The sequence below is a fragment of the Ranitomeya variabilis genome, chromosome 7 (assembly GCF_051348905.1).
Source record: "Ranitomeya variabilis isolate aRanVar5 chromosome 7, aRanVar5.hap1, whole genome shotgun sequence".
Lineage (NCBI taxonomy): Eukaryota > Metazoa > Chordata > Amphibia > Anura > Dendrobatidae > Ranitomeya > Ranitomeya variabilis.
This window is the reverse complement of record NC_135238.1, coordinates 36,400,312-36,472,400: the sequence shown is the minus strand read 5'-3', so window position 1 is coordinate 36,472,400 and position 72,089 is coordinate 36,400,312. Positions and strand designations below refer to the sequence as shown.

The window sequence follows — 72,089 nt, the reverse complement described above, 5'->3', positions numbered from 1 at the left end:
AATATACCCCAAAAAGGAAATTTTCTGGACCCCAAAAACGCACTTAGACCCCTTCACACATAAAGAATTAGACCGCAGAACCTGAAAAACTCTCCTGACCTGCTGGACATGAGAGTCCCAGTCATCAGAAAAAATCAGAATATCATCCAGATATATTATCATAAATTTATCCAGAAAATCGCGGAAAATATCATGCATAAAAGACTGGAAAACTGAAGGGGCATTAGAAAGACCAAAAGGCATGACCAAATACTCAAAGTGGCCCTCGGGCGTATTAAATGCGGTCTTCCACTCATCCCCCTGCCTGATCCGCACCAAATTATACGCCCCACGAAGATCAATTTTAGAGAACCACTTAGCACCCTCTATACGAGCAAACAAATCAGTAAGCAATGGCAATGGGTATTGATACTTAACAGTGATCTTATTCAGAAGCCGATAATCAATACATGGTCTCAAAGAGCCGTCTTTTTTTGAGACAAAGAAAAACCCAGCTCCCAAGGGAGAAGAAGATGGACGAATATGTCCCTTTTCCAAAGACTCCTTTATATATTCCCGCATAGCAGCATGTTCCGGCACAGACAAATTAAACAAACGACCCTTTGGATATTTACAACCCGGTATCAAATCTATGGCACAATCGCACTCACGGTGCGGAGGTAACGACCCAAGCTTGGGTTCGTCAAAGACGTCTTGATAATCAGAGAGGAACTCAGGGACTTCAGAGGGAATGGACGACGAAATAGAAACCAAAGGTACGTCCCCATGAATACCCTTACATCCCCAGCTCAACACAGACATTGCTCTCCAGTCCAAGACTGGGTTGTGAGACTGCAACCATGGCAATCCCAGTACCACATCGTCATGTAAATTATACAGCACCAGGAAACGAATAATCTCCTGGTGATCCGGATTGATACGCATGGTTACTTGTGTCCAGTATTGTGGTTTATTATTAGCCAATGGGGTGGAGTCAATCCCCTTCAGAGGAATAAGAGTCTCCAAAGGCTCTAAATCAAAACCACAACGATTGGCAAAGGACCAATCCATAAGACTCAGAGCGGCGCCAGAGTCAACATAGGCGTCCGTGGCAATGGATGACAAAGAGCAAATCAGGGTTACAGACAAAATAAACTTAGACTGAATGGTGCCAATGGAAAAAGACTTATCAAGCTTCTTTGTACGCCTAGAGCATGCCGATATAACATGAGTAGAATCCCCACAATAGAAACACAATCCATTCTTCCGTCTAAAATTCTGTCGCTCGCTCCTGGACAGAATTCTATCACACTGCATACTTTCTGGCGTCTTTTCCATAGACACCGCCAGATGGTGCACCGGTTTGCGCTCCCGCAGACGCCTATCAATCTGAATAGCCATTGTCATGGACTCATTCAGACCTGCAGGCAAAGGGAACCCCACCATAACATCCTTAACGGCATCAGAGAGACCTTCTCTGAAAGTTGCCGCCAAGGCGCACTCATTCCACTGAGTAAGCACAGACCATTTACGGAATTTTTGGCAGAAAACTTCAGCTTCGTCTTGCCCCTGAGATAGTGCCATCAAAGTTTTTTCTGCCTGAAGTTCCAAATGAGGTTCCTCATAAAGCAAGCCCAAGGCCAGAAAAAACGCATCCACATCGCGTAACGCAGGATCCCCTGCTGGCAATGAGAAGGCCCAATCTTGAGGGTCACCCCTGAGCAAGGAAATCACAATCCTAACCTGCTGAGCAGGGTCTCCAGCTAAACGAGACTTCAGGGACAAATAAAGCTTACAATTATTTCGGAAATTCTGGAAGCTAGCTCTATTCCCTGTGAAGAACTCCGGCAAAGGAATTCTCGGCTCAGATACCGGAGCATGTACCACAAAATCTTGTAAATTTTGTACTTTCGTGATGAGATTATTCAAACCCGCAGTTACACTCTGGAGATCCATTATTGTCAGGTGCACACAGAGCATACAGAGATTAGGAGGAGAGAGAGAAAAAAGACTGCAGCAAGGCAGACTGGAGGAAAAAAAAAAAAAAAAAAAAAAAAAAATTCCAGCAGACTTCTTATCACTCTCCTTTCTCAACCTGGGTCTTTAACACTTTATTGGCCGGTCAAACTGTCATGATCTCTGCAGGCAGAGATCATAGCAAGCCTATAGAGGGACAAGCTCTCGGAAGATGGAACTATACTGACCATGAACTAAGCCTGCCGCGCAACTAGAAATAGCCAGGTAGCATTTCCTATTTATCGCTAGATGCCCAGCTCTGGCCTAAGACCTAAATAGCTAGCAGAGGGAAATATAAGACCTGGCTCACCTCTAGAGAAATATTCCAAAGAAGACAGTAGCCCCCCACATATAATGACGGTGAGTTCAGATGAAACAACAAACGCAGCAGGAAAATAGTCTTAGCAAATTTGAGGTCCGCTTACTAGATAGCAGAAGACAGATAGTATACTTTCATGGTCAGCAGAAAAACACTAACAAAACACCATCCAGAGATTACCTTAAACTCTGGCATTAACTCATAACGCCAGAGTAGCAATCCCTGATCCACGAGAGCTTTCCAGACACAGTAACAAAACTTCAGCTGTGAACTGGAACAAATAGGCAAAACAAAATATGGACAAAAGTCCAACTTATCTAGTAGTTGTCAGAAGCAGGAACAAGCACTGAGAGGCATCAGATAACATTGTTGACCGGCAAGAAACCACCAGAGAAATGAGCTTAAATAGCGACACCCACTACTGATGGAATCAGGTGAAACAGGAAAGAGGATGACAAGTCCAATTCCACAAGCGGCCACCGGGGGAGCCCAGAATCCAAATTCACAACACAAGTGTCTGTGTGGCTTTTGCAGGACACGATGCCGGCTGCACAGCAGGGGAACAGCTGGCGGTGCTGAACCCCACTGACACATTGGCTGGTGTTTTTCTCTGTGCAGCTAGCAGTACCGGGCCCCAACTGGCGGTGTTAGAGCCCGGGGTCAGCAGGAGGAGGAGATGGAGCAGAGTGTAGGCCGAAGCCTGCACTGGCGGCAGCTTTGGGTCTGTTGTGCCTGTGTGGCGGTCGCAGGACACGTTGCCGGCTACACAGCAGGGGAACAGCTGGCGGTGCTGAACCCCACTGACACATTGGCGAGGTGTTTGGCTCTGTGCAGCCAGCACTTCCAGACAGCAACTAGCGTTGTTGGAGCCCGGGCTCTGCCGGTGGAGCAGAGTGTAGGCCGAAGCCTAATTGAACCGATTTCAAAGGTAACCTTTAACCCCCCCTCAGGGGTTACAAACTAGAAGAGCCACAGCTTATGCAGCAGTAGTGCCGCACAAGTCAAAGGTTGCTCTTTTAATTTTGCTCCTTGCACACGCCGAATGAAACACGTATAACATTTAGCCCTTTATACATTCAAACTGTGTTGGAGGCGCGAGTTCCCTTTGTAATGAGACGCAGCACAGATGTCAAGAATCCCACCTTGGTGCTGGGTGCAGCCTCCTGAGCGTTGTTATTTGCTGTACAGGAGTCTGCGCTGTCGTGTTATCCCCCGGCCTAGCGCTGTTAGCGCTGCCCATCTTCTGACCTCATTTAATGTCGGCCGGTGCGGTTCGCGATGACCATGAATCCCAGCCCCGCAGTGTCTTAACATTGTTAAAACACTGCGGGGCTGGGATTCATGGCCTGGCGCAGCACATATGTTCGCCTCTCGCACTCGGGTCCTTACACCCGCTTCAGACTGTGCGGCGTCAGCTGATCCCTTATCGCATGCCGCGGCCATGAAGCCGCACAGTCTGAAGAAGGCGGAAGGAGATGAGTGACAACAGGCGAAGATATGCACCGCTCATGCCCATCAATCACACCCTCGCAGTCCCAAGAAATAAGACACCGAGGGGCGTTGTGTGGGTCATGGCGGCCGCAGAGGCGCAGGCAGCCAAACAATGATGCCAGAAGACGGGCAGCGCTACCAAGGGGGTTGCAGCGTGTCATTACAAAGGAAAGTCACACCACCGGGACGGTTAAATGGTCACACAGAGGACACATTTTAGACGTGTTTTCAGTTCCACATGTGCGAGGAGAATACGTTTATGAGCCACCTTGCACACATGCAGCATTACCGCTGTACAAGGTGGCCTTAAAAACGTACAAACGCCTGGGGGAGGGGGGACAGGTTCCCTTCAATTTCAGTTCTTGTGTCTGCGTGGCTTTTGCAGGACACGTTGCCGGCTACACAGCAGGGGAACAGCTGGCGAGGCTGGACCCCACTGACACTTTGGCTGGTGTTTTTCTCTGTGCAGCTAGCAGTACCGGGCCCCAACTGGCGGTGTTAGAGCCCGGGGTCAGCAGGAGGAGGAGCAGGAGGAGGAGCAAGGGGGAGGGGAGTGTAGGCCGAAGCCTGCACTGGTGGCAGCTTTGGGTCTGTTGTGCCTGCGTGGCGGTCGCAGGACACGTTGCCGGCTACACAGCAGGGGAACAGCTGGCGGTGCTGGACCCCACTGACACATTGGCTGGTGTTTTTCTCTGTGCAGCTAGCAGTACCGGGCCCCAACTGGCGGTGTTAGAGCCCGGGGTCAGCAGGAGGAGGAGAGGGAGCAGAGTGTAGGCCGAAGCCTGCACTGGCGGCAGCTTTGGGTCTGTTGTGCCTGCGTGGCGGTCGCAGGACACGTTGCCGGCTACACAGCAGGGGAACAGCTGGCGGTGCTGAATCCCACTGACACATTGGCGAGGTGTTTGGCTCTGTGCAGCCAGCACTTCCGGACAGCAACTAGCGTTGTTGGAGCCCGGGCTCTGCCGGTGGAGCAGAGTGTAGGCCGAAGCCTAATTGAACCGATTTCAAAGGTAACCTTTAACCCCCCCTCAGGGGTTACAAACTAGAAGAGCCACAGCTTATGCAGCAGTAGTGCAGCACAAGTCAAAGGTTGCTCTTTTAATTTTGCTCCTTGCACACGCTGAAAGGAACACGTATAACATTTAGGCCCTTACACAGTCAAACTGATTTTGAGGCGTGAGTTCCCTTCATAAAGAGACGCAGCACAGCTGGCAAAAATGCCACCTTGGTGCTTGGCGCGGCCTCCTGAGCATCGTTATTTGTTGCACAGGAGTCTGTGCTGTCGTGTTATCCCTTGGCCTTGCGCTGTTAGCGCTGCCCATCCTCTGACATCATGTAATGCCGGCCGTTGCGGTTTGCGATGACCATGAATCCCAGCCCCGCAGTGTCTTAACATTGTTAAAACACTGCGGGGCTGGGATTCATGGCCTGGTGGAGTACATATGTTCGCCTCTCGCTTGGTTTCTTACACCCGCTTCAGACTATGCGGCGTCAGCTGATCCCTTATCGCATGCCACGGCCATGAAGCCGCACAGTCCGAAGAAGGCGGAAGGAGATGAGGGACAGGCGAAGAAATGCACCGTTCATGCCCATCAATCACACCCTCGCAGTCCCAATAAATAAGACACCGAGGGGCGTTGTGTGGGGCAAGGCGGCAGCAGAGGCGCAGGCAGCCAAACAATGATGCCAGAAGACGGGCAGCGCTACCAAGGAGCTTGTTGCGTGTCAATACAAAGGAAAATCACACCTGAGGGATGTTTTAATGGTCGCAGAGGACTCATTTTAGACGTGTTCAGTTCCCCATGGGCAAGGAGAATACGTTTCTGAGCCACCTTGCACACATGCAGCATTACTGTCGTACAAGGTGGCTGTAAAACGTAGAAACACCTGGGGGAGGGGGGACAGGTTTCCTTCAATTTCAGTTCTTGTGTCTGCGTGGCTTTTGCAGGACACGATGCCGGCTACACAGCAGGGGAACAGCTGGCGGTGCTGAACCCCACTGACACATTGGCTGGTGTTTTTCTCTGTGCAGCTAGCAGTACCGGGCCCTAACTGGCGGTGTTGGAGCCCAGGGTCAGCAGGAGGAGGAGAGGGAGCAGAGTGTAGGCCGAAGCCTGCACTGGAGCAAGTTGAAAGGGAAACTTTAACCCCCCCCCAGGCGTTTGTAGCTGAAAGAGCCATCGTGTACAGCACTAATGCTGTAAAAGGTAAACTTAGCTCTTTTAATTATGGTCCTTGCACATGCTGAACCTAACACTTATGAAAAGTGTCCCCTCCTACCGTGATACTGTCCGGTAGGTGGAACTTTCCTTTGTGATGTGACGCAGCACAGCCGTCATTCTTACCCCCTTGGCGCCGTGCGCCGCCTCCTCAGTGTTGTTTGAATCAGTCCCGGAGCCTGCGCTGTTAGGTTAGCCCTTGGCCATGCACACATTTTGCGCTGCCCGTCTTCTGAAATCATTTGGTGTCAGGCTGGCTGCGCCTGTGCGGCCGCGCTGGCCGAGATCCCGCCTCGTACTGTCTTCTGATTTAATCCCACTGGGGGCCTGAGATCCGTGGCCATGCGCAGTGCATATCCTCGCCTCTCACTCCCCTCCCTACGGCTTCTTCAGACTGTGCGGTGTCACGGCCGTGGCATGCTATTAGGGACCAGCTGACACCGCACAGTTTGAAGAAGCCGTAGGGAGATGAGTGAGAGGTGGAGGTTCAGATATGCACTGCGCATGTCCATGGATCTCAGGCCCCCAGTGGGATGAAATCAGAAGACAGTACGAGGCGGGATCTCGGCCAGCGCGGCCGCACAGGCGCAGCCATCCTGACACCAAATGATGCCAGAAGACGGGCAGCGCTAAGTGTGCCTGGCCACGGGATAACCTAACAGCGCAGGCTCCGGGACTGATTCAAACAACACTGAGGAGGCGGCGCACGGCGCCAAGGGGGTAAGAATGACGGCTGTGCTGCGTCACATCACAAAGGAAAGTTCCACCTACCGGACGGTATCACGGTAGGAGGGGACACTTTTCATAAGTGTTAGGTTCAGCATGTGCAAGGAGCACCACGAAAAGAGGCACTTTTTCCCTTTGCATCATTACTGCTGCACAAGGTGGCTCCTTCAGTAACAAACGCCTGGGGGGGGGGACAGGTTCCCTTAAATTTAACTTGTGCCTGCGTGGCGGTCACAGTACACGTTGCCGTATACACAGCAGGGGAACAGCTGACGTTACTGAACCCCACTAACACATTGGCGAGGTGTTTGGCTCTGTGCGTACAGCACTACCAGGCAACAACTAGCGGTGTTGGAGCCCAGGGACAGGTGGAGGAGGAGGAGGTGGAGGAGGTAGGAGGGATTGCCACACACACAGCAGGGGAACAGCTGACGTTACTGAACCCCAATAACAGAGGAGCGACTGTCGGGACTGTGCGGACAGCACTTCTGGACGGCAACTAGCGGTGTTGGAGCCCAGGGACAGGTGGAGGAGGAGGAGGTGGAGGAGGTAGGAGGGTTTGCCACACACACAGCAGGGGAACAGCTGACGTTACTGAACCCCAATAACAGAGGAGCGACTGTCGGGACTGTGCGGACAGCACTTCTGGACGGCAACTAGCGGTGTTGGAGCCCAGGGACAGGTGGAGGAGGAGGAGGTGGAGGAGGTAGGAGGGTTTGCCACACACACAGCAGGGGAACAGCTGACGTTACTGAACCCCAATAACAGAGGAGGGACTGTCGGGACTGTGCGGACAGCACTTCTGGACGGCAACTAGCGGTGTTGGAGCCCAGGGACAGGTGGAGGAGGAGGAGGTGGAGGAGGTAGGAGGGATTGCCACACACACAGCAGGGGAACAGCTGACGTTACTGAACCCCAATAACAGAGGAGCGACTGTCGGGACTGTGCGGACAGCACTTCTGGACAGCAACTAGCGGTGTTGGAGCCCAGGGACAGGTGGAGGAGGAGGAGGTGGAGGAGGTAGGAGGGTTTGCCACACACACAGCAGGGGAACAGCTGACTTTACTGAACCCCAATAACAGAGGAGGGACTGTCGGGACTGTGCGGACAGCACTTCTGGACGGCAACTAGTGGTGTTGGAGCCCAGGGACAGGTGGAGGAGGAGGAGGTGGAGGAGGTAGGAGGGATTGCCACACACACAGCAGGGGAACAGCTGACGTTACTGAACCCCAATAACAGAGGAGCGACTGTCGGGACTGTGCGGACAGCACTTCTGGATGGCAACTAGCGGTGTTGGAGCCCAGGGACAGGTGGAGGAGGAGGAGGTGGAGGAGGTAGGAGGGTTTGCCACACACACAGCAGGGGAACAGCTGACGTTACTGAACCCCAATAACAGAGGAGGGACTGTCGGGACTGTGCGGACAGCACTTCTGGACGGCAACTAGCGGTGTTGGAGCCCAGGGACAGATGGAGGAGGAGGAGGTGGAGGAGGTAGGAGGGTTTGCCACACACACAGCAGGGGAACAGCTGACGTTACTGAACCCCAATAACAGAGGAGCGACTGTAGGGACTGTGCGGACAGCACTTCTGGACGGCAACTAGCGGTGTTGGAGCCCAGGGACAGGTGGAGGAGGAGGAGGTGGAGGAGGTAGGAGGGTTTGCCACACACACAGCATGGGAACAGCTGACGTTACTGAACCCCAATAACAGAGGAGGGACTGTCGGGACTGTGCGGACAGCACTTCTGGACGGCAACTAGCGGTGTTGGAGCCCAGGGACAGGTGGAGGAGGAGGAGGTGGAGGAGGTAGGAGGGATTGCCACACACACAGCAGGGGAACAGCTGACGTTACTGAACCCCAATAACAGAGGAGCGACTGTTGGGACTGTGCGGACAGCACTTCTGGACGGCAACTAGCGGTGTTGGAGCCCAGGGACAGGTGGAAAAGCAGAGGAACACAATGTAGGCCGAAGCCTGAGAAAGTCGAAAGGGAACCTTTAACCCCCCCCCAAGGCGTTTGTAGCTGAAAGAGCCAGCTTGTGCAGCACAAAAGATGCAAAAGGAAAAGGTGGCTCTTTTCATCATGCTCCTTGCAAACACAGAACTAAACACTTATAAAATGTGTCCCCTGAAACCGTGAAACCGTCCCGGAGGTAGGACTTTCCTTCGTAATATGACGTAGCACAGCCATCATTCCTCCCCCCCGGGCGCCGCGCCCCGGCTCCTCAGCGTAGTTTGATTCCGTCCTGGAGCCTGCGCTGTTATGTTATCCCTTGGCCAGGCACACTTAGCGCTGCCCATCTTCTGACATCATTTGGTGTCAGGCTGGCTGCGCCTGTGCGGCCGCGCTGGCCGAGAGCCCGCCTCGCAGTGTCTTCTGATTTTATCCCACTGGGGGCCTGGGATCCATGGCCATGCGCAGTGCATATCCTCGCCTCTCACTCCCCTCCCTACGGCTTCTTAAGACTGTGCGGTGTCACGGCCGTGGCATGCTATTAGGGACCAGCTGACACCGAACAGTCTGAAGAAGCCGTAGGGAGATGAGTGAGAGGTGGAGGTTCAGATATGCACTGCGCATGTCCATGGATCCCAGGCCCCCAGTGGGATTAAATCAGAAGACACTGCGAGGCGGGCCCTCGGCCAGCGCGGCCGCACAGGCGCAGCCATCCTGACACCAAATGATGCCAGAAGACGGGCAGCGCTAAGTGTGCCTGGCCACGGGATAACATAACAGCGCAGGCTCCGGGACGGAATCAAACAACGCTGAGGAGCCGGGGCGCGGCGCCGGGGGGGGGAGGAATGACGGCTGTGCTGCGTCATATTACGAAGGAAAGTCCCACCTCCGGGACGGTTTTACGGTATCAGTGGACACATTTTATAAGTGTTAAGTTCTGCGTGTGCAAGGAGCTAAACCAAAATAGCTACCTTTTCCTTGTGCAGCATTACTGCTGCACAAGGAGGCTCTTTCAGTAACAAACGCCTTGGGGGGGGACAGATTCCCTTACATTTCAGTTGTTGTGTCAGCGTGGCGGTCGCATGACACATTGCCGGCTACACAGCTGGGGATCAGCTGACGTTACTGAAACCCAATAACACTGGGTCGTATGTTTTGACTGTGCAAACGGCACTTCTGAGCCTCAACTGGCGGTGTTGGAGCCCAGGAATTTAAGTTCGTGTGGTAGAAAGATGAACACAACAGGAGACCTGGATAACGTATACAGTGACCTAATTATTTAATCAGGAGGAGGAGTGGCAAATTCCTGCGAGATCCAGGCCTTGTTCATTTTCAGGAAAGTAAGCCGGTCAACGTTATCGGAGGATAGTCGCATGCGACGGTCAGTTAGTACACCACCTGCAGCACTAAAGACACGTTCCGATAATACACTGGCCGCAGGGCAAGACAGCACCTCCAATGCATACTGGCTTAGCTCTGGCCATGTATCCAGCTTTGAGACCCAAAACTTGAAAGGGGAAGAGCCGTCTGGGAGTACAGCAAGAGGGCAAGACATGTAGTCTGTCACCATCTGACGGAACCGTTGCCTCCTGCTGACTGGAGCCGTCTGTGATGGTGTAGACTTTTGTGGCGGGCACAGAAAACTGTGCCACAGTTGGGCCATACTGCTCTTGCCTTGGGCAGAGGCACTGCTTCTGCTCCCTCTTTGTGCAGAGCCTCCACCACTGCCTGGACGCACTGAGCTGCTTTGGAATGCACTAGCAGCACTTCTCTCAGTTGGAATGGAGAAGATGATGGAATTGACCAGAGTGTCTTGGTACTCCCGCATTTTTCGCTCCCGGTTCAACGGTGTGATGAGGCTTTCTACGTTGTCCCGGTAGCGAGGATCGAGGAGGGTGAACACCCAATAATCAGACATGTTGAGAATGTGGGCGATGCGGCGGTCGTTTCTCAGGCACTGCAGCATGTAATCCACCATGTGCTGCAGACTGCCAACTGCCCAAGAAACGCTGTCCCCTGCTGGAGGCGTGATCTCTGCCCGCTCGTCATCACCCCACCCTCGCTGTACACACTGAGTACTGGACAATTCGGTAACTCCCTCCTCTGGACGGATGTCTTCCTCCTCCATTGACTCCTCCTCATCCTCCTCACAAACTGTCCCCTGCCTACGCGTTTGTGAGGAACCACGTGGCGCTGACTGTCCAGAAGATGATGGAAATGGTGAATCCTCATCCTCCACCTCTTCCACAACATCATCCCTTAGCGCTTGCAGTGATTTTTCAAGCAGGCAGATAAGGGGGACAGTCATGCTGACTAGTGCATCATCTGCACTCGCCATCCGCGTGGAATAATCAAAGGGACGCAAAACCTGGCAGACGTCATTCATAGTGGCCCACTCTGTGGTTGTGAAGTCTGTACGGCGCTGAGTGCGACTTCTTTGCGCCTGAAGCAGCTGGTACTCCATTACAGCTTGCTGCTGCTCACACAACCGCTCCAACATATGTAACGTGGAATTCCACCTGGTAGGTAGGTCACATATGATGCGATGTTCCGGCAGGCGGTGTCGGCGCTGCAGAGCCGCAATGCGCGCTTTTGCCGTGCTGGAACGCCGCAAGTGAGCACACTCTAGGCGGACCTTGTGCAGCAGTGCATCAAGATCCGGATAGTCCCTCAAAAAGCTCTGCACGACCAAATTGAGCACATGTGCCAGACATGGGATGTGAGTGAGGTTGCCGAGGCCCAGAGCTGCCACCAGATTTCGGCCATTATCACACACTACCATGCCTGGCTGGAGATTCGCTGGCACAAACCACACATCGCTCTCCTGCTTGATGGCATTCCAGAGCTCCTGCGCTGTGTGGCTACGATTCCCCAAAAAAATTAATTTCAAGACGGCCTGTTGACGTTTGGCCACGGCTGTGCTCATGTCGGTCGTAACAGGTACACGTTCATCACGGGTCCATGTGTAGGTGGACTGTGACGGCTCCTGCAGCGATGATTCTGAGGAACTGGTGTAAGAGGAGGAGTCAATGCGTACAGAATGGATTCCTGCAATCCTTGGAGTGGGCAGGACACGTCCTGCGCCACTCGCACGGTCTGTACCCGGCTCAACGACATTAACCCAATGGGCAGTGAGGGAAAGGTATCGCCCCTGTCCATGTTGACTGGTCCACGCATCGGTGGTGAGGTGGACCTTGCTACTGACGGCGTTCAGTAGCGCGTGTTTTATGTGTCCCTCCACATGCTTGTGCAGGGCAGGGACGGCTTGCCTGCTGAAGTAAAAGCGGCTGGGCACATTTTACTGTGGGACTGCCAATGACATCAAGTCACGGAAGCTGTCAGTCTCCACCAGCCTGAATGACAGCATTTCCAGTGACAGAAGTTTGGCAATGCCTGCAGTCAGAGCTTGTGCTCGTGGGTGGTTTGACGAGAAAGGCCGCCTTTTCTCCCATGCCTGTACTACCGATGGCTGTAGACTGGGCTGGGAGTGTGTGGATGACTGGGAAAGTGGTGCTGCGGGTGGAATTACAGCGGGTCTCTGGACAACAGGGCCAGAGGTTCTTCCACGGCGATCCTGGGAGGAAGCCGAACCAGCTGCGTGTGAGCTAGAGGAAGAGGCAACACGAGCTGAAGAGGTGGTAGCTGCCGCTGTTGGTTGGCCTAGCTCTTCAGTGTGTTTTTCTAACTCCGCCGGGTGCCTGTTGCGCACATGTTTCCACATGTTGGAGGTATTGAGGTTGCTGACATTTCGACCTCTTTTGACTTTTTGATGACACACCTTGCATCTGACATAGCAAATGTCATCTGCAACTGTGTCAAAAAAGGACCAGGCACTGCAAGTCTTGGGAGCGCCCTTTTTGGCTTTTGGAAGAGACATGCTCCTAACGGGTGCCAAAGCGGAGGCTGCAGGATCCGCAGTCTTCCCCCTCCCTCTCCCTCTTTGGGCCGTACGGGGAATCTCTTCCTCAGAGCTGCTCCCACCACCTTCCTGTCCCTCACGCCAAGATGGGTCAAGGACCTCATCATCTACACTACCCTCTGCCCCCAACTGCTCCTCCTGGGTAGTCTCAGCAGCAGAGCACGCACCAGTAAGTGGCACCTGAGTGTCATCATCAGCTGATGCGGCCTGCGATGTGGTGACCGGAGCCACTGGCCCACCCGCCTCTTCAGAGGAAGAGAGAAAAAGCTGTTGGGCATCACTGCACCCTGCCTCTTCTTCCATTTCTCCAATGCTGCTTGGCTGGCCCCCTGTTTCCAAGCCAAGAGATTCAGAGAACAGAAGTAGAGACGGCTCCTGTCCTGGGCTCTCTGTCTGCCTGGGCAATTTGGCAGGTGGTGAAGAGACAGATGGCTGCTCTCCAGTGCTCTGTGTCTGAGAGGATGTGGCACTAATTGAAGTTGATGCATTAGCTGCCATCCATCCGACAACGGCTTCAATTTGGTCTTTACGCAGCAGCGGTGTACGGCGCTCTGACACAAAGCTGCGCATGAATGACTGTTGCCTGGTGAAAGTGGGTGCTGATGAGTCACCGGTGCCCGCAGCAGGCACAGAATCCCCACGTCCCCTCCCTGCTCCGCGCCCACGCCCACGCCCACGTGCCTTACTCACTGCCTTCTTCATCTTGGTTGACTGATAAAGATAAGCAGAAAAGTACTAACGGCTTTGTGTGCTTATTCCTGAGCAACTCCTCCTAACAGGTATAAGAAACACTAATTTTCTAAAGTGTGGACTAGACTTTAATATGAGCTAATGTGGCCTACACAAATGTAAAGTGGTGTAACTGGTGTGTTTAGTGAACTTTATTATTTATTTATTTTTTGGGGGCTGAACTGACAATGGATAGAGCTGCAGTCACACGGAGACCGTGCAGACAGACGTAAACGGCGCTGCAAGGCCCAAAAACCCTCCTCTACGTTATCCTATGTAGTGTTTTTCAACAAGTTAGCTGGAGACGGGTGGAAAGACACTAATAGGATTTTTTTGAAAAAATGTGCAGCAGCCTGCACTACTTAAAACAAAATGAAAATTGATTTGGCGGTATGACGCAGTGAACAACCCTGAGCTGGAGACAACCAGGCTATGGCTGCTCACAGACTACAGGGCGAGCTGCAGTCACACGGAGACCGTGCAGACAGCCGTAAACGGCGCTGCAAGGCCCAAAAACCCTCCTCTACGTTATCCTATGTAGTGTTTTTCCACAAATTAGCTGGAGACGGGTGGAAAGACACTAATAGGATTTTTTTGAAAAAATGTGCAGCAGCCTGCACTACTTAAAACAAAATGAAAATTGATTTGGCGGTATGACGCAGTGAACAACCCTGAGCTGGAGACAACCAGGCTATGGCTGCTCACAGACTACAGGGCGAGCTGCAGTCACACGGAGACCGTGCAGACAGCCGTAAACAGCGCTGCAAGGCCCAAAAACCCTCCTCTACGTTATCCTATGTAGTGTTTTTCCACAAATTAGCTGGAGACGGGTGGAAAGACACTAATAGGATTTTTTTGAATAAATTAGCAGCAGACTACACTACTTGAAAAAAAAAAAAAAAAGAACAGTATGAGGCAATGAACCACCCTCCCTGAACTGAATACAACCAGCTATGGATGGCCTATGTGGCTGCACTCAGACTAGAGAGTGGGCTGCACTCACACACACACACACACACACACAGACCTTGCAGATCACTGTGAAAACAGCGCTACAAGGCAAAAGCAAGGTGAATAGTAGGTGAACACAGCGGTTGCTAAATTAGCCTTTGGAAAGCACAAAGAAGCAAATCGCTATCTCTAAACTGTCCCTCAGTCAGCAAACAGCGTCCTGTCACTAACTGAATTCACAGCAGAGTGATCGCAAAATGGCGCCAGCGACTTTTAAACTGCATCATGACATCATTTCAGCAGCCAATCACAGCCTTGCCAGTAGTTTCATGCCCTCCATGCTAAACAGGATGTGCCCACACTTGGAATCATTCTCATTGGCTGAATTTCTGCATTTTGAATCTTGGAACTTCCGATTCCGGTATCCGATACGCGGCAAGTATCGGAATCCCGGTATCGGAATTCCGATACCGCAAGTATCGGCCGATACCCGATACTTGCGGTATCGGAATGCTCAACACTACTTATAACGTTCTTGAGCTGTGGTCAGGGATTCCTTCAGAAGCTCCAGATTTTGTCTCATCGCAGTCAGCCTTTCCTCCACTGCCGGAACCGGAGAATTAATTGGAGACCTAGGTAAAATACATGGATGATAACCCAGATTGGCAAAGAAAGGTGTAAATTTAGTGGAGGCGCTCTGAGAATTATTATATGAAAATTCGGCTAACGGCAGCAACTCCAACCAATCATCCTGGAGATGGCTGACATAGCATCTTAGATATTGTTCCAGCGTCTGGTTGGTACGCTTAGTCTGACCATTTGTCTGGGGATGGTAAGCAGAAGAGAGACAGACATTAATATTGAGTGCTGAGCAAAACCCCTTCCAGAATCTTGAAGTGAACTGTACTCCACGGTCAGAGATGATCTCATCCGGAACCCCATGCAACTGAAAGACAGTCTGTATAACCAAGTTCACTGTATCTTTAGCTGAGGGGAGGCCAGTGCATGGAACGAAATGAGCAGCTTTAATCAGGTGATCAACTACCACCATGATTGTATTCATGCCCCCCGATGTAGGCAGCTCCACAATAAAGTCCATTGATATAGACCCCCAAGGGCGGGACGGAACAGGTAATGGTTGTAGAAGACCCGTAGGTGCCACATGAGGAGTCTTGTAACAGGCACATACCTTGCAGGAGAGAACATAGTCCTTGGTATCCTTCAGGCAAGTTGGCCACCAGAAGAATCGGCTCGGGAACTCTTGTGTCTTCTCTACCCCCCTGTGACCAGCCAACTTGGAGTCAAGTACCAACTTGAGGATCTGCAGACGGACGACCTCAGGGATGTAGATACGTCGATCTCTGAACCACATGCCACCCTTAAAGACAAGATTAATATCCACAGGTGGGTTGGCCAGAAATACATCACCTTCATAGGCCTCCCTGCACTCCTTCCACAAGTCCTGATCGTGGATAACTCCGATGAAATTGGCATCAGATAGAATGGTCTTGGACGGGGCTCCAGGTATGGAATCCACAGCATGGATTCGGGATAAAGCATCAGCCTTCCCATTACGAGAACCTGGACGGTACGAGATAACAAAGTTAAATTGATTTAAAAATATGTTCCAACGAGACTGACGAGGAGAAAGACATCTAGCGGATCTAAGGAACTCTAAATTGCGATGGTCAGTTAGCACTATGATCTGTTGTGCAGCTCCTTGCAGATGATGCCTCCATTCTTTGAAAGCCACAATAATAGCCAGCAATTCCTTGTCTCCCACATCGTAATTCTTCTCTGCTGAGGTTAGTCTACGGGAAAAGAAAGCACAAGGATGTAGCAGACCCTTCTCTTCAGTTCTTTGGGAGAGAATAGCCCCCAAAGCATTATCAGAAGCGTCCACCTCCACAATGAAAGGATGTGTTGCATCTGGGTGTATCAACAGCGGTGCTGATGTGAAACAGATCTTAAGCCGATCAAAAGCTTCTTGAGCCTGTGATGACCACTTAAAGGGCTTTTCCTTCTTTGTCAAGGAAGTAATGGGACGGACAATATCAGAAAAATTTCGAATGAAGCGTCTGTAGAAATTTGCAAAACCAATAAAACGTTGGACCTCCTTAACATTCTTGGGTACCGGCCAGTCAAGGATAGCCTGAATCTTACCAGATTCCATGCTCAGCCCCTAGGGAGAGATGATATAACCTAAGAAATGTATCTCAGAACGATGGAACTCGCATTTCTCTGGCTTAATATACAGATGGTTCTCTTTCAGATGTCTTAAACAGTTTTGACATGTTCTTCATGTTCCTGTAGAGAGTCAGAAAAGATTAGTATATCGTTCAAATAGATCACTACAAACTGGTCCAACCAATCTCTGAAAATGTCATTAGCAAAGTGTTGAAATGTTGTAGGGGCGTTACAAAGCCCGAAGGGCATCACAAGAGATTCAAAGTGTCCATACCGTCATTTGAATGCTGTCTTCCACTCTTCCCCTGGATGAAAACACACCAAATTATAAGCCCCACGAAGATCCAGTTTAGAGAACACCTTAGCATGGCGGACTCTTTCCAGTAATTCGGGAATCAGAGGCAAAGGGTAATGGTTTCGTACGGTTACCTTATTGAGTTCCCGATAGTCAACACAGGGTCTCAGGGTCCCATCATTCTTCTTTACAAAAAAGATAGGTGCCCCTGCTGGTTAGGAAGAAGGACATATGAAGCCTTTGGCCAGATTTTCATCAATATACTCCTTTAAGGCTTGAAGCTCAGGTGCCGCCAAAGGGTATACGTTACCAAACGGAATAGCTGCCCCAGGAAGCAACTCAATGGGACAGTCATAATGCCTGTGTGGAGGAAGCTGATCTGCATTCTTCTTGTCACAGATGTCAGAGAACTCTTTATATGCTGGAGGTAAAGAAAATACCTGTACATGTGGTTCCGTGCCGTGGACTCAGGGACAGCTTCTTTTAGGGCTGAGTTGCTCCTTGTTGGGAAGATAATCTCCTTGGTCTCCCAGCTGATAATTGGGTTGTGAGAACGCAACCAAGGAATGCCTAAAATCACAGGAAAATGAGGAGAAGAAATAAGCAAGAAAGAAAGTTGCTCCTGATGATTAGGCTCCAACAAAATTTCAAGGGGTATGGTCTCCTGATCCACAGGCCCAGAGATTAAAGGTGACCCATCCACTGTTTCCATGGTAATTGGAGAGGCTCTTTGCTGAATTTCAATACCATGTTCCTTGGCAAATGCGATATCCATGAAATTGCCACCTGCACCAGAGTCAATCATAGCTGCACTGGAAATCCACTGTCCTGAACACAGGATCTTAATAGGGAGAGAACAGTGAGAGTTCTTTTCCTTCAGCTCCTTGGGGGGTGAAGTCATAGAAAGTGAATGGAATACAGCGTTTAAAGGCAGGCTACTTTCAGAGATGTCAGATTCATCATCACAGTTGTCATACTCCCCTATTGCTGCTAGTACCTTGTTAGGCCGTCTAGGACACTTAGGACAATTGATCAAGAAGTGGTCAGACTTGCCACAGTAGAAACATAGACTTTCACGAAGGCATGCTCCCGGCGCTCATTGATCTCGCGCCTCTGAATGGAATCAATTTGCATGGGCACCTCCTCCACCTCCCGAGAGGTTTTACCTGCAGGCTCTTTGGAAGCAAGGGAAAAGTTAGAAACACGGTTATATGCAGCAAATTTCTCCTGCCTACGCTCAGTAAGGTGTTGTGAAATTGGATTTTGGGCTCCCCCGGTGGCAACTGGTGGAATTGAACTGGTGTGCATCATCCTCTCTGTTCACCTGTTTCCATCAGGATGTGGGAGTCGCTATTTAGCCTTGCTCCTCTGTCACTTCCATGCCGGTCAACATTGTAATCAGAAGCCTTTCTGTGCATGTTCCTGCTGCTAGACAACTCCCAGCTAAGTTGGACTTAGTCCTTGTTTGTTTTTGCATTTTGTTCCAGTTCACAGCTGTAGTTTCGTTTCTGTGTCTGGAAAGCTCTTGTGATCTGAAATTGCCACTCTGATGTTATGAGTTAATACTAGAGTCTTAAAGTAATTTCAGGATGGTATTTTGATAGGGTTTTCAGCTGACCATGAAAGTGCCCTTTCTGTCTTCCTGCTATCTAGTAAGCGGACCTCAATTTTGCTAAACCTATTTTCATACTACGTTTGTCATTTCATCTAAAATCACCGCCAATATTTGTGGGGGCCTCTGTCTGCCTTTCGGAGAAATTTCTCTAGAGGTGAGCCAGGACTATATTTTCCTCTGCCAGGATTAGTTAGTCCTCCGGCCGGCGCTGGGCGTCTAGGGATAAAACGCAGGCTACGCTACCCGGCTACTGTTAGTTGTGCGGCAGGTTTAGTTCATGGTCAGTTTAGTTTCCATCCTTCCAAGAGCTAGTTCGTATGTTTGCTGGGCTATGTTCTCTTGCCATTGAGAACCATAACAGTTTGACCGGCCCAAAAGGGTTAAATTAATTGTCAGAGAAAGGAGAGAAAAGAGAAGTCTGCTGAAGATTTTTTTTTTTTTTTTTCTCAGTTCTGAGTGTGCTTGTAATTGAATCTCTTGCAAGTCTGCCTATATTGCAGCCTTTCTCTCTCTCTCTCCTTCTAATCCTGGAATGGCTCTGTGTTCACCTGTTTAAAATGGATATTCAGAGTTTAGCTGCAGGTTTGAATAATCTCACCATGAAAGTTCAAAACTTACAAGATTTTGTTGTTCATGTTCCTATATCTGAACCTAGAATTCCTTTGCCTGAATTTTTCTTGGGGAATAGATCTTGCTTTCAAAATTTCAAAAATAATTGCAAGTTGTTTTTGTCCCTGAAATCTCGCTCTGCTGGAGATCCTGCTCAGCAGGTCAGGATTGTGATTTCCTTGCTCCGGGGCGACCCTCAGGATTGGGCTTTTGCATTGGCTCCAGGGGATCCTGCGTTGCTCAATGTGGATGCGTTTTTTCTGGCCTTGGGGTTGCTTTATGAGGAACCTCAGTTAGAACTTCAGGCGGAAAAGGCCTTGATGTCCCTATCTCAGGGGCAAGACGAAGCTGAAATATACTGCCAGAAATTCCGTAAATGGGCTGTGCTTACTCAGTGGAATGAGTGCGCCCTGGCGGCGAATTTCAGAGAGGGTCTCTCTGATGCCATTAAGGATGTTATGGTGGGGTTCCCTGTGCCTGCGGGTCTGAATGAGTCCATGACAATGGCTATCCAGATCGATAGGCGTCTGCGGGAGCGCAAACCTGTGCACCATTTGGCGGTGTCTACTGAGAAGACGCCAGAGAATATGCAATGTGATAGAATTCTGTCCAGAAGTGAACGGCAGAATTTTAGACGAAAAAATGGGTTGTGCTTCTATTGCGGTGATTCAACTCATGTTATATCAGCATGCTCTAAGCGTACTAAGAAGCTTGATAAGTCTGTTTCAATTGGCACTTTACAGTCTAAGTTTATTCTATCTGTGACCCTGATTTGTTCTTTATCATCTATTACCGCGGATGCCTATGTCGACTCTGGCGCCGCTTTGAGTCTTATGGATTGGTCCTTTGCCAAACGCTGTGGGTATGATTTGGAGCCTCTTGAAACTCCTATACCCCTGAAGGGGATTGACTCCACCCCATTGGCTAGCAATAAACCACAATACTGGGCACAAGTAACTATGCGGATTAATCCGGATCACCAGGAGATTATTCGCTTTCTTGTGCTGTATAACCTACATGATGTGTTGGTGCTTGGATTGCCATGGCTGCAATCTCATAACCCAGTCCTTGACTGGAAAGCTATGTCTGTGTTAAGCTGGGGATGTAAGGGGACGCATGGGGACGTACCTGTGGTTTCCATTTTATCATCTATTCCCTCTGAGATTCCTGAATTCTTGACTGAATATCGTGACGTTTTTGAAGAACCTAAGCTTGGTTCATTACCTCCGCACCGGGAGTGCGATTGTGCCATAGATTTGATTCCGGGTAGTAAATACCCTAAGGGTCGTTTATTTAATCTGTCTGTGCCTGAACATGCTGCTATGCGAGAATATATAAAGGAGTCCTTGGAAAAGGGACATATTCGTCCTTCGTCATCTCCCTTAGGAGCCGGTTTTTTCTTTGTGGCTAAGAAAGATGGCTCTTTGAGGCCGTGCATTGATTATCGGCTTTTGAATAAAATCACGGTTAAATATCAATATCCGTTGCCACTGCTGACTGATTTGTTTGCTCGCATAAAGGGGGCCAAGTGGTTCTCTAAGATAGATCTTTGTGGGGCGTATAATTTGGTGCGAATTAAGCAGGGGGATGAGTGGAAAACCGCATTTAATACGCCCGAGGGCCACTTTGAGTATTTGGTGATGCCTTTTGGTCTTTCAAATGCCCCTTCAGTCTTTCAGTCCTTTATGCATGACATTTTCCGTGATTATTTGGATAAATTTATGATTGTGTATCTGGATGATATTTTGATTTTTTCGGATGACTGGGACTCTCATGTCCAGCAGGTCAGGAGGGTTTTTCAGGTTTTGCGGTCTAATTCCTTGTGTGTGAAGGGTTCTAAGTGCGTTTTTGGGGTTCAAAAGATTTCCTTTTTGGGATATATTTTTTCCCCCTCTTCCATCGAGATGGATCCTGTCAAGGTTCAGGCTATTTGTGATTGGACGCAACCCTCTTCTCTTAAGAGTCTTCAGAAATTTTTGGGCTTTGCTAACTTTTATCGTCGATTTATTGCTGGTTTTTCTGATGTTGTTAAACCATTGACTGATTTGACTAAGAAGGGTGCTGATGTTGCTGATTGGTCCCCTGCTGCTGTGGAGGCCTTTCGGGAGCTTAAGCGCCGCTTTTCTTCCGCCCCTGTGTTGCGTCAGCCTGATGTTGCTCTTCCTTTTCAGGTTGAGGTCGACGCTTCTGAAATCGGAGCTGGGGCGGTTTTGTCGCAGAGAAGTTCCGATTGCTCCGTGATGAGACCTTGTGCTTTTTTCTCGCGTAAATTTTCGCCCGCCGAGCGGAATTATGATGTTGGGAATCGGGAGCTTTTGGCCATGAAGTGGGCTTTTGAGGAGTGGCGTCATTGGCTTGAGGGGGCTAGACATCAGGTGGTGGTATTGACTGACCACAAAAATCTAATTTATCTTGAGTCCGCCAGACGCCTGAATCCTAGACAGGCGCGCTGGTCGTTGTTTTTCTCTCGGTTTAATTTTGTGGTGTCCTACCTGCCGGGTTCTAAGAATGTTAAGGCGGATGCCCTTTCTAGGAGTTTTGAGCCTGACTCCCCTGGTAATTCTGAACCTACAGGTATCCTTAAGGATGGAGTGATATTGTCTGCCATTTCTCCAGACCTGCGGCGGGCCTTGCAGGAGTTTCAGGCGGATAGACCTGATCGTTGCCCACCTGGTAGACTGTTTGTTCCTGATGATTGGACCAGTAAAGTCATTTCTGAGGTTCATTCTTCTGCATTGGCAGGTCATCCTGGAATCTTTGGTACCAGGGATTTGGTGGCAAGGTCCTTCTGGTGGCCTTCCCTGTCTCGAGATGTGCGAGGCTTCGTGCAGTCTTGTGATGTTTGTGCTCGGGCCAAGCCTTGTTGTTCTCGGGCTAGTGGATTGTTGTTGCCCTTGCCTATCCCGAAGAGGCCCTGGACGCACATCTCGATGGATTTTATTTCGGATCTTCCTGTTTCTCAGAAGATGTCTGTCATCTGGGTGGTGTGTGATCGTTTCTCTAAGATGGTCCATTTGGTTCCCCTGCCTAAGTTGCCTTCTTCTTCCGAGTTGGTTCCTCTGTTTTTTCAAAATGTGGTCCGTTTGCATGGTATTCCGGAGAATATCGTTTCTGACAGAGGTACCCAATTCGTGTCTAGATTTTGGCGAGCATTCTGTGCTAGGATGGGCATAGATTTGTCTTTCTCGTCTGCTTTCCATCCTCAGACTAATGGCCAGACCGAGCGGACGAATCAGACCTTGGAGACATATTTGAGGTGTTTTGTGTCTGCAGATCAGGATGATTGGGTTGCTTTTTTGCCTTTAGCGGAGTTTGCCCTCAATAATCGGGCCAGTTCTGCCACCTTGGTGTCTCCCTTTTTCTGTAATTCGGGGTTTCATCCTCGATTTTCTTCTGGTCAGGTGGAATCTTCGGATTGTCCTGGAGTGGATGCTGTGGTGGAGAGGTTGCATCAGATTTGGGGGCAGGTAGTGGACAATTTGAAGTTGTCCCAGGAGAAGACTCAGCTTTTTGCCAACCGCCGGCGTCGGGTTGGTCCTCGGCTTTGTGTTGGGGACTTGGTGTGGTTGTCTTCTCGTTTTGTCCCTATGAGGGTTTCTTCTCCCAAGTTTAAGCCTCGGTTCATCGGCCCGTACAAGATATTGGAGATTCTTAACCCTGTGTCCTTCCATTTGGACCTCCCTGCATCTTTTTCTATTCATAATGTTTTTCATCGGTCATTATTGCGCAGGAATGAGGTACCGGTTGTGCCTTCCGTTGAGCCTCCTGCTCCGGTGTTGGTTGAGGGCGAGTTGGAGTACGTTGTGGAAAAAATCTTGGACTCCCGTGTTTCCAGATGGAAACTCCAGTATCTGGTCAAATGGAAGGGATACGGTCAGGAGGATAATTCTTGGGTGACTGCCTCTGATGTTCATGCCTCCGATTTGGTCCGTGCCTTTCATAGGGCTCATCTTGATCGCCCTGGTGGTTCTGGTGAGGGTTCGGTGCCCCCTCCTTGAGGGGGGGGTACTGTTGTGAAATTGGATTTTGGGCTCCCCCGGTGGCCACTGGTGGAATTGAACTGGTGTGCATCATCCTCTCTGTTCACCTGTTTCCATCAGGATGTGGGAGTCGCTATTTAGCCTTGCTCCTCTGTCACTTCCATGCCGGTCAACATTGTAATCAGAAGCCTTTCTGTGCATGTTCCTGCTGCTAGACAACTCCCAGCTAAGTTGGACTTAGTCCTTGTTTGTTTTTGCATTTTGTTCCAGTTCACAGCTGTAGTTTCGTTTCTGTGTCTGGAAAGCTCTTGTGATCTGAAATTGCCACTCTGATGTTATGAGTTAATACTAGAGTCTTAAAGTAATTTCAGGATGGTATTTTGATAGGGTTTTCAGCTGACCATGAAAGTGCCCTTTCTGTCTTCCTGCTATCTAGTAAGCGGACCTCAATTTTGCTAAACCTATTTTCATACTACGTTTGTCATTTCATCTAAAATCACCGCCAATATTTGTGGGGGCCTCTGTCTGCCTTTCGGGGAAATTTCTCTAGAGGTGAGCCAGGACTATATTTTCCTCTGCCAGGATTAGTTAGTCCTCCGGCCGGCGCTGGGCGTCTAGGGATAAAACGCAGGCTACGCTACCCGGCTACTGTTAGTTGTGCGGCAGGTTTAGTTCATGGTCAGTTTAGTTTCCATCCTTCCAAGAGCTAGTTCGTATGTTTGCTGGGCTATGTGTTGTGAATTTGGATTCTGGGCTCCCCCGGTGGCTACTGGTGGAATTGAACTGGTGTCTTCATCTTCTCTGTTCACCTGTTCCCATCAAGATGTGGGAGTCGCTATATAACCTTGCTGCTCTGTTAGTTGCTTGCCGGTCAACAATGTTATCAGAAGCCTCTCTGTGCTTGTTCCTGCTCCTAGACAACTACTAGATAAGTTGGACTCTTGTCCATGTTTGTTTTTGCATTTTTGTTCCAGTTCACAGCTGTAGTTTCGTTACTGTGTCTGGAAAGCTCTTGTGAACAGGAATTGCCACTCTGGTGTTATGAGTTAATGCCAGAGTTTTAAAGTAATTTCTGGATGGTGTTTTTGATAGGGTTTTCAGCTGACCATGAAAGTGTCCTTTCTGTCTTCTGCTATGTAGTAAGTGGACCTCAAATTTGCTAAACCTATTTTCATACTACGTTTGTTATTTCATCTCAACTCACCGCCAATACATGTGGGGGGCCTCTGTCTCCTTTCGGGGTATTTCTCTAGAGGTGAGCTAGGACTAATATTTTCCTCTGCTAGCTTTATTTAGTCCTCCGGCTGGTGCTGGGCATCTAGAATCAACGTAGGCATGCTACCCGGCCACTGCTAGTTGTGCGTTAGGTTTAGTTCATGGTCAGCTCAGTTCCCATCTTCCAAGAGCTAGTTCCTATATATGCTTATGCTATGTTCTCTTGCCATTGAGATCATGACAGTTTGACCGGCCATCAAAGTGTTAATTGTTTGGGCTGAAGCAGGAGAAAAAGAAGTGTTGAAGGGAAATTTTTTTTTTTTTTTTCCCCTCAGAGTTTTGCTGCCTAGCCCTTAATTGCTGTCTAGCTGCTTCTTACCTCCTCTTAACCCTTGAATGGCTCTGTGTCCACCTGTTTGTAATGGATCTTCAGCGTGTAACTGCAGGTTTGAATAATCTCGCCACGAAGGTACAAAATTTGCAAGATTTTGTTTGTCATGCACCTGTATCTGAGCCGAGAATTCCTTTGCCGGAATTTTTCTCGGGGAATAGATCCGGGTTTCAGAATTTTCGAAATAATTGCAAATTATTTTTGTCCCTGAAATCTCGCTCTGCCGGAGACCCTGCACAGCAGGTCAGGATTGTGATTTCCTTGCTCCGGGGCGACCCTCAAGACTGGGCTTTTTCATTGACACCAGGGGATCCTGCGTTGCTCAATGTGGATGCGTTTTTTCTGGCCTTGGGGTTGCTTTATGACGAACCTCATTTGGAGCTTCAGGCAGAAAAAATTTTGATGTCCCTATCTCAGGGGCAAGATGAAGCGGAAATTTACTGCCAAAGATTCCGTAAATGGTCTGTGCTTACTCAGTGGAATGAGTGCGCCCTGGCGGCGACTTTCAGAGAGGGTCTCTCTGATGCCATTAAGGATGTTATGGTGGGGTTCCCTGTGCCTGCGGGTCTGAATGAGTCCATGATAATGGCTATTCAGATCGATAGGCGTTTGCGGGAGCGCAAACCAGTGCACCATCTGGTGGTGTCCACTGAGAAGTCGCCAGAGAGTATGCAGTGTGATAGAATTCTGTCCCGAAGCGAGCGGCAGAATTTTAGACGGAAAAATGGGTTGTGTTTCTATTGTGGTGATTCTACTCATGTTATATCAGCATGCTCTAAGCGCACTAAAAAGCTTGGTAAATCTGTTTCCATTTGCACCTTACCGTCTAAATTTATTCTATCTGTGACCCTGATTTGCTCTTTGTCATCTATTACCACGGACGCCTATGTCGACTCTGGCGCCGCTTTGAGTCTTATGGATTGGTCCTTTGCCAAACGCTGTGGGTATGATTTAGAGCCTTTGGAGACTCCTATTCCTCTGAAGGGGATTGACTCCACCCCATTGGCTAATAATAAACCACAATACTGGACACAAGTAACTATGCGTATTAATCCGGATCACCAGGAGATTATTCGCTTTCTGGTGCTGTATAATCTACATGATGATTTGGTGCTAGGATTGCCTTGGCTGCAATCTCACAACCCAGTCCTCGACTGGAGAGCTATGTCTGTGTTGAGCTGGGGATGTAAGGGGGCTCATGGGGATGTACCTGTGGTTTCCATTTCATCATCCATTCCCTCTGAAATTCCTGAGTTCCTGTCTGACTATCGTGACGTCTTTGAAGAATCCAAGCTTGGTTCGTTACCTCCGCACCGAGAGTGCGATTGTGCCATAGATTTAATCCCGGGTAGTAAATACCCAAAGGGTCGTTTATTTAATCTGTCTGTGCCTGAACATGCTGCTATGCGAGAATATATAAAGGAGTCCTTGGAAAAGGGACATATTCGTCCATCGTCATCTCCCTTAGGAGCCGGTTTTTTCTTTGTGTCAAAAAAAGACGGCTCTTTGAGACCATGTATTGATTATCGGCTTTTGAATAAAATCACTGTTAAATATCAATACCCATTGCCGTTGCTGACTGATTTGTTTGCTCGCATAAAGGGGGCCAAGTGGTTCTCTAAGATTGACCTTCGTGGGGCGTATAATTTGGTGCGAATCAGGCAGGGGGATGAGTGGAAAACCGCATTTAATACGCCCGAGGGCCACTTTGAGTATTTAGTGATGCCTTTTGGTCTTTCTAATGCTCCGTCAGTTTTCCAGTCCTTTATGCATGATATTTTTCGCGATTATTTGGATAAATTTATGATTGTGTATCTGGATGATATTCTGATTTTTTCGGATGACTGGGACTCTCATGTCCAGCAAGTCAGGAGGGTTTTTCAGGTTTTGCGGTCTAATTCTTTGTGTGTGAAGGGTTCTAAGTGTGTTTTTGGGGTACAGAGGATTTCCTTTTTGGGATATATTTTTTCCCCCTCTTCCATTGAAATGGATCCTGTCAAGGTTCAAGCTATTTGTAATTGGACGCAGCCCTCTTCTCTTAAGAGTCTTCAGAAATTTTTGGGCTTTGCTAACTTTTATCGTCGATTTATTGCTGGTTTTTCGGATATTGCTAAGCCATTGACCGATTTGACTAAGAAGGGTGCTGATGTTGCTGATTGGTCCCCTGATGCTGTGGAGGCCTTTCGGGAGCTTAAGCGCCGTTTTTCCTCTGCCCCTGTGTTGCGTCAGCCTGATGTTGCTCTACCTTTTCAGGTTGAGGTCGACGCTTCTGAGATCGGAGCTGGGGCAGTGTTGTCGCAGAAAAGTTCTGACTGCTCCGTGATGAGGCCTTGTGCCTTCTTTTCCCGTAAATTTTCGCCCGCTGAGCGGAATTATGATGTTGGGAATCGGGAGCTTTTGGCCATGAAGTGGGCTTTTGAGGAGTGGCGCCATTGGCTTGAGGGGGCCAGACATCAGGTGGTGGTATTGACTGACCACAAAAATTTGATTTATCTTGAGACCGCCAGGCGCCTGAATCCTAGACAGGCGCGCTGGTCATTATTTTTCTCTCGGTTTAATTTTGTGGTGTCATACCTACCGGGTTCTAAGAATGTTAAGGCGGATGCCCTTTCTAGGAGTTTTGAGCCTGACTCGCCTGGTAACTCTGAGCCCACAGGTATCCTTAAGGATGGAGTGGTATTGTCAGCCGTTTCTCCAGACCTGCGGCGGGCCTTGCAGGAGTTTCAGGCGGATAGACCTGATCGTTGCCCACCTGATAAACTGTTTGTTCCTGATGATTGGACCAGTAGAGTCATCTCTGAGGTTCATTCTTCTGCGTTGGCAGGTCATCCTGGCATTTTTGGTACCAGGGATTTGGTGGCAAGGTCCTTCTGGTGGCCTTCCCTGTCACGAGATGTGCGAGGCTTTGTGCAGTCTTGTGACGTTTGTGCTCGGGCCAAGCCTTGTTGTTCTCGGGCTAGTGGATTATTGTTGCCCTTGCCTATTCCTAAGAGGCCTTGGACGCACATCTCGATGGATTTTATTTCAGATCTGCCTGTTTCTCAGAAGATGTCTGTCATCTGGGTGGTGTGTGACCGTTTTTCTAAGATGGTCCATTTGGTTCCTCTGCCCAAGTTACCTTCTTCTTCCGAGTTGGTTCCTCTGTTTTTTCAAAATGTTGTTCGTTTGCATGGTATTCCTGAGAATATCGTTTCTGACAGAGGGACCCAATTCGTGTCTAGATTTTGGCGGGCATTCTGTGCTAGGATGGGCATAGATTTATCTTTTTCGTCCGCTTTCCATCCTCAGACGAATGGCCAGACCGAGCGGATTAATCAGACCCTGGAGACATATCTGAGGTGTTTTGTGTCTGCTGACCAGGATGATTGGGTTGCTTTTTTGCCATTGGCGGAGTTCGCTCTCAATAATCGGGCCAGCTCTGCCACTTTGGTGTCCCCGTTTTTCTGTAATTCGGGGTTTCATCCTCGATTTTCCTCTGGTCAGGTGGAATCTTCGGATTGTCCTGGAGTGGATGCTGTGGTGGAGAGATTGCATCAGATCTGGGGGCAGGTGGTGGACAATTTGAGGTTGTCCCAGGAGAAGACTCAGCTTTTTGCCAACCGCCACCGTCGTGTTGGTCCTCGGCTTTCTGTTGGGGATTTGGTGTGGTTGTCTTCTCGTTTTGTCCCTATGAGGGTCTCTTCTCCTAAGTTTAAGCCTCGGTTTATCGGCCCGTATAAGATATTGGAGATTCTTAACCCTGTTTCCTTCCGTTTGGACCTCCCTGCATCCTTTTCTATTCATAACGTTTTTCATCGGTCATTATTGCGCAGGTATGAGGTACCGGTTGTGCCTTCCGTTGAGCCTCCTGCTCCGGTGTTGGTTGAGGGTGAGTTGGAGTACGTTGTGGAGAAAATCTTAGACTCTCGTGTTTCCAGACGGAGACTCCAGTATCTGGTCAAGTGGAAGGGATACGGCCAGGAGGATAATTCTTGGGTGAATGCATCTGATGTTCATGCCTCCGATCTGGTTCGTGCCTTTCATAGGGCCCATCCTGATCGCCCTGGTGGTTCTGGTGAGGGTTCGGTGCCCCCTCCTTGAGGGGGGGGTACTGTTGTGAATTTGGATTCTGGGCTCCCCCGGTGGCTACTGGTGGAATTGAACTGGTGTCTTCATCTTCTCTGTTCACCTGTTCCCATCAAGATGTGGGAGTCGCTATATAACCTTGCTGCTCTGTTAGTTGCTTGCCGGTCAACAATGTTATCAGAAGCCTCTCTGTGCTTGTTCCTGCTCCTAGACAACTACTAGATAAGTTGGACTCTTGTCCATGTTTGTTTTTGCATTTTTGTTCCAGTTCACAGCTGTAGTTTCGTTACTGTGTCTGGAAAGCTCTTGTGAACAGGAATTGCCACTCTGGTGTTATGAGTTAATGCCAGAGTTTTAAAGTAATTTCTGGATGGTGTTTTTGATAGGGTTTTCAGCTGACCATGAAAGTGTCCTTTCTGTCTTCTGCTATGTAGTAAGTGGACCTCAAATTTGCTAAACCTATTTTCATACTACGTTTGTTATTTCATCTCAACTCACCGCCAATACATGTGGGGGGCCTCTGTCTCCTTTCGGGGTATTTCTCTAGAGGTGAGCTAGGACTAATATTTTCCTCTGCTAGCTTTATTTAGTCCTCCGGCTGGTGCTGGGCATCTAGAATCAACGTAGGCATGCTACCCGGCCACTGCTAGTTGTGCGTTAGGTTTAGTTCATGGTCAGCTCAGTTCCCATCTTCCAAGAGCTAGTTCCTATATATGCTTATGCTATGTTCTCTTGCCATTGAGATCATGACAGCTATGTTCTCTTGCCATTGAGAACCATAACAGTAAGGCGTATGTCTATGCAAACACAATGCTATATAAATGTCTCTAGCTCTTGTGGTGACTCAGAGCGGGCTAGTTCATCTTTTATAATACTAGACAGACCCCTTTTAAAAATAGGCAATTGTGCATAACTGTCCCAATTGGTATCTACTGCTAATCTCCTGAATTCAGTGGCATACTCAATAACAGAACGTTTAGCCTGGCGTAAAGACAACAAAGCAGATTCAGCGGTTGCACGGCGATTAGGGTCATCAAACATTAATGCCATAGCGGCCAAGAGATCATCCAAGTTATTTAACCGTGGGTCACGAGACTCAATCATCGGATTCACCCAGGCGAGCGCTCGTGTGGTCAGCAGCATTATTACACACAATACTTTGGATCTATCAGTAGGAAAACGGTCAGCATGCACATCAAAATATAGCATACATTGATTCACAAAGCCACGAAATTTGTCGCGATCACCATTAAATCTGAATGGGGGCAACTTAGGTGGGCTAGCTGGTGGCGGTTGCCCAGAGGGTAATGTCACTTGTGCAGCTATTTGCGTGCTTATGTCCTGAAAAGCCCGTCCATACTGGGACTCTATGCCAGCAAGTTTGTTTTCCTGGGCTGCCATGCGGTTGCTTAAGTCCTGCAAAGTTTGTCCAAACACTTGATGATTGTGTTCAAAGCTTCCAAACTTCTTTTGCAGACCTTCCACATCTTTCTGCAGTGATCTAATTATGGAAAACACCTGCTCTAATCTGCTTTCTGCAGTCATTGTTCCAGCAGTCTCCTTTCTTTTTTTATGGCTAGAGTATCCTGTAATAATTATAGGGGATAACTCAGGAGACTCTTTGCGTGAAACAAGACAACTACAGGGCACAGTTTTATAAGTGGTAAAGTCTATATTATCACACCATGATTCAAACAGGTGGAGAGAGAAACTCAAGTCCACAATACTTGGTTCAAATAATACACGCAGTTTAGCAGTCTATAGGAAACTTCAGAGGGAAATGCTATCAAGCAGAAAGTCTATGAAGCACAATTATTCTTGAGGAAACTTGACACGAATAAATCCTTGTCTTAGTCCAAACACAGATAGATATGCTTATAAGGCAGTTCAAATCATATCTTAGGTCAACCAGGGAGGCCAGGTTAAAAGTCTCAGGTTATTGCAGAGCAGAAGCAGCTTACATGTCCAGCAAATGCAGATGAAGTAAACACGAGCAGCAGATGAAGGAGGATTACTGGAAACTTGTGTATGCAGCAGGAACTCAGAGCAGAGTAGCAGGATCACCACACAAGTTCACAGGAGCAGGTGTATAGCCAGGGAGTAATCAGAGGTAAGGAGCTGGATGCAAGGCAGAATACTCTAGCACAGACTGAAGGCTGGGGTGGAGTTTTATAGCAGGAAGACACAGTGCACATCAGACCAAAGACGCCATCTTGGAAAAGGGCAGTAATGCACAAAAGGTAAAAAATGTTCAGAGACCTGACACAGCGGAACAGACGGACCAGCAAGGTTAGCAGGTGTTGCAGAGCTGACTGGAGGATACCGGGTGTAGAAGCTGGCACCGGGGGTACTGGCATGGTCCGGAAGTGAGGCTGGCGGACTGGCAGGACTAGATGGGTCCAGCGTAGATACTGCGAATGCAGTCCAGAATAACCGGGTAACTGGTAGCAGAAGATCTGTGGAGACAGACAGGATAAGCGGAGTTCTTTGCAGATGCTTCAGAAACAGAAGCACATGATAACAGGAACCGGAAGTTAGCAACAATAGATACTTGTTGCTCCGGCGCCCTCCTTATGGTGGAAGGGCTAGAAATAGTAGATAAACACACACCATTGGTTAGAGGCAACATTTGGTAAATGCACACTGTCTCTTTAAGAGACCAGGAGCGAGCGCTCGTGCGACCTAAGAACCCTGCCAGGGAACCTGCTGGCTGCACGCCAGGAAGCAGGAGAGGAAAGAGGGGTGGGGGCTGCGTCCAGACAGTGTGAAGCCGGCACAGAGCAAGAGTCCCGACGGAGACCCCCTGGAGGTACAGTAAACAGCCTGGGTGTAACAACACATAAAACTTGCCACATGCAAAACTCACCATGCACAAAACTTGCTGCACGCAACTTGCTACATTAACCTGTCGCATGCAACTCGACACACAAAAAGTTGTTACACGCATGTCGCCACACAAAACTCATCTCAAAAAAGTCGCTACATGCATTTCGCCACACGCAACTCAACACACACAACTTGACACATGAAACACGCCCTAAAACACACACAAGTCTGGTATTATCCTTCAAAAATAAAAATCTGATTAATATGCAGACAAACTACAAGAGCAACAAATGTACCATATAGGAAATACGGCAGCTGTCAGTCACATGACCTGTCTATTATGTGTATGTGTGAGCTAATATATACTGTCAGGGGGGGAGGGCTTCCTGTTGGCTGGGGATTTATCAGGCTGCCAATTTAGCTTACAAATACTGAGGTAAAAATAATGACCAAATAACGTGTGAACGAGGTCTAATACAGGAGTAGATGACACACACATATATACTATATATAAGATGAGATGACATACAGGTATATACTATATACAGGAGTAGATGACACACAGGTTTATACTATATACAGGAGGAGATGACTTACAGGTATATACTATATACAGGAGGAGATGACATACAGGTATATACTATATAAAAGAGGAGATGACACACAGGTATATACAGGAGGAGATGACATACAGCAGGTACATACTATATACAGGGGAGATGACATACAGGTATATACTATATAGGAGGAGATGACATACAGGTATATACTATATACCGAAGAGATGACTTACAGGTATATACTATATAAAGGAGGAGATGACATACAGGTACAGTATATACTATTTACAGGGGAGATGACATACAGGTATATACTATATACAGGGGAGATGACATACAGGTATATACTATATACAGGAGATGACATACAGGTATATACTATATAAGGGAGATGACAAACATGTATATACCCAGGGGAAAATGAGAGGTGTGAGGTGAAAACGAATAGGTGTGAGTGCAAAATGAGAGGAATGAGGGAAAATAGTGGAGTGATTGGAAAATGACAGATGTGAGGTCGAAATAACAAGTGTTAGGGGGGAAGGAGAGGAGTGAGGGGGAAAATGAGAGGTGTGAGGGAGAAAATGAGAGATGTGAGGGGGAAAATGAGAGAAGTGAGGTGCTATAACTAGTCATAGATATTTACTATGCCCAGGCAACACCGAGCTCTTCAGCTAGTTAGATATAAAGTTCATCTTGCTATAACTGCAAATAGAATCATTCGTGTCCCCAAACATTAGTATGTGAACTTCACACCTTGGCACTGGTACAGCTGCAGAACAGATAAGATAAAAATTGCAAATCGTATTCCTTTATCACACTGTACACATCATGTTATAATACACTTGGCCAACATATATTTGGATGAAATGTATAACGCTATGCATGTAAAAACAAGATTGTGCAATCTAAGCCAAGATTGTCCTACCAAGGTAAATGGCAATGGGACAGTTTATTATGTTATTTGTGCCCTAGTAAAGATTAACACATGTAGGAAAAATAAGCCCAAGTGCATAAATATAAGGACAGGAGCACAATCAGAACAGACTCTTACCAGTACTTCGCTATGTCTTTTATCACCTACTTTTTGGCTAGAGCCGATGTGTTGGTATACTTTTCAATTTTCATTGCACTATTCATCTATTGGATAAATGGAATTAAGAAGAGCACAGCAAAGATGCCCCCTGGACCTATGCCTCTGCCGGTTATTGGAAATCTCAACCTGCTGGACCTGAACAGGCCCCACGAATCTCTGATGCAGGTAGGATACTGTACTTACTGTATAGTCAAGGAGGGTGCAACATTATTTAGCTAGAGGCAAATAAATTGGGGGTGGTTGCTGAATGAGACAGGTGTGAATGGATTCATGGTGGGCATTAAAGGTCTGGATGTCTTGTCCTTGGCTGCATTATACACAAATCATTCATGTGAATGGTCACTGTGTAACTCTTCATTCCTTTGTGGTGGCGAGGGAGAGAGATTGAATACTTGCTGTCAGATTTTCCTGAAATAATAGCTGATCAATGGAGTTGCCTGCATCTGGACACTTTGTGATCAACCTATTGTCAAGGAACCATCTAATAAAATAGGGATTGTTCAAATCAGGTACCTATTTAAGAGTTGTAGGCTTGTTGTGTTGCTAGTTTTGTATGCAACCATGTCCTGCTATCATGGTTTTCACTGTGCTAACTTCCTAAGTTAGTGCCTTGTTCCTTTATTATAATAATAGAAGAAAAAATGGAATAATGAAAATACCATAGCATTTAATGTATGACCAAGTGTAACTCCAATACCATTTCCAAGAGCGTTGTCCAATATTATATTATGGGGTTGATTGTCTCTCCTGGTGCTATAACAGTTTCCAACATCCTGGGGAGAATTTCTACCACATATTTCAATAGATGTAGAGATTTGTCTCCATTGAATCAGATGAGCATTAGTAAAGTTGGGCATTGCTGTTTGACTTTCTTTGAGCTTAAAGGGCACCTATCACCCCGTTTTTTTCGGTATGAGATAAAAATACTGTTAAATAGGGCCTGAGCTGTGCATTACAATAGTGTAGTTTGTGGACCCCGATTCCCCACCTATGCTGCCGAAATACGTTACCAAAGTAGTCGTTTTCGCCTGTCAATCAGGCTGGTCAGGTCGGATGGGCGTGGTTTCTTCCCCCAGATATTGCGTAGTTTTCCGTTGGTGGCGTAGTGGTGTGCGCATGTCCAAGGTCCCGAATCCTGCACAGGGGTGTGAAAATAGCAGCGATGTCCGTTATTCCATTGGTGATCGGTGGGCGCGGCCATCTTGCTTTGGCCGCGCGTGCGCAGAAGCGGCGCTCTGCTGGCCGCGGCTTCAGGAAAATGGCCGCGGGATGCCGCGCGTGCGCAGATGGATATCGCGGCGGCCATTTTCCTGAAGCCGCGGCCAGCAGAGCGCCGCTTCTGCGCACGCGCGGCCAAAGCAAGATGGCCGCGCCCACCGATCACCAATGGAATAACGGACATCGCTGCTATTTTCACACCCCTGTGCAGGATTCGGGACCTTGGACATGCGCACACCACTACGCCACCAACGGAAAACTACGCAATATCTGGGGGAAGAAACCACGCCCATCCGACCTGACCAGCCTGATTGACAGGCGAAAACGACTACTTTGGTAACGTATTTCGGCAGCATAGGTGGGGAATCGGGGTCCACAAACTACACTATTGTAATGCACAGCTCAGGCCCTATTTAACAGTATTTTTATCTCATACCGAAAAAAACGGGGTGATAGGTTCCCTTTAACAGTTGATCACCATGGATCAGAAAAGCCAAATCTGCTCTGTTAAATTAATCACTGCACCAGATTATTTAGGGTGAGCATCCTCTTTAATAATATTCATTGATGGGATCACAGTTTTGTTGGGCTCTTTCTCACAACACTTTGCAAAAAAACATTTTTATCAGTTCCTAGTAGCTTTGGGAAATATTATTTGCATAGATGGTGGAGGTCTTCATTGATTGCAGGCACCTGTCTTCTGCGCAGGTGTACAGATACATTAGAAAGTAATAGACTTTCTATTATATCCATACTCGGTTTTCTGTACTCTAATGAGCAAGAGTGTCATGATACTAGTGGATACAACTGGACACCAGTGGCTAGGTCAAAGAGACTGCAGACACAATGGTTTAAACAAGCAATATTGTATTTGTGATCTAAATGCAATATAGCATATAAGTCCAGGTAAATCTTTAGTCAATCTAATAAACGATAGCAGCAGAGCTGATACTCTGCGATACAGCATGCAAAGTCACTGAGCAATGAGTGCACAAGAATGTCCAGCACTGACACAGTTTCTTGCAGAGCCGAGGAACACACAAGCTGGCTGGAGTTCTTACTTCACTACAGGTGTGGTCAGGCAGAAGTTTCTGAAGTCAGGTGTTCAGCAATCACTCGGTCAGCAGGCAGGGATCCAGACGTGAAGGTTGACAGAGGACTCCGGCGTTAGGAAAGGACCAACAGGGATCGTAAGTCCAGGCTTGAGACTGCAGAGGACCAAGGTCCAAAACATAATACACAAGCAATGAAACAGAACAGGTGCTGGCTTTATATACAGCTTTGGCAGGAAGCAAGATGGCCGATGTGAAACATCAAGATCCATGTTAACTGAGGGCAAGTCTAAGGGCAAGAGAAACAGATTCCAAGGCATATACTGACAAAGAGGCATGCTTTCCTGCACTGCACACTTCTCTGCCGTATTTTGAATGATCGGTGAGGGTGTCAGGAGTCAGGATACGAGCTCCCACCGTAAAGTATCTACAAAATCTAAAGAAGAAAAATAAAAGTTGTGATGCTCTTTAAATAGTCGATTATCAGGATTCCTGTTTATAGCTATGACCCCAACTGAAATCCAAAGAAATTAATCTAAACTCAAAACTCTATAAATGTGCTGATTCATCACAAACTGCTAAACTGAGTTTCATCACACATACATTTGAAATCTCCTCACTAAAGTGTGTTTTAGACCATATCTATGAATAAATATGTAAGTCAGCCAGCAATTGTGGGTGTCTTTATCCTCAAACATGACTCCCGGGATGGTGCAATTATGGACATTGCAGGGTAAACTTACAAATTACTCAGTATGAGGCTGGCCAGTGTAGCACTTACAGTTTTTGAGAGCACAAGCTGAGTGAATACAACACAATATCTAGCCACAACTTGTAACTACATGTCATAGTTGAGGTGCTAATGTTGGTGATTGCACTTTGCAAATGAGGCAGAAGGTTTGGTGGTTGCAGGTCTCCCTAGAGTTAGAAGACGGTGAGCGGGGGCGCCAATTTTCCGTGGTGTATCATGGGTGGCAACCGCCATGGGTAGATAGGGCTATTGAGAGTGCATTGTTTGACCTACAAAGTCCTGTAGTTCACTTGTCACAATGTTGGATAATCAAACCACTTGGTTATTAAATATTTGGATAACTTGTGAACTTCAATGGTATTTTTTACATTTAATTGTGAAAAATAAAGGTTTTCTTTTATTGGGGGTGAGGAATTCTTTGGATTAGTCAGACCTTGCAGAGTAATGAGAATATTTTAGCTTCTCAAACATCAGACCACTAACAATCACAGCCCAACTACTGAAGGGTTCCAAGCAGCTCTCAGAGCATGCCATGCACTGTCTCACCTATGCAGGGCGCAACTTCTCCTAGAGACACACACGGTCCTTTTGCTCAGGTCTCCTGATGCAGGCCACAGTTTCTCACTGTTGGGTCAGGGCTTAGAAGACTTCCTGTTCAGGTCACAGCTCACCTCCAGCCACAGTTCCTCAAACTGTCTCTAATTACAGTACCGCTTAGTGTCCAGGCCATGTCTACTCTCTTATTGTTTAAAGAGCTGTGGCCACATCAAGGCAGGCAGACCGATGCAGTCAATCTCCCAATGTCACCACTGAGCTTCTACACTCCCTGACAGAAATTATGTCGCTTATCCATGTTATGTAAATAACATCCATTGGTTGTAAAAATTATTCTTTTGAAAGCTGAAACCCTTCGAAATGTGGTTTAGGTTAAGAAAATAAATTGGCATCAATACAGAAATATTGATCAGTTAATGGACACAGAATGGTCAGATTTTGGCAAGACAAAAGTGTTGTCAAGTAATGTGATATTCAAACAAATAATTAACTTAAAATACAAACATATGTTGCATAACATTGGTGAATGAAGTTGTGGTGCTATTAGTCATATTTAATATTTTGTGTGACTTCCATGAGCTTGAAGGGCTGCATTCAGGGGCGTCGCTATCATGAGGCTACTTGAGTCGGTTGCTTCAGGCGGTGCCACCTGCTGATAAAAAGGGGGATGGCATCTGCAGGGAGCATTCTTTCAGATGCTGGCTTGTGCCTGAAATTTGCCGCTCTTGTCTCCCTGACATCCTGTTATCTCCTGCTGTGCTGCTGCCCGCTTCATACTGGGGGAATATGCACTTTGATTACTGGTGTGGGGTGGCTTTTACGCTCCGGGTTCAGCAACTCAGAGAGGGGAGGTGTCCTACAGGAGAAGAACACTGGCCAATGAAAGCTCTAACATCACTGACAGAAGAGCTGATTGGCCAGTGCTCCTGTCCTCCTGCTTGGCACGTCTTTGAAGGGAAGAACTGAGAACCAGGAAATAAGATCAGAGAGGAGCCACCTGTGCTGGAAGATACAGGAGAAGCAGCTCCAATCCACAAGGTGACAGATCCCCCGCTGGGCATTCCCGGCAGAGAGAGTGGGTGTGGGGCTCAGCTGCTGTGAGCAGGGGAAGCTGCACATGTACACCAGCCCCCACCCCTTAGCACAGAAGAGTGTGTGCGTGGGGTGGTTGTGTCGTGTGTGGGTTGTCTCTCTGTTGTTGTGTCTTTCTGTGTGGTGTGTGAGTAGTGTCTGTGTGTGGGTTGTGTCTTTCTGTGTGGTGTGTGGGTTGTCTATGTGTGTGTCTGTGTATGGTCTGTCTGCGGGTTTGTGTGTAGGTTGCATATCTGTGTGTGGGTTGCGTGTCTGTGTGTGGGTTGCGTGTCTGTGTGGGGGTTGCGTGTCTGTGTGTGTGTTGCGTGTCTGCTTGTGTGTGGGTTGCGTGTCTGTCTGTGTGTGTCTGCTTGTGTGTGTCTGTGTGGGTTGTGTGTGTCTACTTGTGTGTATGTCTGTGTGTGGGTGTCAGGGAGTGTAAGTCCGTGTTCTTTCTTTAGGTCAGGGCATCACTCCAGTTAGCTTAAATAAGGGAACATATTTTGATCATGTCCAGACTTTTGCATATTTCTCCAGCTTCATGGTCTCAACAGCAACTGTGGCTTGTTGGAAATTTACCTTTATTAGCTCTGTTTGAGTGACATTGTGGTTTGAAACTACAATTTTTGTCTTTAGAGAAGTACAACTCAAATTATTGTTTTAATTAACTAGAAAAAAACAATATTTTGCAGCTTTCTGAGAAGTATGGCAAAATATTTACTTTGCATTTTGGACCCAAGAAAATGGTGATACTAGCTGGATATAAGATTATAAAGGAAGCACTTGTTACGCGAGCTGAAGATTTTGGAGAACGGGCGATTGCTCCAATCTTCGAAAATGCTGCTAAAGGACATGGTATTTATAGATATATTTATAATAATATTGTGCATTCTATGAATCAAAAATTTCACAATGGTGACCTGTTAGGAAAGCAGAGTACAATAAAGACCAGTAACTAAAGCTAATTCTGCTACTGAAGATTCACTAAAATCATTAACAAATGTCATTTATGAGCAAATATTATGAATTGAAAAACACTTTAAACATCTACGCCAATTCTTAGAGGTTGCGTAATGACTGAAGAAAGTCGTAGCAGAAATTGTCTATAATTCTGCATTCTTCTTATTCCTGCATTATTGGCATCATCATATTTTTACCTCCTTTTTCTAGTTTTCATTAATTTTTGTAAACATTTTTTGTGAAGTTTTGTGAAGGAGAACAAACACCCGATTTTTTTTATCCAGCAAGGGTGAACATGAACAAGAAAGACACAAAAGAAAGAGGGAGGCTCTCAGGTTATTCCTAGAAAGTAGCCAGCAGTCCTGTTATTAACTTTTATCTACCTTCTCCTTCCTCTCCTTCTCCTTCATCTCTTTCTACTTCTATACATCACTATTCTTCCGTTTCCTTCTTCACATTCATATTCCTCATCATCATCATGTTTAGTCTTCTTCCTTGTTCATTTTGCGCTTTTCTTTGCTCTCATCTTCCTTCTATTTCTTTTCTTTATCTAATCATTCATTTGCTTCTTCATTGTCTTCATTGTTTATCTTATCTTCACCTTATCTCCTTCCTGGCTTCTTTTCCATCTCCTTCATCATCATTTTCATTATAATAACGATCATCTACATTATTCTTCCTTCTCCTTTTTCTTCTCCATCTTTACCATTATAATCTTTGCTCTACTTTTCTTCCTTTGTTTCTTCTTCCTCATCCATCAACTTCGTCTCCAACTTTCTTCTTCAGCTTTATCATAATTTTCTTAATTCTTTCTTTCTTACTTTTCCTGGTTTTTTTATAATACTTTTACTTTTTCTTTTTTTGTCTTCACTTTCTTCATCTTTTCTGTAACCATTATCTTTTTCATTTCTTCTTCTCTTCTTCTTTCCTCTTCTCTTCTTCTTTCCTCTTACTTTTGCATCATTTTCTTCTTTCTCATTATTAGTGCAATTAATATTGTGTATAACATCCTCAGTTGTTAAATTTACATGTGTATTCTTACTTGTGGGTTTTATTTATATATCCTATTTTAAGTCACAGAATTCAACTTCTTCCACTTTTTAAAGAAACTATTTGTTGGATTATTTCGATTTAAGGCTGTTTTCTTTTCAGTATGATTTATACTTGCCAAAGATTTTCCTATTTAACTATATTTTAGGTATAATATTTTCTAATGGAGAAACATGGAAATCCATGAGAAGATTCTCGCTATCAACACTTCGAGACTTTGGAATGGGGAAGAAAAGTGTGGAAGACAGAATTCAAGATGAATTAATGCCCCTTATAGAAAGTTTTAAATCTCATAATGGTAAGATACATCATTCACATTTATGTCATAGCTTCTATATAATCTAACTTCTTGTCTGTTGCTTTCTACAACCCGGTCTACAGAATCCACACGTGGAAAACATCTGCAGCATCCAAACATATCATTAGGAAATCAATTGTTATTCAGGCTGTAGGTTTGATCCAATTATGACTTGGTTGTTTCAGTAATCTACTGTCATTACTGAAGGTGGTTTTCCCTTGGGGTTACAAATGACCTTTTACATTAAGTAATTGTTTTATATTTTTTGTTTTTGTATTCATAATTTATTCTTCTGTTAATATATCTTTTTTATTATTTTAGGCAAACCATTCAATAATCACATACTGATAAACACTGCAGTTTCCAATGTAATCTGCTCTATTATCTTTGGGAAAAGGTTTGAGTATGATGACCCAACGTTTGAAAAATTAATCAAAATTTTAGATGACAATGCCAAACTGGCCGGTACACCTACAGTGCTGGTAAGAAAACCTTGAGATCTTTTATCTAACCTTTTTAGTGAATTTTTAGAAGAATAGTTTTATGGTCACCTTTAGGACTAATTGTAGTGCAATCATGAGCTCAGACAAATGGACCCAAACTCATCTCTTGGTTCTCACCAAAAACCCTTCAGTTGCTTCAAGTATAATAGATGATGATGTACAAACTTTGTTCCCTAAGTGGGTCCTTACAATTCATGTACAAATTCAATGGTTTGCTGTACTGTAGCAGAACAGTCCTTCTCAGACGCTCACTAGATATATACAGTGGGTACATGATAAACAGGATAGGGGGTTTAATGGAACTGACTGCTTTGCCCTACAGGGTCCAGATAATACTGATTGCTGATTTCTAAAGATCTTAGTAAATAAAAAAACAATACATGTAACACAAAAACCTGGTTTAAACAGTAGGTCATTTTGGTAATTTTCTGATGACAGCTTCCCTGTAAGTTAATTATATTTAGGTGAAGAACTAGACACAGCTGAAGCATTAATCTGTCATGAAAAAAGGAGACCCTTTTTCTAATCCTTGATAATAGCTATAATTAATTGATTGATGTGACGTATCCTCTCTTTGATAAAGAGGTTTCTACCATAATATTGTACAGCTCTCCACAGAGATCACCATTACTCTTATCAGTTCTTGTCCCCAATGAGGGTCCCAACCTAAATCTGTCTCTCACTCACCCACACACTAGGACCAATGAGCCTACACGTATGCTTTTTAGAGTATACTAAGAAAGTGGAGAACCTCGAGGAAACCCATGCAAACCTACAAAGAGAACATATCAACTTAGGTCCCATTTACACGTTTTGTGTTTTTTATTTGCTTTTTTTGCAGATAGAAAATGTACCTATTATAATCTATGGACTTTTTTCACATACCCAAAGTCATGTCCGATTTTGATCCATTTTTGTGGATTAAACTCATCCATTTCAGTGAATTTGTGCTGTGTCCTTTTTCACTACCTAATGGTAGTAGAAGCTTAGGAAACTTCTGTTTTATTTCTCATATGAGAAAAATGGATGACACATATGAATGGTGAAAAAACCATCCACACTAACCAACAATGGACAAAAAATGGAACCACTACACTGATAAACGTTTTGTAGAAAAAAAATGAACGGGGACGAATTCAGATGTTAAGGTACCTTCACACGAAACGACATTATAACGATATCGCTAGCAATCCGTGACGTTGCAGCGTCCTCGCTAGCGATATCGTTTCGTTTGACACGCAGCAGCGATCAGGATCCTGCTGTGATGTCGCTGGTCGCTGAATAAAGTCCAGAACTTTATTTGGTCGTCCGATCGCTGTGTATCGTTGTGTTTGAAAGCAAAAGCAACGATACCAGCGATATTTTACACTGGTAACCAGGGTAAACATCGGGTTACTAAGCGCAGGGCCGCGCTTAGTTACCCGATGTTTACCCTGGTTACTAGCGTAAAATGTAAAAAAAACAAACAGCACATACTCACATTGCGTCCCCTGCAGTCTGCTTCCTCCTCTGACTCAGCGCCGCAAAGTGAAAGTGAAAGCAGCACAGCGGTGACGTCACCGCTCTGCTCTCACTGTACGGCGCTCAGTCAGTCAGGAAGTGGACGCAGGGGGACGTGAATGTAAGTATGTGCTGTTTGTTTTTTTTAGATTTTACGCTGGTAACCAGGGTAAACATCGGGTTACTAAGCGCGGCCCTGCGCTTAGTTACCCGATGTTTACCCTGGTTACCAGGGGACCTCGGCATAGTTGATCGCTGGAGAGCGGTCTGTGTGACAGCTCTCCAGCGACCAAACAGCGACGCTGCAGCGATCGACATCGTTGTCGCTATCGCTGCAGCGTCGCTTCGTGTGAAGGTACCTTTACACTTGGCTGTATCCTAATCTGGGCTCCTAGTGATGTAGGGTGGAGCGCCACTGACTGGCCGAGCTGCTCCAAATATACACCGTTATTGAACTGGTCTGTACTTTTTGTTGCAAGAAAATCTAAAGAGGAATTGTTGATTTCCACAGCTGTATAATTATTATCCCTTCCTCGGATCACTCCTTGGCCTACATAAGAAAGCAATGCAGAACATACAAGAGCTGAAGAGTTTTATTTCCCTATGTTCGATGAATCGACGATTGGATTTAGATGCAAATGACGTCACAGGATATATCGATGCATATCTTCTGAAGCAGGAACAGGTGCGTTAATGGTACATATGTTACCTTAATTTTTCTTTATGAGATTAAAAGGGTATGATACCAATTTTTCTGGGAACATCTTACAATTTTTCTATCTAGTTGGTTGGTTTTAGGCGACGTGTGACCTTGTGGTCGGAAGTAAGAGTGAGACGGTAAATGCCAAACTATTATACCAACAACACAATCATATATAGAATAGGGAGGCAATAGATCTATTGTTAGTGTCCGTCTGCAGTGTGTTATAAATTCAATCCAAAACCAATGTCTTCTCTTTTGGGACTTGTTCACTTGTCCCATCTTTTTCATCTGGCCCAGACCGCAATGAAGACTTCTCCCAGCTGCAATTTGTTTCTGCAGAGTTAGGTTCACTGACATTTTGCCTCCTTGATCTACAGTATATCCATACCCGCTTCTTGATTTATTAACATTAGAAACAGGCTCTGATTCCTGATGTCATCTCTGCTCTCAACTGAAGGGTAAATATAGGAAAACTGACTGAACAGCAATCTAGTCTGAACTGGTGCATAACCAAAAAAGACTTATATAGCAAATAGATCAATGGCTTCACTCAATTTTACTGTACTAAAGCAAGGAAATGTGCGATACATGAAATGTGAATAGCATAATGGCTTGTGAAATCTATGAAAAAACACATGAGATGCTTAGCACAAGATTTGGCCAAAAATTGTGAGCCCATCCAACAAACGTCAAGGTATTTGCTCAACTGAAGGGTGGCACCGGCAGAAAGAATCGAGGAGGAACGGAGGATTAAAAGTGCACTGATATGCTCGCTGGTGCACTTGCGAGTAGAGCTGAGCGGTGTTCGAGTCGAACTGTTCGCCAATTTCAAATTCGAGCTGTTTTGGGCGGTGTTCGAGTCGATCGACGAACTCGAACAATTTGCTTAAAATTTGGCTGTTCGAGTTTCTGTTCGATAACTGTTCGTTCACCAAAAGCCTAACTTGATTTGCACATTAAAACTGTTTATCATTGTTAATAGACTGTTTCAGTGTACAGTGTGCGGGGGGGGGGGGGAATGGGGGATAGATCTGTGCTGAAATAATGCCGATCTCCATTTTTTTCTTTCCCGCATTTACAGTGGGGCGGTGCAGTCTCTCAGCCTATCAGCAGTGCACACACACAGCAAAGTGCATGTGATGCACACAAGCAAGGGCATGTGTCATTGGCTGTGTATTTCACATGTCCTTGCCCTATAAGAACCAGCCATTTGCCCTGTTGCCACCATTTCCTCACTGCTGCAGCTTAGTGTTAGACAGCACCGCTGCTGCTGTGGGCGCTATACAGTATAAGAGTGTGAATTGCGAGTGAATTTGCAGCTAGATAGAGAGAGATATGTTTAGGGAGTCGGGACTAGTTGTAATATCAGTCCTTTTCAGGGTAGGTTAAAGCAGGTCATAGCACTTTTTGCCAGGCAGGTCTGTGCCAGTGCTGTGCAAGTGTTTGTCACAGCATTTGGTGAAATCTAGCTCAGCAAATCCTTTTGGGCTAGTAGCATTGTCTGGTAGTCATCTGAGTATCCCACCTGTGAAGCTAGCTACACCGCCTGTGTATCTAAAAAATTTTTTACTGCATCTAACCCAGTAAATCGTTTTGGGCTTAGTAGCAGTGTCTGCATGTCAGCAGAGTAGCCCATCTGTGAAGCTAGCTACACCGCCTGTACATCTAATAATTATTTACTGCATCTAACCCAGTAAATCCTTTTGGGCCTAGTACCACAATTTGGCCATTTAGCTCTGCTCGGTTTCCATCCATCGTTTTTTGTGCCAACAACTACAGAGTTGCCAATTAGTTAAGCACCAAAATGAGTGTCAAAAGGCCTGCTGCTGGTGGAAAGGGGAATAGGCGTGTTGGAAAGGAAAAAAAAGGTTGTGTCCATTGGGTAGGTGGTAAAGCAACAGTAACATCTGCAGAAGAAAGACAATCCTCCAGCCAAAGTAAGATGTCTTCTTCTTTTCGTGGACAATCTGATATGATCCCTGTTGTGGATTCTGTTTGTGGGCTCCCTCTGGTGGTTACTGCTGGTACTGGGTGACTTTGGTGGGTTGCGGCCTTTGGTTTCCACCTATCCATCAGAGGCTGGGTGTTTCCTATTTTACCTGGCCTTTCTGTCATTCCCTTGCCGGCTATCAATGTATTCAGATGTGCTCTGTTTGGTTCCTGCCTACCTGCTCCCAGATCTTTCAGGATAAGCTAAGTGCTGATTTTCAGTTGTTTGTTTTTTTGTCCAGCTTGCTTATTATGTCTCTATGCTAGCTGGTAGCTCTAGTGGACTGAGGTTCTCCCCATGTGCCATGAGTTGGCACATGGGTTCTTGTAATCTCAGGATGGTTTTTTGATTAGGGTTTTTTGCTGACCGCTCAGTCCCCTTTTGTATCGTTCTGCTTTCTAGTTTACAGCGGGCCTCAATTTGCTAAATCTATATACACTCACCGGCCACTTTATTAGGTACACCATGCTAGTAACGGGTTGGACCCCCTTTTGCCTTCAGAACTGCCTCAATTATTCGTGGCATAGATTCAACAAGGTGCTGGAAGCATTCCTCAGAGATTTTGGTCCATATTGACATGATGGCATCACGCAGTTGCCGCAGATTTGTCGGCTGCACATCCCAAAGATGCTCCATACAAGGCAGGATGGATCCATGCTTTCATGTTGTTTACGCCAAATTCTGACCCTACCATCCGAATGTCGCAGCAGAAATCGAGACTCATCAGACCAAGCAACGTTTTTCCAATCTTCTACTGTCCAATTTCGATGAGCTTGTGCAAATTGTAGCCTCAGTTTCCTGTTCTTAGCTGAAAGGAGTGGTACCCGGTGTGGTCTTCTGCTGCTGTAGCCCATCTGCCTCAAAGTTCGACGCACTGTGCGTTCAGAGATGCTCTTAGGCCTACCTTGGTTGTAACGGGTGGCGATTTGAGTCACTGTTGCCTTTCTATCAGCTCGAACCAGTCTGCCCATTCTCCTCTGACCTCTGGCATCAACAAGGCATTTCTGCCCACAGAACTGCCGCTCACTGGATTTTTTTTCTTTTTCGGACCATTCTCTGTAAACCCTAGAGATGGTTGTGCGTGAAAATCCCAGTAGATCAGCAGTTTCTGAAATACTCAGACCAGCCCTTCTGGCACCAACAACCATGCCACGTTCAAAGGCACTCAAATCACCTTTCTTCCCCATACTGATGCTCGGTTTGAACTGCAGGAGATTGTCTTGACCCTGTCTACATGCCTAAATGCACTGAGTTGCCGCCATGTGATTGGCTGATTAGAAATTAAGTGTTAACAAGAAGTTGGACAGGTGTACCTAATAAAGTGGCCAGTGAGTGTATATCATCTCTATGTGTGTGCCTTCCTCTCATTTCACCGTCAATACATGTGAGGGGGCAACTATATCTTTTGGGGTTCATTCCTCTGGAGGCAAGTGAGGTCTTTATTTTCTCTGCAGTACTAGTTAGCTCTTAGGCTGGTGCGTGGCGTCTAGAACCAACGTAGGCTCGCTCCCTGGCTATCTCTAGTTGCGTTTGTCAGGCATAGGGCAGCGGTCAGCCCAGGTTCCATCACCCTAGAGCTCGTCCGTTATTTATTTGTACTTTGCTTGTCCTGTGCTATCCCTAGCCATTGGGGATTCATGACAGTATAGCCGGCCAACAAAGTGTTAATTGTTTGGGCTGAAGCAGGAGAAAAAGAAGTGTTTAAGGGAAATTTTTTTTTTTTTTTTCCCTTCAGAGTTTTGCTGCCTAGCCCTTAATTGCTGTCTAGCTGCTTCTTACCTCCTCTTAACCCTTGAATGGCTCTGATCTTAGCTGTTTAACATGGATGTCCAGAGTTTGGCTTCCAGCCTGAGTAATCTCGCGGCAAAAGTTCAAAACATACAGGATTTTGTTGTTCACACTCCCATGTCTGAACCTAGAATTCCTATTCCAGAGTTTTTCTCTGGAGATAGATCTACCTTCCTGAATTTCAGGAACAATTGTAAATTGTTTCTTTCTTTAAAATCTCGCTCCTCTGGAGACCCTGCTCAACAGGTCAGGATTGTAATATCTTTCCTGCGGGGCGACCCTCAGAATTGGGCATTTGCATTGGCACCAGGGGATCCTGCATTGCTCAGTGTGGATGCGTTTTTTCTGGCATTGGGATTGCTCTATGAGGAACCCAACCTGGAGATTCAGGCTGAAAAGGCTTTATTAGCCCTCTCTCAGGGGCATGATGAAGCGGAAATATATTGTCAAAAATTTCGGAAATGGTCGGTGCTTACTCAGTGGAATGAGTGCGCCCTAGCTGCAAACTTCAGAAATGGTCTTTCTGAGGCCATTAAGGATATTATGGTGGGGTTCCCTACGCCTACAGGTCTGAATGAGTCTATGGCTATGGCCATTCAGATTGATCGGCGTTTGCGGGAGCGCAAACCCGTGCACCAGTTGGCGGTGTCTTCTGAACAGGCACCTGAGACTATGCAATGTGATAGAATTCAGTCCAGAAGTGAACGGCAAAATTATAGGCGGAAAAATGGATTGTGTTTTTATTGTGGTGATTCAGCTCATGTTATATCAGCATGCTCTAAACGCACAAAAAAGCTTGATAAATCTTTTGCCATTGGTACTCTGCAGCCTAAGTTCATTTTGTCTGTGACTCTGATTTTTTCACTGTCTTCCATTTCCGTTGATGCCTATGTGGATTCGGGCGCTGCCCTGAGTCTTATGGATTGGTCATTTGCTAAACGCTGCGGTTTTAGTCTGGAGCCTCTGGAAGTCCCTATTCCTCTGAAGGGAATTGACTCTACACCATTGGCTATGAATAAACTGCAGTATTGGACACAAGTGACCATGCGCATGACTCCCGTTCATCAGGAGGTGATTCGCTTCCTTGTACTGTATAATTTACATGATGTACTAGTGCTGGGTCTGCCATGGTTACAAACTCATAATCCTGTCCTGGACTGGAAAACAATGTCTGTGTTAAGCTGGGGATGTCAGGGGGTTCATGATGATGCACCTCCGATTTCTATCGCTTCATCTACTCCTTCTGAGATCCCTGAGTTTTTGTCTGACTATAGGGATGTTTTTGAGGAGCCTAAGCTCAATTCGCTCCCTCCTCATAGAGATTGTGACTGTGCTATAGAATTGATTCCTGGCAGTAAGTTCCCTAAGGGTCGTTTATTTAATCTGTCACTGCCAGAGCATACTGCTATGCGGAATTATATTAAGGAGTCCTTGGAAAAGGGACATATTCGTCCATCTTCGTCCCCTCTGGGAGCAGGTTTTTTTTTCGTGGCAAAAAAAGATGGTTCCCTGAGGCCTTGTATAGATTATCGCCTTCTGAATAAGATTACAGTCAAATATCAGTATCCATTGCCATTATTGACTGACTTGTTTGCTCGCATTAAGGGGGCTAGGTGGTTCACTAAGATAGATCTTCGCGGTGCGTATAATCTGGTGCGGATAAAACAAGGTGATGAGTGGAAAACCGCATTTAATACGCCTGAGGGCCATTTTGAGTATTTGGTAATGCCTTTTGGACTCTCCAATGCTCCGTCAGTCTTTCAGTCCTTTATGCACAATATTTTCCGTGAATATCTGGATAAGTTTATGATTGTGTATTTGGATGATATTTTGATGTTTTCTGATGACTGGGAGTCTCATGTTCTACAGGTCAGGAAGGTGTTTCAGGTTCTGCGGACCAATTCTCTGTTTGTGAAGGCAGATGCTCTTTCCAGGAGTTTTGTGCCTGACTCTCCTGGAGACTCTGGGCCTACTGGTATCCTTAGGGATGGGGTAATATTGTCCGCCGTATCCCCAGACTTGCGACGTGCATTGCAGGAGTTTCAGGTGGATAAACCGGATCGTTGTCCACCAGAAAGACTGTTTGTTCTGGATGATTGGACCAGTAGAGTCATCTCCGAGGTCCATTCTTCTGTGTTGGCTGGTCATCCTGGAATATTTGGTACTAGAGACTTGGTGGCCAGGTCTTTTTGGTGGCCTTCCTTGTCTAGGGATGTGCGTACCTTTGTGCAGTCTTGTGAAGTGTGTGCTCGAGCTAAGCCTTGCTGTTCTCGGGCCAGTGGGTTGTTGTTATCCTTGCCCATCCCGAAGAGGCCTTGGACGCACATTTCCATGGATTTTATTTCTGATCTCCTGGTTTCACAGAAAATGTCCGTTATCTGGGTTGTGTGTGACCGCTTTTCTAAGATGGTTCATTTGGTGCCCTTGCCTAAGTTGCCTTCCTCCTCTGAGTTGGTCCCTTTATTTTTTCAGAACGTGGTTCGTTTGCATGGGATTCCGGAGAATATCGTTTCTGACAGGGGATCCCAGTTTGTGTCTAGATTTTGGCGGACGTTTTGTGCCAAGATGGGCATTGATTTGTCTTTCTCGTCTGCATTCCATCCTCAGACGAATGGCCAGACGGAGCGAACTAATCAGACCTTGGAAACTTATTTGAGGTGTTTTGTTTCTGCTGACCAAGATGACTGGGTTGCTTTTTTGCCACTGGCCGAATTTGCTCTTAATAATCGGGCTAGTTCTGCCACGTTGGTCTCTCCTTTTTTTTGTAATTCGGGGTTTCATCCTCGTTTTTCCTCTGGTCAGGTGGAGTCTTCGGATTGTCCTGGAGTGGACATGGTGGTGGACAGGCTACATCAGATTTGGAATCAGGTGGTGGACAATTTGAAGTTATCTCAGGAGAAGACTCAGCAGTTTGCTAATCGCCGTCGCCGCGTGGGTCCCCGACTTCTTGTTGGGGATTTGGTGTGGTTGTCTTCTCGTTTTGTCCCTATGAAGGTCTCTTCTCCTAAGTTCAAGCCTCGGTTCATCGGTCCTTATAGGATCTCGGAGATTCTTAACCCTGTATCTTTTCGTTTGGATCTCCCAGCATCGTTTGCTATTCATAATGTGTTCCATCGGTCGTTGTTGCGGAGGTATGAGGTGCCCGTTGTTCCTTCGGTTGAGCCTCCTGCTCCGGTGCTGGTGGAGGGAGAATTGGAGTATGTTGTTGAGAAGATCTTGGATTCTCGTGTTTCCAGACGCAAACTCCAGTATTTGGTTAAGTGGAAGGGTTATGGTCAGGAGGATAATTCCTGGGTGGTCGCCTCCGATGTTCATGCGACTGATTTGGTCCGCGCCTTCCATAGAGCTCACCCTGATCGCCCTGGGGGTTCACGTGAGGGTTCGGTGACCCCTCCTCAAGGGGGGGGTACTGTTGTGGATTCTGTTTGTGGGCTCCCTCTGGTGGTTACTGCTGGTACTGGGTGACTTTGGTGGGTTGCGGCCTTTGGTTTCCACCTGTCCATCAGAGGCTGGGTGTTTCCTATTTTACCTGGCCTTTCTGTCATTCCCTTGCCGGCTATCAATGTATTCAGATGTGCTCTGTTTGGTTCCTGCCTACCTGCTCCCAGATCTTTCAGGATAAGCTAAGTGCTGATTTTCAGTTGTTTGGTTTTTTGTCCAGCTTGCTTATTATGTCTCTATGCTAGCTGGTAGCTCTAGTGGACTGAGGTTCTCCCCATGTGCCATGAGTTGGCACATGGGTTCTTGTAATCTCAGGATGGTTTTTTGATTAGGGTTTTTTGCTGACCGCTCAGTCCCCTTTTGTATCGTTCTGCTTTCTAGTTTACAGCGGGCCTCAATTTGCTAAATCTATATATATCATCTCTATGTGTGTGCCTTCCTCTCATTTCACCGTCAATACATGTGAGGGGGCAACTATATCTTTTGGGGTTCATTCCTCTGGAGGCAAGTGAGGTCTTTATTTTCTCTGCAGTACTAGTTAGCTCTTAGGCTGGTGCGTGGCGTCTAGAACCAACGTAGGCTCGCTCCCTGGCTATCTCTAGTTGCGTTTGTCAGGCGTAGGGCAGCGGTCAGCCCAGGTTCCATCACCCTAGAGCTCGTCCGTTATTTATTTGTACTTTGCTTGTCCTGTGCTATCCCTAGCCATTGGGGATTCATGACAGATCCCTTTCTTACGACCATCGGTACGAGCATCGCTACAAATTCCAGATGAGGCACAAAAACAGCAGGTGCTTGAACGGATATCAAGTGCTCCTTCAATTGGGCTCTCCTCCACCTCAACTTCAACATCACAAATACTCCAGTCCTCAGAGGTGTCACCCCAATCGCACTTGCTTCCTCACAGCTCCCAAGTCTCCAGCCACCCATCTGAGTATGGGGTAACACAGATGGTTGAGTCTGCAGAGCTGTTTACTCATACTATAGCCTGGGAATCAGAGGTCTGCTCCAGAGCTTCTGTGAATCCAGATGAGGAAATGATCTGCACTGATGCCCAGAATCGTTATGTGTCGGATCCAGGCCCAGATGAAGAAGGTTCTGAGCATAATGTAGACCCTTGTTCCCAAACTGTAACTCCTGTTGGTAGAGACAATGAGGAAGGTGATGATGAGACTGAGATACCTGATTGAAACGAAAACTTGACTTTTCGGTCAGGGCAGGAAGAAGTTGGCTCTGAGGACGACGGGTGTGAGAACACACAGGGTGATGATGATGAGGTTGGAGACCCCACTTACTGTCAACCCACTGTCCGCCAGTCCATGAGGTCAGCAGAGGAGGTGGAGGAGGATGCTAGTGACGAAGAGGTTAGGTTGTGCCTCCCTGGACAGAGACGGAGTACAGGAAGCACGTCAACAGCTGCATCCTCAACCACAACTGTGCCTCTGAGCACAAGTCGTGGTGGCTCTTCAGTTCGCATGGGCTCTAAGCCTTGCATAACCTGGGCATTTTTTGAGATCGCAAACGATGACCCAACTCATGTTGACTGTAAGATTTGTCACCAAGTCTCCGTAAAGACCGAAAAATGAATTTTGTGAGTACTTCATGCATGAACCATCACAAGGATATGAGGCATAAGTTGCAGTGGGAAGCTCACTGTGCTACAATGCGTCCTAGTGGGCCGGGCCAACCACCGTCTGCCTCATCAAGTGCATCCACGGCCTCTTCATCCTCTGTGACTGTGGTGACAGCAGTCGCACATGGTTTTGGATGCAGACCTTTCACCTCTTTACCCGCAACAGCCAGTGTGATTGGCAGGTCGTCAGTACATTTGCAAGTGGAAACACCTGCTGGTGTTGAGCGCTCTCCGACATCGAGACCACCAGATTTTGATCAAGGCAACATAATATCTCCACCTGCACCTTCCTCACAGACCAGCAGTTTGCTGGGGACACCCTACTCAACCCCGTCTAAGCACGGCAGCCAGCCCTCGGTCCCTCAGATGTGGACAAGTAAAAGACCATTTCCTCCTAGCCATGACAAAGCTAAGAGGTTGAATTTCACCATCTGCAAGCTGTTGGCTACAGAAATGCTGCATTTCCGCCTGGTGGACACAGAGGATTTTTGAGACCTTATGTCCGTCGCAGTGCCCCACTACCAGATGCCCAGTCGCCACTACTTCTCAAAGAAAGCTATGCCTGCGCTACACCAGCATGTCGCACACAACATCACCGCTTCTTTGAGAAACTCTGTGTGTGACAGGGTGCATTTCACCACAGACACTTGGATGAGTGGACATGGACAGGGGTGTTACATGTCAGTGACTGGGCACTGGGTAACTATGGTGACAGCAGGAGAAGGGGCTGCTCCACTGCTTCTGCCTCCTCAACCTCCTCTCGGTCCTCCACCTGCACCCAAAGCATGTCTGGTAATGCCACCCGTGTTCTAACTGCGCAGAAGGAATCCTGCACACCTCCTTACTATTTATACATATTAGTCCATTAATCAATTTCCAAAGAACACATTCAACATTAATGATTCCCAAAAGGCCCCCCAAAATATTACACAGGCCACAGAATGTTTAGTTCAAAACATATAAATTTATTTGTAACAAATGAATAAAAAAAATAATTATTTAACATATATAATCTCATAGATATAATAATAATAATAATAATAATTTTATTTATATAGCGCCAACATATTCCGCAGCGCTTTACAACTTATAGAGGGGACTTATACAGACAACAGACATTACAGCATAGCAGAAATCACAGTTCAAAACAGATACCAGGAGGAATGAGGGCCCTGCTCGCAAGCTTACAAACTATGAGGAAAAGGGGATATGCAAGTACCTCCAATCCTAATAAAATGGTCACACGTAACTTGTACAAAGGCCTAAATGCTGACACCCAGATAGTAAATATTAGTGTAAGCCACATATAGCTTTATTCCATTAACTGTTCTCATGCCACTTTGTAGGTAGTATGTCTGATAAGTTTTCTCTGGTCTTGCATGCACTTGCAGAGGTAAATATGATCTGATGGTTGTGCCGTAGTTCAATTTGAATTCGCTAATATTGCATGGGCTAATGGCAGTTATTTGGGATCTTAGGTCTGTGTACCAAAAAATGAATTATCTATTTACCTGCAATATTGATTGTTAAAATCATATATGCACCACTGCTGCTAGTCATATATTTTATGCACATTGGCGCTTTAATATAGGGTTGTGTTTAATTTTTGGGCAACTTATCAGACATACTACCTACAAAGTGGCATGACAACAGTTAATGGAATAAAGCTATATGTGGCTTACACTAATATTTACAATCTGGGTGTCAGCATTTAGGCTTTGTACAAGTTACATGTGACCATTTTATTTGGATTGGAGGTACTTGCATATCTATGAGATTATATGTTAAATAATGAATTTTTTAATTCATTTGTTACAAATAAATTTATATATTTGAACTAAACATTCTGTGGCCTGTGTAATATCTTGGGGGGCCTTTTGAGAATCACACCTCCTTACTATGCTGTCACCAGGGCTCAACGGCATCAGGCGGTGTTTACCTTGAAATGTCTGGGAAATGGGAGTCACACAGCTGAGGAGTTGTGGTCAGCTCTGGAAACCAAGTTCCATCAATGGTTGTCTCCACTGAACCCTCAGCCAGGGAAGGCCAAGTGCGACAATGCTGCAAACCTGGGTGCGGCCCTTCGCAGGGGCAATGTCACACACGGGCCTTGTATGGCTCACGTTTTGAACCTGGTTGTCCAGTAATTTTTATCCCACTATCCCAGACTAGATGGGCTTCTGCAGAGGGCACAGTCGCTGTGTGCTAACTTCTGCCGTTCGCATCCCGCAGCTCAACGACTTACATCTCTACAGAAGTTGTTGGGCCTGCCAGTTCACTGGTTGAAATGCAATGTGCCCACACGGTGGAATTCAACTCTGCACATGTTGCAGCGACTGTGGCAGCACTGACGAGCCCTGGTGCAATACGTTATGACGTATAGCCTGGGCCAACAAGATCCAGAGGTGGGGAAAATCACGCTGCAGGAGTGGTCTCAGATCAGGGACCTATGCACCCTTCTGCACAGTTTTGAAATAGCGACGAAGATGTTTAGTGCTGATGATGCCATTATCAGCATGACTATTCCAGCCATTTATATGCTGGAGAACACCTTACACAGTGCTCAGAGTCAGGCGGTGGGACAAGAGGAGGAGGAGGAGGAGGAAAAGGAGGAGTTGTATGCGGAAGGGATAATATCTCCAAGGTCCAAACGGTCGGCAGCACAAAGGCAGCTGGCATTGGAGGGTGGGGGAGAGGGATTACCAAGGGTTAATGGTAGCAGCCAAACTGTTGAGGAAGGTACAGGAGCCGAAGAAGTGGAGGATGAGCTGGTGTTGGGCATGAAAGACTCATCAGATGAGGGAGACCGTGATCAAATTTCTGTTGTGCGAGGTGGGGGGGAGAGGGCAGAGGAAGAAAGCATGATTCTCACCTCACCTCCACAAAGACAACAAGGACTTGGTCCTCCTGGATGCGCAAGACACATGAGTGCCTTCTTGATGCACTACCTGCAACATGACCCTCGGATTGTCAGAATCTGAAGTAATGCCAACTACTGGGTTGCCAGACTCTTAGATCCCCGGTACAAAAGTAAATTTGGTGAAATAATTCCTGCCATAGAAATGGATTCACGCATGCAGGAGTATCAGCAGAGACTGTTACAGAATCTTACATCTGCTTTTCCACAAAACACCAGTGTGCACATAGTGAATCTCTGAGTTCTAACTTGCCAACCATGGGACTTTCGAGTCATCACTCAAACCATAACAGTACCATCGAATCTGGTGGTAAAAGCAATTTTTTCCAATCATTTCAAGAATTTTTTTACACCATCCTTTGCAAGGCCACAGGAGATAAGAAGTCTGATGCATAGCCAACGCCTAGAGAGGATGGTACAGGTGTATCTCCAAGTTAACATCGATGCCATGACTGTGGAACTGGACCCTTGCACAATTTTGGGCTTCCAATCTGGAAAAATGGCCTGAGCTCACCACTCACGCCTTGGAGATCTTGTCGTGCCCCGCAGCCAGCGTTCTCTCTGAACGTATGTTCAGCGCTGCTGGTGGTGTACTGACAGATAAGCGCACGCGGCTGTCCAGTGACAATGTAGACAGACTAACGTTCATCAAGATGAACAAATCCTGGATCGGCAAGGACTTTTCTACCCCAGTGTCATCCTGGGGAAACTAAAAGTTTGATGATTTTTAAAAATCACCTCATCAACCATTTTAAGAAATTCTGGGGAAATTGAGGCCACTTAAGTGGTGTCTGTGACCCAATTTTTGAAAAAATGGAGACCCTTTTTGGAGTCCCCTTGCTGTGTTTTACATGACGTTGGTGCAGCGCCCCAGAGTCCTGGTCGTTGCAGTAGCATGGTTCAGCCACTAAGGGGGGCCATGCTGCGTTCGATGGCACGGAAGGAGTTCTCTGAGCAGGTATCACAGTCACCAATACATTTCACAGCTGGGCCTCCGGGGGGAGCTAAGGGTGCTATTCATTAGGCCACTCCCCACCATAGTGGGTAAACTGGGGGTCAGGCAGGAAGTTAGAGAGAACGCTGACGGGATTGAACGGAGCAACACCTGGTGGCAGAGGGTGTTGTGAAGGGAGAGACTGTAGGGTCTCTGCCAGGGGTGGGATCCTGGCAGAGGCTTGGCATGGAAAGAACGTAAAGGGACCGTGCCTGCTCAGCATAGCGGCGGTGCCCAAGGAAGGACTAAGAAGCGAGATAGATTGTGCTGAGTGAGAAACGAAATCAAGCGAAAGGAGATACCAGTGAGGGTTGTGCTGAAAGAGGCAGCACCTTACTGAGGCGCACTACCGGTGGCCGGAACGCCGAGGAGGTAAAGAGTTTCAAGCCATACCTCAGACCTACGGCAGGGCAGTTAGCTTGAGGCGGACTGTCTCACGCATCACCCAGGAAGGCAAAGGGGGGTACCAACAGGAGAGGGGCGCAGATAGAGTCCCGGAAGATCTCCGAGCCTCCCCGTCATACGGGTGCGTTCCTACCATAGTATCTGGAGGGACGAGGAAGATCATTGCGAATTAAGTTGTTGTGAGGGAACACGAGAAACAGACACAACAGTTGTGGGGTACTTTCCGTAAGCACAGCAGGGAAGGACTGCAACACATAGCGCTAGAAGGAAGGCACCGATTTCCACCTGCAAGGAGAGCTCTGGAAGTGCCATTGGACCGGCCGGACTTGCGCAGCCTGGTGAGCCGTATTCCGGACTGAGGACCCAGAGAGCTTCAGTAAAGAGGTAAAGAGACTGCAACCTGGTGTCCTCGTTATTTACCGCGACCTGCACCCCACAACTGCACCGCTACAACATCACTTATTGCACCGGACGTCCCCCACTGACAGACAGGGCCACGGACCGGGTCTAGCCACCGTGACAACCCCAGGACTGAGACCTTGAGGCCCGGCTCCGGGTACCCCTCGGCCCTGCGGCGGTGTGGGGGCGCTCCAACTTGGCGTCACGAACAGGATCTACTTAAGCCTGAAGAATCAGGTCATGTGTGCCTAGAGACTGTGATTTACTGTGCTTGGACTGTACTTTATTGCAAGACTGTGTGCTGTGCCATTTGCCGCCAAAATCCGCCGCCATTGCAGCGCTGAGGAGAGCGCAGGAAGAGAAGAGGGGCGTGGAGTGGGCGTAGCCGAGCTGGAGAGCGCGAACAGTAATGGCCGCCCAGTCTAAATATTTCTGTGCAGTGAGGACGTGTCCGTCAGCAGCAGAGATCCGCCTCCTAATCCTTAATGGGGGGCGGAGGCAGAGAAAACGAAACTGCTCACGCAGGAGAGAGCGGGAAAAAGACCAGGAAGCGACCCACGTGGAGGACGCTATGGCTAGCAGCTCCGAACCCGACAGCGGGGTTGAAGTGGAAGTCTCCCCTGACTACCCGGCTGAGCCCAGCGGCTTGTCCTCCGTGGATAACACCAAATTCCTGAGAGCCGAGATGGAGGATTTATATAACCAGCTCCTCCAACTGCATGTGAGAGTCCAGGCCCCGCATCAGGTAGGACCGGCAGTGGATTCCCGGACATCGGAAGAACCAACGGGACCTGTCGCAGAAGGTGGAATCGTACCAGTGGGTGAGTCCGCCGATCCTACCCCACTAGCAGAGGGTGTGTTAGTGGGTCCCGTAGTAGCACCACCTCTCCCGGGGACCCATAGACTTCAGCGCCTGTTACCATGGGAGGAAGCCACGGGCATGGAACACCGTATGCGAGCCCCAATCACCCCTACTCCCTTGCCGTGTGAGGTCAGCGCGGAGCGCACGGTGTGCCGCTGGGTGAACCCTGGATCCAATCTCATGGGGTTCCCCGGGGTGGAGACCCAGAAGGGAGAAATGGTACAGGCCCTAAGCTGGGAGGAATACCAGATCCAGCTAGAACAGCGGTGGCGAGAGGAAGAGAAAGCACATCAGGCTAAACGGGAGGCCTACCATCAAAAAGATTTGGCGGTCAAGGACCGGGCCCGTAAGGACCCCACCACTCACCAGGCCCCGCGTAGGCAGGGTATCGTCACTGTCTTTAAACTCCAAGGAGGCTGGGGCTTCATTAAAGAACCGGGGCTATACGCGGAGGTCTTTGTTAACCGACGGGATGTTGAGTCACACCTTAGAGAGGGTCACCCCGATCGAGACCTCTATCCGGGAGACAGTGTTACTTACACCCGGCATTTTGGGGAAAAGGGGTGGTTCGCCCTGAACGTCTACAAGAAAGAGAAACCAGCCCCTGTAGCCAAAGTGCCGCCGTGTGACCGACCTGTAACCACCCTGGTCGCCTCCACCTGCCCAACCACAGAACTAGCGATCTGCCACCCGATCGCCGCAACCACCGTAGTGGCTAAAGAAGTTCCTCTGCGGGCGATCAATGTCCCTGATGTGCCAGCACAGAGAGAAGTGGGAACACAGACCTTGATCGCCGCGCACGACCTGGTCGTGCAACAGACCCGAACCCATGGGGTGTATCTGGCAGCGGGAGTGGACCTGAAACCTGGATTGCAGGGGTCCGCCCGCCAGGAGGCGCCTCATGGAAACTTCTGAAAGAAGAGTCACTTTATGAAAATGTAAATAGTTACTGTTTGTCTTTTATTCCTTTAAGTTGCTGCTAAACCCGCCCAGGGTTAATGGATCCCTCTGTTCACCCGGGATCCTCTTTGTTTGTTTTCCTTTCCTAAAATTTTTGCACAAGTTTAAAGAACTGCAGAAATCATGGACTGTGCATGATTCGAACTTCCCTTGTAAATAGTTTGCACCTTCTTAAAGGTGCTCCCTACTGGTTTTAGCCAAAGACACTTTGCGAAGATATTTGCCCTATTTGTTTGAGCCAAAGACACTTTGTGAAGATACCTTTCCTACCGGTTCTAGTTAAAGACACTTTGCGAAGATACCATACCGGAACCTTTGCATGGGCTGGTAGGCTGAGAAGACGAGCTACCTTAGAAAGACTTGGTCTCCTCTTAAAGGGGATGTGAGAAACTGAACTTGAGAGAGATACTGTTGCAGAACAGTAATGCCATAATGATGCCTTGAAAAGAAATGTAACTGTTTTACATGCCGAGTTATATGTGTTGAATTTGTTAAAATGTGAAATTTGAATAATGTTTTGAAGACAGGAAAGATGCAGAGAGCCCGTAGGGGTAGAAGTAGAGGTCTGCATAGTTGAAAGTAAGAGAAGTAATAATGTGGGTGAGGATAGAAGGTAAACCCTGCGTCCCCATTGAAAAGTTACTTTATTGCTAAGGACAGAGAGTGAACCCGTAGGGGTTAGAGAGTGAGTCCTTAAAGGGGCCGAGTAGAGCTGGCTCAGAGTTCTTCAACCGAAAGGAATGTTATGTCTATACTGTGTATAGTAGCGAAAGGCAGTAGGCCCTGGCTGAACAGGGCGGTCCTGTAGAAGAAAGGAGAGGCAGTAGGCCTGGTGCCGTAGGGACAGGCGGTCCTGCAGGTTCACAAGAAGGAGAATGTAAAGTTGAAATGCCTTATAATGTGATTATAGGAAGGCCTTTGATAGACTAAGAGTGTGAGTTTCTTAAAGGCAATGTTAAGTTATTATTTCAAAAATTGCACTAAATAGAATACCCGGTTGGGTAACAGAAGTTATTTATACTCTGTAAATTATAAGGTTAATTATGTTTGTAACGTTACAAGTGTCCTCACCTCCCATAAAGGGAAGCCTACTTAAGTATACTTATTGTTATTTGCACTCAACAAAATTGTATGTCTTTTTGCTAACCTGTATTGTTGTTTTTCTTCCCAGTCCCGGAGTACTGTGTTTAACCAGGGGGGAGTGCAGCGCCCCAGAGTCCTGGTCGTTGCAGTAGCATGGTTCAGCCACTAAGGGGGGCCATGCTGCGTTCGATGGCACGGAAGGAGTTCTCTGAGCAGGTATCACAGTCACCAATACATTTCACAGCTGGGCCTCCGGGGGGAGCTAAGGGTGCTATTCATTAGGCCACTCCCCACCATAGTGGGTAAACTGGGGGTCAGGCAGGAAGTTAGAGAGAACGCTGACGGGATTGAACAGAGCAACACCTGGTGGCAGAGGGTGTTGTGAAGGGAGAGACTGTAGGGTCTCTGCCAGGGGTGGGATCCTGGCAGAGGCTTGGCATGGAAAGAACGTAAAGGGACCGTGCCTGCTCAGCATAGCGGCGGTGCCCAAGGAAGGACTAAGAAGCGAGATAGATTGTGCTGAGTGAGAAACGAAATCAAGCGAAAGGAGATACCAGTGAGGGTTGTGCTGAAAGAGGCAGCACCTTACTGAGGCGCACTACCGGTGGCCGGAACGCCGAGGAGGTAAAGAGTTTCAAGCCATACCTCAGACCTACGGCAGGGCAGTTAGCTTGAGGCGGACTGTCTCACGCATCACCCAGGAAGGCAAAGGGGGGTACCAACAGGAGAGGGGCGCAGATAGAGTCCCGGAAGATCTCCGAGCCTCCCCGTCATACGGGTGCGTTCCTACCATAGTATCTGGAGGGACGAGGAAGATCATTGCGAATTAAGTTGTTGTGAGGGAACACGAGAAACAGACACAACAGTTGTGGGGTACTTTCCGTAAGCACAGCAGGGAAGGACTGCAACACATAGCGCTAGAAGGAAGGCACCGATTTCCACCTGCAAGGAGAGCTCTGGAAGTGCCATTGGACCGGCCGGACTTGCGCAGCCTGGTGAGCCGTATTCCGGACTGAGGACCCAGAGAGCTTCAGTAAAGAGGTAAAGAGACTGCAACCTGGTGTCCTCGTTATTTACCGCGACCTGCACCCCACAACTGCACCGCTACAACATCACTTATTGCACCGGACGTCCCCCACTGACAGACAGGGCCACGGACCGGGTCTAGCCACCGTGACAACCCCAGGACTGAGACCTTGAGGCCCGGCTCCGGGTACCCCTCGGCCCTGCGGCGGTGTGGGGGCGCTCCAACGGCATCGTCAATTTCAGGTGGGTGGGGTCGCTCCCCCACCCCTTTTAACCTTTAGAAACTACATATATTATGGCTTGGGGTAACACAGATGGTTGAGTCTGTAGAGCTGTTTACTCATACTATGGCCTGGGATTCAGAGGTCTGCTCCAAAGCTTCAGTGTCTGCTAGTCAGCAGAGTAGCCCACCCATGAAGCAAGCTACACCGCCTGTTTATCTAATTACTAATTTTTAACTGCATCTAGCCCAGGCAATACTTAGGGCCTAGTAGCAGTGTCTTCTAGTCAGCAGCGTACCCCACCCATGAAGCAAGCTACACCGACTGTTTATCTAATTAATAATATTTAACTGCATTTAGCCTAGGAAATCCTTTGGGCCTAGTAGCAGTGTCTGCTACTCAGCAGAGTACCCCACCCATGAAGCAAGCTGCACCGCCTGTTTATCTAATTACTAATTTTTAACTGCATCTAGCCCAGGCAATACTTTGGGCCTAATAGCAGTGTCTGCTACTCAGCAGAGTACCCCACCCATGAAGCAAGCTACGTCGCCTGTAGATCTAATTACTAATTTTTAACTGCATCTAGCCCAGGAAAACCTTTTGGGCCTAGCAGCATTTTGTGCTACTCAGCAGAGTACCCCACCCATGAAGCAAGCTACACTGCCTGTTTATCTAAGTACTAATTTTTAACTGCATCTAGCCCAGGTAATACTTTGGGCCTAGTAGCAGTGTCTGCTACTCAGCAGAGTATCCCACCCATGAAGCAAGCTACACCGCCTTCTTCCTTTCTCAATCTAACCCCTCGGCTCTGGGGTGTCCGCTCTCCCTCCAGCTCTCTCCTTCTCACAGGTGGACTACCATGTGTATTCACACTGTGGCAAATCTTTTGAGCCCAGGAATAAGAAGTCGTCGAGATAATGGATAATATGTGCCCCCTTAGAAACGTCCATGACGACCCATTCGAAGAAGCAACTAAATGCCTCAAATAGTGAGCAGGATATGGAGCACCCCATGGGCAAACTGCGATCTATGTAGTAGGCTCTTTCACAGAAGCAGCCCAATAGGTGGACACAATTCGGAGGCACAGGTAGTAACCAGAACGCCCCCTCAATGTATGTTATGGCCATTAGGGTGCCCCTTCCCAACTTCTTGACCCGCCTGATTGCCTTATCAAAGGAGGTACAGTATATAGTACTGTACTTGGTTCCGCGTCAATGTTGTCGTTTACTGACCTGCCCCTTGGATATGACAAATGGTGGATTAGTCTGAATGTATTGGGTTCCTTTTTTGGCACGACTCCCAACAGGGATACCACTACATCTTCTAAGGAAAGTGTTCTGAATGGACCCGCCATTCTACCTAAACATCTTTATTTTTTTTTACTTTTTTGTCGCGATGTCTGGGTGTTGGTAGGCTGATTTTAGATTTTTACTCCAGCCTTTCTTGATTTTAGAAGGACATGACATGCCTATATCTGTGTCTCCTCCTCCTTTTACTCCTCCACCTCTTTTCTTTTCTCATGACTATATGTACTTGTGACTTTTCCATGTGTTTGTTGTGTCTTCTGAGCAGTTTGTCAGCTTTTGGACACCTTTTTTGGAACACGCCCCAATTCGACGAACCGAACTCGAACACTAGGGGGGTGGCTCAACACTACTTGCGAGCCCAATTTTCTCACAAATAAAACATGAATTTTGGCAAAACAGAACACCAGTAATGAGTAGATACAATTGGAAATGCATTTCCCTGTCCTGTCCTCCAATGCTTCAATTATTGAAGGCACATTCTTAGTGAAAGGTTCGCTTTAATTTCATGAATGACTGGTTACCTGGGGTTATGCAATACACAATACTAGAAACATCCAGAGAACAGTTAATCTGATGTTAACTTGTATGCTCAAAAATTATGTGTAAATCAGTAACTTTAGTTACTGCATATGTGCTTTTTATTTCGTATTTGCTGTTTTATTTTTTAGCTCTGATCTATTATGGCACAGCCATGATCAGTGACTACTGCCAAGGAGAGTCTAAAAACCAGCGCCAACCTTGGCAGGAACATGGCGCTACTTTGTCCTTCACTTTCTTAGCTCTGGTAGCTTTGATTGACCTCAGAGGAGGAACAGAGTCCATGTTGAGGTGAAAGTAGGTCACACTCCCCTGCTGCTGAGTTGCTTTGCTGACAGCCCTTTTAACAGCTTCCACATTCTTTGCTCCCAATGGGTCCGCTGTGCTTTAAATACAAAAGTAAAATAACCTAGTCTTTGCCTTTCACTTTTGGGAGAACCTCACAGACTCTTCCATCGCAGAGTTCTAGAAATGACTGACTTTGCTCTACTTTATGCTCTGCCATCTCTTTCCTCTGTTTCGAGGGGGATTAAGTCACTACAGACTTGTCAGTGACTGCTACTTTTAGCTGCCACTATGTTACCAAAATTGTGCTGACTGTACCATTTTTGTTGACTAAGGCACAGGATGTGAAAGATGTAATCAGAACAGGAATTCACTGAAAATAAAGCAATAATGGTTACAGCCTCCCATTGAGGCTACAATCTTGGTAGTTACACACAGTATTGAGGCACAGACCTTGGAGGTTACATATCCACTGATCAATGTTTACGCTGGAGCATGTTGATGTCTCTTTCATACTGATGTACTTCGTTTTAAAATATGACCTATTTCAATGATATCACAAATTGCCTTAGTACTTTCCATTCAAGCAGCTACAGTCATGAGAACATTTCCGTGACAAGCTGTTTCAGGTTAAAAAAAAAGGGGAAGGTGCCTACCTTAGAAGAAACAGAAGAAGGTTATAATTGCCTTGGAACCAGCTGATTATAGTAACATGGGGAAAATTCATGTTATGTATTTTTAGGAATCAACAAAAGCTCAGACATATTTTAATGAAGAAAATCTAGTTTCTTCCGTCCTGGATCTCTTCACTGCTGGAACTGAAACTACATCTACAACAATCCGGTGGGGAATTTTATTGATGATGAAGTATCCGGAGATTCAAAGTAATTCTTGCTGTATATTATAAAATTGTTATAAAACTGTAGGTGAACAGGTACAGTCTCTAAAGGCCACCAAATCACCTCTTCCTGAAGGCTACCACTTTATCCAAATTGTCTGTTATTTATTCACTTTTGCATCATATTCCTTATACTGTATAATGGCCTTCTTTTTGATGACCACCCCTATAGAAGTCAATTTTTAAAGGGAGTTTTGCGTGGTTCTCTCAAGCAGGTTTTACAATACTTGTATACATAAATGATCAATTAAGTTGAGACAATTCTAGCATATATTTTTTGCATTTATTGCATGTTTTATATTTTCTAATGTTCTTGGATGATGCTGCCAGTGCCACCCACCCTAGACAGAGGGGACGTGTGATTTGTGGTGGACTGTGACATTTAGATTTCACCTTAAATGGCTTTTTTTATAGCCAATAAAAAAACAACTTCTAGCCTCATCAAGCTTTAGAACTTTGTTACACGATAGAGTATACCCGGAATTCTTGACGTAATCTCCAGCAGTCTAATAGAGTATGAATGGAACAACAGTGCTCATGCTTGATTTTCACTCCATTTAAAGAGAATCCCAAGGCTGCCCATCTGCAGCACTGAGAACTCGGCTACTGTGAGCAAATTTGCTTTATTGCTCTTGGCAGCCTCTGGCTTTCAGTCATAAAGGTGTGGCTTCAGTCATTGCTCAGTACATATTGAGCTTCAGCTGTAACCATGCCCCATCACTGACTGACTGTAGATACAAGTCATAATAAAAGCCTGTAATCTATTAATTAAATGCATTGGTATTGTTTTGCTAGTACAAAATTAAGCAAAATGTTTTCTTTTGCTTTATAGAGAGGGTACAGGAGGAAATTAAAACACATATTAAACCAGGACAGCTGCCGACAGTTGAAGATCGGAGGAAAATGCCTTATACTGATGCAGTGATACATGAAATTCAAAGGTTTGGCAATATTGTCCCATTGAACCTGTCACATTCAACTCCAAGTGATGTATATTTACGGGGTTACCTCATTCCAAAAGTGAGTTTATAAAAAACTGTACTTATGCTCAAGTACTGTATGTGTTTGCCTATTATTAAAAAGTACTGCTATGGGGTCCACAGCCACCCCAATATCCTCACATTTTTTTAAATGAAATGTATATAATAAAAAAGATATTTGCTGATTTATTGTTTACAGGGTACAGAGGTTATTCCATTCCTGACATCAGTTCTCTATGACAAGACTCAATGGAAAACTCCTAATGAGTTCAATCCCAATCACTTCCTGGATGAAAATGGGAAATTTGTCCGACATGATGCATTTATGCCATTCTCAGTAGGTAAGTAATGAGGACCATTAAGATGAAAATCAAATCATTTTACATGTCATTCAACTGACAAAACACTCCCTAACAGAATTTTACAAGGAATAATATATATGTTTTCTAAATCTTATATTTTGTCCTCCAAAAACGTCAAAAATGTTCTGTGGTCTTATAAAGATGCTCAGCATATGCATGTGCACTTTACAATTTTTTTGCAGTATAGTCTAGAGTAATAATATTATTAAAAAATAATAATTTCATTTATATATTGCCAACATATTTTGCCGCACTTTACAATTAAGCGGGGATGTGTAGAGACAATAAAAACAATACAAAGTGTGAGGCAGTGACCTCTGTTACAGCTAGGGGGCGCTGTATGTGCTCTGAAGAATGTGCATGGAAGCGTAGTGAGGCCATGAGGGCGTACTACAGACAAAGGTGTGGCTGTAATTAGAATAGTGAAGCAGTGACTGATTAAAAAGCCCTGTAGTAGCGGGGGAGGTGTCAGTGTGTTCTTGGAAGCAGACAGGGCAGTTGTCTGCAGAGCTCTCTCTGTGTGGAGTAACACAGAGGCTAAAGGAACCAGAGAGACTGACACCCTGCGTCTTGGGCTGTCTTATGTGTACCCGGCTGCACTCCAGAGGATAAAGAGTACAGTGCACTGAGTGAGTACAGAGACTTGTTACCGGCGTGCTGTCACCCAGGGAAACTGGACAGAGGGAAGTTTGGCCTGTGTATTGACTGCATCATATAGCCATGCATTATTAATGGACTGTATGAAGAAGCTGTATACTATATTGACTGTGTGAGATAAGACAATAAAAGAATGTTTTGTTTGAACTTGCTTGGGTCACTGCCGTTTCACTGTGTATGGTCCTACCGCTGCATCACAAAAGTAACGCGTAGTTCAACTGTTACAGGACAAGTGAGGGCACTGCCTGAACATTTGCAATCTATATTGAAATAGTGGGAGACACAATAGTTAGAACTTGCTTGTCATGTATGGTCCAGCCATCTTTCCAATAAATAAGCTTTTCTTATAAAGCTGCATGATCCGGTTATCAGCCAATATCTTTCTAAGTGCACTTACCATGCGCTATTGGGTGCACGGAGGATGTGGAGACAGTGATTAGGAATGAGCAGATTCGGAATAACATTTAGAAGGAGGGAACAGGGGAGAATTGGGTTGGTGAGTTGAGGTGATAGGCCTGTCTAAAGTGCTGTGCTTTTAAAGTATTCCATTCCAAAACACTGCTGAGGCACGAGAGAAGTCTTGGAGACGGAGGTGCGAGGTTCGGATTATGGAGGATGTTAGTCTTAGGGTACATGTCCACGTTCAGGATGGCCGGTGCTTTGGACAGAGCAGAAAACTTCTGTAGACGTGATGATGCCGGTTGTGTTCATTGCACACATCCGGAATCATCGCACCCCACACATAGGGCCCTGTGTTTTACCTTGCAGTGGTGCAGCGTTGCCGCAAGGTAAACGGACATGCTGCATTCTAAAAAGACGCGCCGCATGTCCAGAATTGCAGGGCCGCCGGATGCGTGTTACCACGCATAGTGGAGATGGGATTTCATAAAATCCCCTCCACTATGCTGTAACATTTGGATGCTGCGGATTGAACGCTGCGGCTCCACGCAGCGTTCAATCCGCAGCTATTCCGGATGTAATACGGCCCGTGGACACATACCCTAAGATGAGCTGCAGAACAGAGTGCGTGGGTAGGGTGATAGACAGAAATGAAGGATGAGACATAGGGTGGTGCAGAACTGTGGAGAGTTTTGTGAGTGAGACATAAGTTTGCATTGTATTCTGTAGTGAATAGGCAACTAGAGCAATGACTGGCACAAGGCAGAGGCATGACTGAAGCGGCTTCACAGAAATACGACCCTGGCTGCTGCCGTCAGGGCAAATTGGAAAGGAGAAAATTTGGTTAGATGGAGACCAATCAGTAAAGAGTTGCTGTAGTCCAGATGAGAATGAATAAGAGTGGCAGTAAGTGTTTTTGCAGTTTTACAGATGAGGATAGGTCAGATTCTGGGATGGTTTTAAGATGCAGGTAAAATGAGTTAGTGATTGGATATAGTGAATAAAGGAAAGTTCTGTGTCAAATTTGACCCCAAGAAAGCGAGTACATTTCCCAAAGTATTCACAGTGTTTTCCTTCACCTGGGGTACGAATTTAGTTTACTTCTCTGACCCTTTGACAAAATACCCTGACCAAGGCACAGTTGTTTAGCAGATCCCCCAAGCATGTATGCATTTAACCACTTTACAATCTGGCAATTTTCTGCTTTGCATTTTCATTGTTTGCTTCACTTTTTCAAGAGCCATAACTTTTTATTTTTGCATAAATATAGCCGTATGAGGGCTTGTTTTTGGCAGGGTGAGTTGTATTTTTGAATGACACCATTGATTTTGCCATATATTGTACTGGAAACGGGAAAAAAATCTAACTGCAGTGAAATTGCAAATAAAGTGCAATTCCACAATTTTTTTTACATTTTTTGTAGGTAAGTGGAAACACACAAACGTTTTCACAGCTGTAACCACACCCACATTGGATAGGGGTGTATATAAAACTCCCCACAAGTCATTTTGTTTTATATACCTGATGAAGGCTCTTCTAAAGAAGAAACGCGTTGTGACTTTAAAGTTTTCATGCATTTTTAATTATCGTAACCATGAAAAAATCTTTAATACTCATTTTTTTTAATAAATTTATCTGACAAATACAAGGTGTCTTCACCATTCTGGACATCGCCCGAAGCAGTGGTTCACATCTGACATCTGTTTGAGGATTCATTCCACCAAAGGGGAGCACCTACGATTTTTTTTTTCTTTTCTCACATCTCCTTTGAATGCCGGCAGTGGGCCGGCGTTCTTAGGAGATTTACAATGTCAAGCACAGGGGTCTTTGCGGACCTTGGCTGTCATAACAACACTTTGGTGCCCAGCAGTCACGTGACTGGGGCATTGATGGACGTGTCTTATGACGCGCTTCTGGCTGGTGTGAGTTAAATGGCTCCACCCGCAGCTGTTAGAGGCACATGACAGCTGATCAGATCAACTGTCATGTGCAGGAAAAGATGCGGGCTTAGCGTTAGAGCCCTTATCAAATGTAGGGAGATGATCTAGAATGTACCTATACATCCAAGGTCATAAAGGGGTTTTAAAGAGTTGCAACCAATAGTTAAAAATGTCATCATACACTGCTTGGTCATGCTTTCAGGTACTTAAATTCATGAAGATCAGCATTCATTTCTAAATACCATAACCATATCTGGGGCAACGAAAGGGAGCAAAGTCAAATTTTTCACCCTTTTTCCAGAATTGATCCTTCAATTGGTATCCTTGTGGAGGATGGAGTATTGTTGTAATATTCTTTGCATGCTGGGGCTTGGTCTGGATATGAAACATCCTGGAGCCATGAACAAGAAACATTCAGTCAAGGTTGCTTTCCAGAGGGTTCTAGGAAACTTTTGTGACTTCCTGGAGGTCTCATGTTTTTCTCTAGGAGACTCGCAGTCATTCAGAGAGAGTTGGAAAGTATGCATCATTTCCAATTTATTTAATTACTACAACTGTTAGGGTCAAAATCAAAATCTACTTTAAACATGACAATTTTAACTCACTATTCCCATTTCTACAGGAAGAAGAGCTTGCGCTGGGGAGGGCTTGGCCAAGATGGAACTTTTCCTGTTTTTTACTGGACTTCTTCAAGCATTTACTTTCTATCCGCCGCCAGCAGTTTCCAGAGAAGACCTGAGTCTCAAGCCTGCCGTTGGATTCACATTAGTGCCCACACCATACATGACTTGTGCGAAGCCAAACTATTAGTTTCGGGTGAAAAACAGAGACAGCACAGAGACAGTTTTTTTTCTTGGTTATGTTTTAATATATTTAATGTTGTACTTTTTTAAATCTCACTATTAAATATCTTTAGCTGAAAGTTGTGTCATTGAATGAAACAAAGCACAGCTCCCAAAGCTTAGTAGAGTAAATCTTGCGATGGCCTCCAATTATCTTAATCAACCTTTAAACTAAAGGAATCGTTTTATTATGGTAAACGCTGATAGGCTTTTTTTTTATTAGGTGTATCTTCTGGCACAAATAAAAATTTTAATGTGCTGTAACTGTGCATAGTTTATATTTTGTAAGATTTGTTTTTTCTTTCTCCTGACATCTTGTGCCTTTAATTTCTGGGACAGAAAATAGAGTAGAACTTTTAGGATCCTCATACCGGTCAGGTTAAAGTCACACAAACATCTAATCTGTATAGGGGCCTCCTGACTTTCCACCAACTAATGATGTCAGGAAACAAACCAAGCACACATATATTTTGGGAAGTTACGAGAGATAGTTGTTGGTCGATTGAGTGTTGGCAGATCTTTTTCTAGGTTGGTTGGCACATGTAGATCACCATTCAGGACCCTTGAGCCTTTCCCCATCACCTTGACTGATAATAGTGCAAACATTCAGGAGAAGGGAAGTCCTGTAAAAAGGTCATTACACACAATGGCATAAAACATCAGAGGAAAGTGCTCTATGGGGCTTCCAGCTATAGTGAATGATTGTAATTGCTGCTGGTATTATTACGCATGAATGCAGGAAATAATGTACTGGTATATAGCTATGCATCTGTCACGGGTGTTTCAGAGACTGCAGACTGTCGCTCTACATCTGACTGCAGAAGGTCTCAGCACTTTGCTTTGCAGATGTCTTCCTGGGCCTTCTGACTTTAGGACCCAGTGGCAATCTCCCCTGGCTCTAGTTGACACATCTGGATCGGGGTGTATATAACTCCCAGCTTGCTGTTGGAAGGCGCGGTTGATATTTCTATTTCCAGTTCCCTGTGGTGGCTATGAACTATAGCAGTCGGATATCTTCCTCTCTGGTGTTTAGAGGACTTCTGAGTTTCTCTCTGAGTCTACTCAAGCTAAGTGTTCCCCCTTGTTTGCGTATCCCATCTGTCTTTAGTAGTAGTGGGGATTGACTAGCATACATCCTGTCCTTCCCAGTGCAGGGCTTATCGCCAGGGTCAGTCAGGGATTAGGTATCCTGCTCGGCGATAAGTGCGGAACCTTTATAGAGATGATAGGGCAGACAGGGAGACATTAGATCTGCCTATGGGTCTCCACTCCCCCCTTCCCTAGTGTTTGGTTCCCTTTCCCTTATCCCTTTGTGTTGCACTTAGCCTTTCCTACATGTTGCGTGACAGTATCTCTACATATCAGAATATTATTACCTGTAAAAAATAAAAATACCATTAAGATCTAAAAATGTAAATTGTCTTATACATAGCAGTGCAACTTGTGGCTCACTGTTGGAGATTCTGCCTTATGAGTTCCTGCTCCTGTATTCAAATAATGAATACAGGAGCAGTCCCATGCAGTCCCTGCATGTCCCAAGGTCTTCGGGCGCGGCAGCTTCTTCCCCTGTTCAGCGGTCACTGGTACTGCTCATTGAAGTAATGAATATGGACTCCACTCCCATAGGGGTGGAGCCGCATATTCATTACTGTAATGAGCGGTACCATGTGACCGCTCACTACAGGAAGAAGCTGCCACACCCGGAGACTGTGGGACATGCAGGGACCGTGTCAGGAGTGCCGGGAGCAGGTGAGTATTTCATATTCACCTTTCCGCGTTCCACCGACGCTCCGTCTTCCGCGTCCTTGGCACTGACTGTGCAGGTCAGAGGGCGTGATGACATATTAGTGTGTGCGCCGCCCTCTGCCTGAACAGTCAGTGTGGAGAGATGGGATGCTGAGAAGCAGCGGGCAGCCACGAGAGGTGAGTATGTCATTTTTTTTTTTTATTAGTGCAGCGGCAGCATTACATGTGGCACAATGTTATATGGAGCATTTACGGGGCCATAATGAACTGCATGGAGCATTATATGGGGCATCTATGGGGCCATAAAGAACTGCATGGAGCATTACATGGAGCATCTGTGGGGCCATAATGAACTGCATGGAACATTATATGTGGCATCTATGGGGCCATAAAGAACTGCATGGAGCATTATATGGGGCATCTATGGGGCCATAAAGAACTGCATGGAGCATTATATGGAGCATTTATGGGGCCATAATGAACTGCATGGAGCATTATATGGAGCATTTATGGGGCCATAATGAACTGCATGGAGCATTATATGGGGCATCTATGGGGCCACAGCTAACTGCATGGAGCATTATATGGGGCATCTATCGGGCCATAAACAACTGCATGGAGCATTATATGGGGCATATTTGTATATGGAGCATCTTATGGGGCCATAAAGAACTGTATGGAGCATTATATGGGGCATATTTTAATATGGAGCATCTTATGGAGCCCATCATAAACTGTTTGGAGCATTATATGGGGCATATTTCAATATGGAGCATCTTAAGGGGCCATAATGAACTGTATGGAGCATTATAAGGGGCTCCTGATTCAATATGGATATTCAAAAACACTTAACCTACTGATGTCTCAATTAAATTTACTTTTATTGGTATCTATTTTTATTTTTGTCATTTACCGGTAGCTGCTGCATTTTCCACCCTAGGCTTATTTTCGAGTCAATAAGTTTTCCCAGTTTTTTGTTGCAAAATTAGGGGGGGTCATCTTATACTCGGGTCGGCTTATACTCGAGTATATACGGTAGCTACAAAAGTGCCAAATTGCATCAAAATTTTGCCGCAACCAAATAGACCAACTATGAGGTGGCATCAGGAAAGGGAAAGTGTTTATCATGTCTAGCAAGACTTTCCAAGTCTATCATTTAGCGTAGGCCACTGGGGTGTATTTTGCTCATATTCTGCCTTATTTTGTTTCCTGCTAACTTTAAGTCAGAAAGAATAAAAAATCTGCCCCAGTATATAATGATACAAAAATAAACAAAAGATAAATAATAATTTCAAATTTCTGAATTTCCAAAGATCAGCTATAATCTGCAAAATATGTTCAGTTTTCCTACGGAAACACAGTTGGGAATACAACTTTACATAGTTTTAATTGAAAAAACTAAATGGCTTACCCCAAAAATGAATTACATTTATTGGCCCTCTTAAGACAATACAGCTAATTCTATAAAAGAGGAGGAAAGTCAAATGATACTGGGCTAATTATGCAGGTCATGTCCAATTTTTGTCATGGAAACACCTTTCTTCTGTGCAGATCACTTGTGGGGATGGCAACGTCTAAGCTCTCATGTACAGTGGACAAATAAATATGTGATACACTGCCA

General features: G+C 46.5%; 1 protein-coding gene across 1 annotated transcript; it reads left to right on the top strand.

The window, feature by feature from the left end:
* Positions 1-33,032: 33,032 nt before the first annotated feature.
* Positions 33,033-70,307, top strand: LOC143785746 (cytochrome P450 2K1-like). The gene is made up of 9 exons (XM_077274837.1): positions 33,033-33,303; positions 38,478-38,640; positions 39,944-40,093; positions 40,415-40,575; positions 42,608-42,781; positions 63,387-63,528; positions 64,375-64,562; positions 64,722-64,863; positions 68,503-70,307. The coding sequence occupies exons 1-9, from the start codon at positions 33,109-33,111 to the stop codon at positions 68,688-68,690; spliced, it is 1,503 nt and encodes a 500-aa protein (XP_077130952.1). The 5' UTR covers positions 33,033-33,108; the 3' UTR covers positions 68,691-70,307.
* Positions 70,308-72,089: the final 1,782 nt, after the last annotated feature.

Excerpts from the sequence above, each read along its gene's own strand:
- LOC143785746 (XM_077274837.1), top strand. The coding sequence starts at position 33,109 with ATGTCTTTTATCACCTACTTTTTGGCTAGAGCCGATGTGTTGGTATAC. Across the intron at positions 40,576-42,607 it reads CCGGTACACCTACAGTGCTG|CTGTATAATTATTATCCCTT; the intron begins GTAAGAAAACCT and ends TGATTTCCACAG. Across the intron at positions 64,563-64,721 it reads GGGGTTACCTCATTCCAAAA|GGTACAGAGGTTATTCCATT; the intron begins GTGAGTTTATAA and ends TATTGTTTACAG.